This window comes from Artemia sp. Qi Xiang Cuo, chromosome 3, assembly GCF_049724085.1.
Source record: "Artemia sp. Qi Xiang Cuo chromosome 3, ASM4972408v1, whole genome shotgun sequence".
Taxonomy (NCBI): Eukaryota; Metazoa; Arthropoda; class Branchiopoda; order Anostraca; family Artemiidae; genus Artemia; species Artemia sp. Qi Xiang Cuo.
Window position 1 is genome coordinate 27,783,118 of NC_142796.1, and position 72,089 is coordinate 27,855,206.

Consider the following 72,089-nt stretch of genomic DNA (forward strand, 5'->3'; position numbering starts at 1 on the left):
TTTTAACCTTTGTCATAGAAACTTGAAAAAGGGCTCATTCGATTGAACATTCAAAGGTCTAGTGCCCTTATTAATATTCAAAGGTGATTTGAGAGCAATTATCCCACCTTTCTCGCCCATCTTTCCCCCAAACACATCCAATCAAAAGTTTGAGATAGCCATTTTGTTCAGCGTAGTTGATTTCCAGATAGAAAATATATTTTTGAGGAGGACACTCCCCCACAACTCTCAGGGATTTTAAGCTATGCCCTAGGGGCATAGAAGGTTTTTATAGAAGGCGTTGTCGTAGATACTTCAAAACAGGCTCATTCGATTGCAAATTCGATTGGAATAACTATATCCGTGAAGTGAACGTGTTTTCTGTGCAACAGAAAAACTGTGGGAAAACTGGAGGAGTTGATCACATAGTGGAAATAGACGAAGTCATGTTACGAAAAAAACAAAAACAATTCTGGACGAATTTTACCTCAACAGTGGGTGTTTGGTGGTGTATGTTGAGAATCGGGGGAAAGATTTTTATGTGAGGTCCCCAACCAAGGTGCAGAAACTTTGCTAAAACAAATTAAGCTGCACATAGAGCAGGAGACAACAATAATATCAGATTCTTGGAAAGGATGCAAGACCACTGACCCGGAAGAAGAAGGTTTTATACATTAAACAGTAAACCATAAGAAACATTTTATTGACCCAATAACAGGCGCAAACCCCTAAAAAGTAGAACGAATGTGGGGCTCAGCCAAATGGCAAAATAAACGGCACCAAGGTACTGTCCGCCAACATCTATCAGATTACTTAGCCGAGCATATGTGGCATGCAAAAGTGAAGGCTGAAGGCACAAATTATTTTTCAGCGATTATGAATGATTTTTTGGCGTTCTGGGAGCATAATTGTCAATTGTAGTTCTTATTATTTTGTTCATAAGCCATTATAACCGGGTATCTGTCTTTCCTGTTTGACTAGTTTCCTTAATAGAGACTATAACGGTGTGTATCCCATAAGCGCAACAGTACCTACAACAGTTAAACTGTTATTTGTAAGTCCCTGTTTGGAATCATGACAAAAAAAAAAAAAAATAAAAAAAAAAAGAAGGCAAGAAGTGACAAGAAGATGTCGGCTAAATATTAGAGGAATTTTATCTTTGATTAATAATTGACAAATCTTTGAATCTTTGATTAATAATTCAATAAAAATAGTTGCAGGGCAACCGGTCCCCTTATGATACCCTTTTCAGCTGTAAACTCCAAAAGGACATCTGATAAAAAAATTGGAATAATCATCTTGTCCAAAACAGTAAAAGTCACATAACTCTGCTTCCTGAGGTGATAAAGCATCCCACAACCCTTGGGGCAAGTATTGTAAATTATATAGATTGCCCAATGCTTACATATAACGTCAAGTTTTTGGAGAAGAGGGTATCATAGGCAGTGCGCTAGCGCTGCCTAAGTAAAGAACGATGTGGGCACAATGTGTTTTTTTTTTCTCCATACCCGGGCACATCGTATCGAAGGAGTTGTCGTAGAAACTTCGAAAAAGGCTCATTCGATTGGAAATTGGAGTGGCTAGTGCCCTTTTTAATAGTCGAAAGTGATTGGAGGGCAACTAGCCCCCCCCCCCAACGGCAATCATTCCCCCAAACAGATCCAATCAAAATTTTGAGAGAGCCATTTTGTTCAGCGTAGTTGATTTCCAGACAGAAAATATGTTTTTGAGGAGGACACTCCCACACAACCCTCAGGGCAAGGGTTTTAAGTTATGCTCTGGGGGCATATAAGGTTTTTAAAGAAGGCGTTGTCGTAGAAATTTCAAAAACAGCTCATTCGATTGGAAATTCAAAGTGCTAGTGCCCTTTTTAATAGTCAAAAGTGATTGGAGGGCAACTAGCCCCCCCCTCCCGACGCCAATTATTACCCCAAACACATCCAATAAAAATTTTGGAGATAGCCATTTTGTTCAGTATAGTTGATTTCCAGATTGAAAATATGTTTTGAGGAGGAAAATCCCCCACAACCCGCAGGGCAAGGGTTTTAAGTTATGCCCTGGGGGCATATAAGGTTTTTATAGAAGAAGTTGTCGTAGAAACTTCAAAAAAGGCTCGTTCGATTGGAAATTCAAAGGGATAGTACCCTTTTTAATAGTCGAAAGTGATTGGGGGGCAACTAGCCCCCCCCCCCGCCCATCATTCCCCAAAACACATCCAATCAAAATTTTGAGATAGCCATTTTGTTCAACGTAGCTGATTTCCAGATAGAAAATATGTTTTTGAGGAGGACACTTCCCCACAGTCCTCAGGGAAAGGGTTTTTAATTATGCCCTAGGGGCATATAAGGTTTTTAAAGAAGGCGTTGTCGTAGAAACTTCAAAAAGCTCATTCGATTGGAAATTCAAAGGGCTAGTGCCCTTTTTGATAGTCGAAAGTGATTGGAGGGTAACTAGCCCCCCCCACGCCAATCATCCCCCCAAACACATCCAATCAAAATTTTGAGATAGCCATTTTGTTCATCGTAGTTGATTTCCAGATAGATAATATGTTTTTGAGGAGGACACTCCCACACAACCCTCAGGGCAAGGGTTTTAAGTTATGCCCTGCGGGCATATAAGGTTCTTATTGAAGGTGTTGTTGTAGAAACTTCAAAAAAAGCTCATTCGATTAGAAATTCTATGGGCTAGTGCCCTTTTTGATAGTCGAAAATCATTGGAGGGCAACTAGCCCCCTCCACGCCAATCATTCCCCCAAACACATCCAATAAAAATGTCGAGACAGGTATTATGTTCAGGGTAGTTAATCTCCAGATAGAAAATATGTTTTTGAGGAGGACACTCCCCCACAACCCTCAGGGCAAGGGTTTTAAGCTATGCCCTGGGGGATATAAGGTTTTTATAGAAGAAGTTGTCGTAGAAAGTGCTCGTTCGATTTAATATTCAAAGAGTTAGTACCCTTTTTAATAGTCGAAAGTTATTGGAGGGAAAATAGCCCCCCCCCACGCCCATCATTCCCCCAAACACATCCAATCAAAATATTGAGATAACCATTTTGTTCAGCGTAGTTGATTTCCAGATAGAAAATATGTCTTTGAGGAGGACGCTCCCTCACAGCCGTCAGGGCAAGGGTTTTAAATTATGCCCTGGGGGCATATAAGGTTTTTAAAGAAGGCGTTGTCGTTAGAAACTTCAAAAAAGGCTTATTCGATTGGAACTTCAAAGGGCTAGTGCCCTTTTTAGTATTCGAAATTGATTGGAGGGCAACTAGCCCCCCCCCCACGCCAATCGTCCCCCCAAAAACATCCAATCAAAATTTTGAGATAGCCATTTTGTTCAGCGTAGTTGATTTCCAGATGGAAAATTTATTTTTCAGGAGGACACTTCCTGACAACCCTCAGGGCAAGGATAATAAGTTATTCCCTTGGGTCATATAATGTTTCTATTGAAATCTTTGTCATAGAAACTTGAAAAAGGGCTCATTCGATTTGAAATTCAAAGAGCGACACCCTTTTTAATAGTCAAAATTGATTTGAGGGCAACTAACCCCCCTCTCACGCCCACCTTTTCCCCAAACACATCCAATTAAAATTTTTAGATAGCCATTTTATTCAACGTAGTTGAAAGTTTTGGAAATTAGATCTTTAAGATGACAACCCCTCCCCCCACCCACAGCCCTCAGGGCAAGGGTTGTAAGTTATGTCCTGGGGGCATATAAAGTTTTTATTGAAAGTGTTGTCGTAGAAACTTCAAAACGGCTCATTCAATTGGAAATTGAAAGGGCTAGCGGCTTTTTTAATAGTTGAAAGTTATCCGATAGCGACTAACGCCCCTCTCACGCCCACCATTTTCCAAAATACATCCAATCAAAATTTTTAGCTATCCATTTTTTCAACGTAGTTGAACGTTCTGGAAATTACGTCTCTTAGGATGATAACACCCTCAGAGCCCTCAGTGCAAGGGTTGTAAGTTATGCCCTGGGTGCATATAAGGTTTATATAGAAAATATAAATCATAACTTACGATATATAAATCATAACTTATGATATATAAATCATAAGTAAAGAATGGGGACACTCAAGAACGAGACAAGAAACGGGGACTAAGTAAAGAGGAGGATACTCTCCACAACCCTCAGTGCAAGAGTTTTAATTTATGCCCTGGGGGTATAAAAGAATGATGTTGGCATAATATATTATTTATGAATTTTAACCTTTAAAATACGGCACTTCGTATCGAAGAAGTTGTCGTACTAACACCCCTTCCACGCCCACCATTTCCCGAAACACATCCAATCAACATTTTGAGATAGCCATTTTGTTCAGCGTAGTTGATTTCCAAATAGAAATTATGTTTTTGAGGACTGTCCCCCACAGCACTTAGGGCAAGGGTTGTAAGTTATGCCCTGGGGGCATATATGGTTTTTTATAGAAAGCGTTGTCGTAAAAACTTCAAAAAAGGCTCATTTGATTGGAAATTCAAAGGGATAGTGCCCTTTTTAATAGTAAAAAGTGATTAGAGGGCAACTAACCAGCCTCTCACGCCCACCCTTTCCCCAAACACATCTAATCAAAACTTTGAGATAGCTATTTTAGTCAACGTAGTTTTAAGTTCTGGAAATTAGGTCTTTGAGGATGGCAACCCCCCCCCACAGATCTCAGGGTAAGGGTTGTAAATTATTCCCAGGGGGCATATAAGGTTTTTATATAACGCGTTGTCATATAAACTTAAAAAAGGGCTCATTCGATAGGAAATTAAAATGTCTAATACCCTTTTAAATTGTCAAAACTAATTAAAAAGCAACTAACACCCTCCCACACTTCCCTTTTAACCGAACACGTCCAAATAAGATTTTAAGGTAGGACTTTTGTTCCAGGCATTTCAAACTTCAGGGAGTTATATCTTTGCGCCGAAAACTCCCCCAGAGTCTTCATGGCAAGGGCTATAAGCTATGCCCTGGGGGCATGTAAGGTTTTTATAGAAATCTTTGTTGTAGAAAATTGAAAAAGGGCTCATTCGATTGGAGATTCAAAGGGCTAGTGCCCTTTTTAGTAGTCGAAAGTGATTTGAGGGAAACTAACCCCTGTCTCACGCCCATCTTTTCTCCAAACACATCCGATCAATATTTTAGATAGCAATTTTATTCACCGTGGTTGAAAGTTTTGGAAATTAGGTCTTTAAGGGTGACAACCCCTCCCCCCCCCCCCAAAGCCCTCAGGGCCAGGGTTGATAGTTACGTCCTGGGGGCATATAAGGTTTTTATTGAAAGCATAGAAACTTAAAAGGGCTCGTTCAATTGGAAATTGAAAGGGCTAGTGCCTTTTTTATTAGTTGAAAGTGATTGGAGAGCGACTAACGCCCCTCTCACTCCCACCATTTTCCCAAACACATCCACTCAAAATTTTGAGAGGTCTAGTTTGTTCTACGTAGTTGAAATTTCCGTAAATTATGTCTTTTAGGATGATACCCCCCCAGAGCCCTCAGTGCAAGGGTTGTAAGTTATGCCCTGGGGGCATATAAAGTTTATATAGAAAGTTGTTATAGAAATTTCAAAAAGGGCTCATTTGATTGGAAATTGAAATTGCCCCTTTTAATAGTCGAAAGTGAGTGGAGAGTAATCAACCCCCCTCTTACGACCACCATTTCCACAATAACATTCAATCAAAGTTTAGAGATAGCCATTTTGTTCAACGCAGTTGAAAGTTCTGGAAATTCGGTCTTAGAGGATGACAACCACCCTACCAGACCTTAAGGTAAGGGTTGTAATTTATTCCCTGGGGGCATAGAAGATGTTTACAGAAAGCGTTGTCATTTCCAAAAGGGCTCATTCGATTGGAAATCGAAAGGCCTAGTGCCCTTTTTAATAGTCGAAAGTGATTGGGAGAATTGACATTTTTATGGTAAAGATCGATGTGGGTATAATGTAATATTTTTGGTTGTTGTTGTTGTTCTTTAGACCAGGGCACTTCGTATCGAAGGAGTTGTCATGGGAACTTCGAAAAGGGCTTATTCAATTGAAAATAGAAAGGGCTGATGCCCTTTTTAATAGTCAAAAGTGATTGGAGGGCAACTAATCCCCCTTCCTCTCCCATCCTCCCACGCCCACCCTCCCCTTTGCCCATTATGTTTAAAAACTAAATGTTGCCTTAAGATTAAATCAAAATGCACTGTGATAATGCTTATTCCCAATAAGGCATTTCAGCAGTATCCCAAGAACGACTGAGGGTATTATGTTCAAACTTTCGGGGCTACTTCTGCTCTTAAAATCTAACCAAATCAAAATAGCGTAAGTGTATCCAAGCTATCAAAGAAAGTAAACAGATTGTTTTGTGAATGGTATCAAGTTTTCCGTTTCAGGTCAACTAGAGGAGGTATGAAACTAAATTAAACAGAACTATTTGTGTCCAGATTTTTAAAGTTGTGTATGTTGTTAAAAATTACTGAAAATTTTTCTCCAGTATACACATAGCAGGCCAAACTATAAAGTCTTAAAAAACAAAAAGTTTTAAAGTATTATTTTCCTTTTCCCTGAAACGACTATGTCAATATAAAACGAACAAAAATTAATTTAAAAAACTTTTTCTACAAAATAAGTTTTTCGAAGAAAAGTAAAGAACTCCATTTAATAAAAAATGAGCAAAAATAAAATCAAATAATCTACCAAGCGTGAAACTACCACAAATCAGCATCGATAAATAAAAGAAGCCCAAAAAGAACAGAAATTACAATAAATAATCGAGTCAAACTCAAAACGAGCAGAAATTAACATGATTTGGGCTCAAAGCCCCCTAAGCCTTCCCAAGGCCAGAACATAATTTTTACTTTACTGAAAAAAATATAAATGAATGTGCATTGTCGGTTTAACATGAATATACTGATATTTAGTAATCAAAATTTTAATATTATTTGATTTGTTAAAGTTATAAAAGTAAAAACATTTATATTTTTTCATGCTTGGTAGACTATTTGATTTGATTTTTGCTCATTTTCGGTTTAATGGAGTTCTTTAACTTTTCTTTAAAAAACTTACTTTGTGGAATTTTTTTTTAATTAATCTCATCAAATAGTTCATAATAACGACCAGCAGTTAATTAGCAACTCGGGCAAATATACACCAAAACTAAAAACGGATTTTGAACCACAATTGACCCGTCAACACCATCGGCTTTTTACGTTGATTCTAAATTTATAAAATTAAAAAAAATTATATTGGGTAAATTTACCAAAAGCTCGCCCAAAAAGCAAGCAATCTTAGGGAAAATAACTTTATTAAATTCATTATATCAGAGAACCCTACCCTAGCGGTTTCATGCTCCGATTTACAAAATGTAAAATTTTGCATTTTTTTCCAGAAAAAAGATTATGTTCATCTTTATTTGTTTGTTTCTTTTTTCCAGGGGTGACGGTAGAAGCAAGCGATCTTATTGAAAATCGTTGTAATAGATTCATCATGTCAGTGAACCTTAACGTAGATGTTTCAAGCTCCAACTTACATAATGTAAAATTTTGCATATTTTTTTTCCGGAAGAAAAATCGTGGATGCATTTTTATTTGTTTTTGCTTTTTACCCAATGATGATAGTAGCAAACCGATAGGTCCTAGAAAATAGGGAGAGACCTTATTCAAGCTTAAATTAAAAGTTCCTTTCAAACAGTTCGTGGTAACGAACTGTAAGTAAGGAGCGACCCTGCTCAATGGTAACCGAAACTCTAAGAACCGGAATTTTGGTACCAATCTAGATACATCAAAAGAATCAAATTTTAATTTTGATTTCAAATATATAAATTTCATCAAGTTTGATCTTACCCATCAGAAGTTACGCGCCTGAGAAAATTTGGCTGATTTTCAAAAAAAGGGGGAAAGACCCTCTAAAAGTTATAGAACCTTAATGAAATTCACACCATCATATTCAGCGTATCAGAGAACCCTACTGCAGAGGTTTAAAGCTCCTATCTACAAAAAGGGGGAAATTTGCATTTTTTTTTTGCCAGAAGAAAGATCACAGTTTCGTGTTTATTTGTTTTTTTTCCATGGGTGATCATATTGACCCAGTGGTCCTAGAATATCGTAAGAGGGCTCATTGGAACGGAAATTAAAAGTTCTAGTGCCCTTTTTAAATGACAAAAAAAATGGAGGGCAACTAGACCCCCTCCCACACTCATTTTTTCCCCAAAGTCACCCAATCAAAATTTTGAGACAGCCATTTTGTTTAGAATAGTCGAAAATATAATGAATATGTCTTTGACGATGGCTTAATCCCCCCAGTTCCCAGGGGAAGGGCTGCAAGCTATGGACTTTGCCCATTGCTTGCATATTGTATTGGTTATTGGGAAGTATACAGACATTTTCAGGAAGAATTTTTTTTTGGGGGGGGGGGGGGGGCGGGGGTGACTTTGGAGAATCTTTCCGTGGAGGATGTTTCTTTGGGGTAAGGGACATTTCTATGAAGGGGCGCCGGATTTCCAAGCATTATTTTAAAAACGATAAGAAATTAAATTTAAAAAAACAAGTTTTTTCAACTGAAAGTAAGAATCAACATTATAAATTAAAACGAACATAAATTATTATGTATATCAGGGTGGGCTCTGCAAATTAAATACCTAGCTATTTAAGCTACAGTTTTTTTTTTTTAGTTTTTTAAAAAGTGATATATATTTTAGCTAAAATGCCAGTGCTATTAAGAGATTTGTTAATTAAATTTTTTTTTAAATATTAAAGTAAAAAGCGTGGTATTGACTAAGGGAGAACCCCAGTCATATACGTAATAACATATACGTAATAAAAAAACAATAAAAAAAAACAAGCGATGCGGCTCAATAGTAATCGAAACTTTTAAAAACGGAACTTTGATGTCAATAAATGTATCAAAAGAATGTGCTTATAATGCTGATTCTAAATGATACAAATTTTATTTAGTTTAGTATTACTCATCAAAGGCTACGAGCCTGAGAAAACTTACCTGATTTTTTAAAGAGGGGAAACATCCCCTAAAAGTGAAAAAATTTTAATGAAAATCACACCGTCAGATTCAGACCATCAGAAAACCATGCTTCATTGATTTCAAGCTCATATCTACAAAAATCTGCAACTTTGTATTTTTTGCCAGAAGAAAAATTTACGAATATAGAAGTTCGTTACGTAAGTTAATTTGTAGATAACGTCAGACCCAAATTTAGATACAGCCATTTAGCAAAAGAAAAGTAAAATTGTTATGCAAATTTTGTTTACTTATTCAATGACGGTGAGCCAAAATAAAAGCTGCATTAACTAAAAAACGATCAGAAATTAAATAAAAAAATCAAGTTTTTTAAACTGAAAGTAAGGAGCGACATTAAAACTTAAAACGAACAGAAATTATTCCGTATATGAAAGGGCTGTCCCTCCTCAACGCCTCGCTCTTTACGCTAAAGTCTGACTCTGTCTCACAACTTTATTTTTTAAAACACTAAAAAAATTTAGCGTAAAGAGCGAGGCGTTGAGGAGGGGACAGCCCCTTTCATATACGGACTAATTTCTGTTCGTTTTAAGTTTTAATGTCGCTCCTTACTTTCAGTTTAAAAAACTTGTTTTTTTTATTTAATTTAAGTAACCACAAAGATCTTGCAATGGGAAATTGTTGTCTTCTGCCATTTTATTGCACCAAACAACGACTTTACCCCCCAAAAAAAAAAAACAATTTGCAATTAATGTAAAATTCTGAGAAACTAATAAATTTAAAATTATCAAAAAAATATAATTCATACCTTCCAGTCGTAGAGGAAGTTATGTCGCATGGTGGCAGTTGATTAACTAAGTTGATTCCCTTTATTTTTATGGAATTACGTTTACTGATGCGCCATTGCGTGTCAGCTCTGATGAAGGGAGGGGGGGGTGAGTCATTTTGTAAGTGGGGAGGGGGGTACAGATTCCTAAAAAGAGTACATTTTAACACTCAAATTTCTAACCCTCAATGAACCTTCAGGTCCATGTAGAATGAGGTAGGACAGGGGAGGAGCAGTAATTAACTAAAATATTCCTCTATCTAGCATAAAACGTTACATTCCCATGCATGCTGGAACAGAGATGGAAAAGGCGAGGCCGTCAATTAGCCCTTTCAGGATATTTTTTTTTCGAGAGAGGGGGGGGGGAGGGAAAATTCTACTAGGAACTTTGTTTAGAGTAATTTTTAAATAGTAAGATTTATCTTTTTCCATTTATAGGATATATTCATACAAAATATTCATATGTGTTTAATCAACCAGAGGATCCCATTGTAGAGGTTGTGATGGCTTCACCCACACAGAAAATCAAAAGTCACACAGAATTTCCATCTATATGAATAATAATACCCCTCTTTGTTCACCTGAAATTCTGCAGTAAAATCATTTATAACAATTGTAAGGACTTATTGAACATAAATACTATTCACACAAATTTTGACAGTATGTTCAAATTTTGTTCAGAATTTATATTGCAATCCAACACTTTTTTCTTTAATAGAGAAGCGGAAAAAGTTGGGTGGCACTAATCAACTTATAATTATTGATGTATACATTTTAACAGAAATAAACCAGACTTTTAAGGGGCCGGTACCGCACATCATATCTTGGTTGGGCCAGGGCATGATTTGAAAAACAATCAGAAATTAAGTTTGAAAGAACTAGTTTTTTCAATTGAAAGTAAGGAGCAGCTTTGAAACCTAAAATGAACAGATACTATTCTTTATATCAGGGGGACTGTCTACTCCTTAACTCATTGGTCTTTACCCTGAAGTTTGACTTTTGTCCAATTTCTTTAAGAAAAGTTTCCAAAACACAAGGGCAATTGAATTGGATAAAGGAGCTTTTTCAAAGGAATAAAAAACTTTAGCTAAATGATTAGGGAGTTGAGGGGTGGGGGCAGTCCCCCTTATATACAGAATGATTTTAGTTTGTTTTAAGTTTTGAATGTACTCCTTATTATTTGTTGAAAAGAACAGTGTAGTTTTATGAACACGAAACTTTTGCTAACGCAGAAAAAACCGGCCAATATTTCAATACTTTCTGTCTGGTTTTTGACGGGTAGTGCAGTAAAAATACGGAGAAAAGTGGGTCGACCCGGACAAAATTGCAACAAAAGGTTTTTTTATACCAAAATGTTCAGAAAAAAATCGCTGAACAACATCTCCAAAATCTGCTATAATCGCCAGCCGGGAAAACCTTCTGGGGCTGCTTAAAGAGGGTGAAAGGGGGCGAAAAAAAAAGGTTTTTTCATTTTTGACATTTAGGAAGCTTTTTTTACACTAAAATGTTCAGAAAAAGTCACTGGAAAACATATACAGAATCCTCTAAAATCGCCGCTGGGAAAACCTTCTGGGGCTACTTAAAGGGGGTGGAAGGGGGCGAAAAAATAGTGTTTTTTCAGTTTTCACATTTAGGAAGCATTTTTTACACTAAAATGTTCAGAAACAATCGCTGAACAACATATCCAAAATCTGCTAAAATCACCCGCTGGGAGAACCTTCTGGGGCTGCTTAAAGGGGGTGAAAGGGGTGAAAAATAATTTTTTCGATTTTTGTAATTTCGGTACGTTCGGAGACTCGATTCTGGTATAAATCAACTCGCTGAAACCGAAAATGATATCACTTTTATTGTAACACTTCTCTAACTTATACTAAACTACAAAAAATAAGATTTTAATAACTCCATTGCCAAAATAAAGGAAGTAGCTTTTCTTCCGAAGTTTTAGAGAAACATCAGATTAATGGACGCCTGAAATACTTCGAACAGCCTGCGAAAAGCAATACAGGAAAATCTCAAACTTAAAGGAGCAGAGAAGTACCTCACTTTTTTCTTTCGCTAGTCGTCGGGAACCTGGTTATCTGATGAGAATTCAGGTGGACTAGCTCGTGGACCCGGTGGACTAACTCGTGGACGGGGGATCACACAAACTCAGCGTCTGATATGGGCTTTTTCGATACCGATCTGTGCTGAAGTAAATGCCTCAATGCAAGGTCTCACTATCCTGAGTTACTCAACAAGTGATCAACACATCGAAACGTTCCAGTGGTGGATGAAGAGAGATACTGATGACAAGGAGGCGGTTCTAGACTTTTTGCGTACCCTGATTCCGTTCAGAGAACACGGAGGGATCCTCGACATCGTTACCGGCGTAACTGCATCAGCTAATGTAGATACGGACACCGAGAAAGAAATTGGAGCCCGAATTCTGGACGAAATGACTGGGAAGGCAGCTGATTCATTTTAGTTCAGGAAGAAAGACAAGGCTGTTACAATGGCATCCAAATCAGCTATTAACATCGATGGTGAACCGGTTCACGTAGATCAAGGGCTTCAGTTCCAGCGCTTAGCTACGGTGGTGAACCGGGAAGAATTCGATCTTCAAGTCCTTTTGTCGTATGAACTTTGTACATATCCCCTATCCCTTTTTGGATCCTATGAAGTTCTGCGTCGTGCCGACAAAACATCTCTGTCAAACGCAATTCGAAAGGCGTCAGGGGACCACTTGGATGAGCGCTTAGACTCGCGCCACTATGTCGTTGACGGCGGCTGGCTGCTCCAGAAATTGACTTGGCAACCCAACTAGTTTTGAATTCATTTGCGAAATTTACGTCAAGTATGTCACCATTGGATTTGGAAAAGCTTCGGTAGTTTTTGATGGATATGGCAATGGTCCGTCAACGAAAGGTATGGCTCACCTCAAACATTCCAGGGGTAAACAGTGCCCAGTGTTAGAATTCACTGGTAAAACGAAATTAAAAAGAAAGAAGTAAGAATTCTTTCAAAACTGCACAAACAAGCAGCGGATAATTCTAGCAATAGGAGAAAAATTGTCCTCAGCAGGTTGTTTGGTACAACATGCCTCTGCTGACGCAGATGTCCTGATTGCAACCACAACCATTCATAGTGCAAGAACTCAGTTGACGTGTCTCATCGGCAACGACACTTACCTCCTTATCCTTCTCCTCTATCGTGTCACTGCCACCCACAAAGGCCTGTATTTCAGATCCGAGACAAAAGCTTCAAACGAACAAAGAAAAACTCCGTCAAAGAAAAACTAAGGGACATGTGTGGTGCAATTCTATTTCTGCACGCGTCCCTAGGCTGTGACACCCCTTCGAGATTACAAGGAATTGGTAAATCTGTCGGACTGTTATCGTACCGGTCCGTTCCGTCTTTCCGTGAGGCCGCTAAGGTCTTTATGGACTCGAAGGCTACGAAAGACGAGCTCATTGTAGCTGGTGAGCAAGCTCTTTTGAGAATTTATAAAGGCAAGCCTGAAGAAACTTTCGTGTCCTTGAGACATCATCTGTTCATGGCCAAGCTTGTTTCCTCTTCCACATTTGTCTGCTCTGATCGGATGCCTCCCACACCCTCAGCTGCGAAGCTCCATTCTTTTCGCGTGTATTTGCAGGTAATGGAATGGAAAAGCGAGGATGCTGCTATGAAACTGGAGAACTGGGGATGGCGACTCTCCGCTGATAGTTACATCCCAGTAATGACGGAGAAGAAACCAGCTTCCCAAAGTCTTCTTCAAATTATCCGCTGCAAATGCAAATCAGAGTTACGTTACGGGCAGATGCACTTGCCGTAAGAATGGCATGCCCTGCACACTTACTTGCGGAGAGTGCATGGGAACAAGCTGTAATAACTCTGAACCAACATCTCTAGAAGAAGAAGAATTTTAGTGTTTTGCATTACCGGTGGTTGTGCTTTTTGTAATGCTCATTACTGAAATGATGATTCTCAATATTATGTGATCTAAAAATGATGACTATCAAAATTGTGATTTATATATAGACGTGTTAATGTTTTTGTTTTCCAACTGTAAAAGAAGCCGATAATAAGAAGGATTTTTCAAGTTTCTATGCGTCTATGCCTATAGTTTTCCTTTTTCTGCAGTCTTGTCTTCACACGGTTGATTCTCATCGAATAACCAGGTTTCCAACGATTAGCGAAGCAACAAATAGTGGAGTACTTCTCTGCTCCTTTAAATTGCCATTCGAGATGTTCCTGTGTTGCTGTTGGAAGTATTTCAGGCTTCCATTGATCTGATCTTTCTAACACTTCGGAAGAAAAGCTATTTCCTTTATTTTTGCGAAGGAGTTATTAAAATCTTATTTATAGTTTAATATAAGTTACAGACGTATTACATTAAAAGTAACATCATTTTCGCTTTCAGCGATTTGATCAAACAGTTCGTGGTAACGAACTGTAAGTAAGGAGCGACCCGGCTCAATGGTAACCGAAACTCTAAAAAATATAATTTTGATACCAATAGATAAGGCCGTATCCAGGGGGGGGGGGGTTACCCGGTTTGACCTCTCCCCCGAAATTTTGACCGACTCGAAAAAAGGTCGAAAATTAGTAAAACCTAGGTAAAAATCAGTAAAATTAGTCGAAAACTGAGTCAAAAATTAGTAACCCCCCCCCCCAAAAGTCAAAAATTAGTAAAACCCTCCCTGAACAAAAATCCTAGGTACGGCCCTGCCAATAGATACATCAAAAGAATCAGATTTTAATTCTGATTTCAAATATATAAGTTTCATCAAGTTTAATCTTACCCATCAAAAGTTACGTGCCTGAGAAAATTTGCCTTATTTTCGAAAAAAGGGGGAAACACCCCCTAAAAGTGATAGAACCTTAATGAAAATCACACCATCAGATTCAGCGTATCAGAGAACCCTACTGTAGAGGTTTCAAGCTCCTATCTACAAAAATGTGGAATTTTCCATTTTTTGCCAGAAGATAGATCACGGATGCGTGTTTATTTATTGTTGTTTTCCCAGGGGTAATCTTATTTACCCATTGGTACTGGAAAATCGTAAGAGAACTAAGTTGATCGTAGATAAAAAGTTCTATTACCATGTTCAAATGACCCAAAACAATTAAGGGCAACGAGGCCCTCTCCCCTGCTTATTTCCCAAAGTCTTCCGATCAAAATTTTGAGATAGCCATTTTGTTCAGCATGGTCGAAAATGTAATAAATATGTCTTTTAGGATGACTTAATCCACCACAGTTCCCAGGGGAAGGGATTGAAGCTATTAACTTCGCCCATTGCTTACATATTGTATTTGTTATTGGGAAGTATACAGACATTTTCAGGAAGGATTTTTTCTGGTGAGGGGGGGGCTGGAGGAGGGGGTTACTCGGGAGAATCTTTCCGTGGAGGATGTTTGTTTGGGGTAAGGGACATTTCTATGAAGGGAGCGCCGAATATCCAAGCATTATTTAAAAAAACGATCAGAAATTAAATAAAAAAAAACAAATTTTTTCAACTGAAAGTAAGAAGCAACATTAGAACTTAAAACGAACAGAAATTATTACGTATATAGGGGGTTCTCCTCCAAGTCAATACCACGCTCTTTACTCTAAAGTTCTTTTTTTTTTTTTTAGTGCTTTCAAAAGAGCTATCTATTCTAATTAAACGGCCGTTGTGATTCAGAGATTTGTGAATTATAATTTTTCAACTTTTAACGTAAAGAGCTTGGTATTGACTAAGGGGAGAACCTCCTTATATACGTAATAACATATACGTAATAAAAAAAAACAATAAAAAAAAAACAAGTGATACGGCTTAACAGTAATCGAAACTTGTAAAAACGGAATTTTTGATGTCAATAAATATATCAAAAGAATGGGCTTATAATGCTGATTCTAAATATATAAATTTTATTAGGTTTAGTATTACTCATCAAAGGCTACGAGCCTGAGAAAATTTACCTGATTTTTTAAAGAAAGGGGAAACGTCCCCTACAAGTGAAAGAATTTTAATTAAAATCACACCGTCAGATTCAGCGTATCAGAAAACCCTATTACATAGGTTTCAAGCTCATATTTGCAAAAACCTGCAACTTTGTATTTAAGTTCGTTACGTAAGTTAATTTGTAAATTACGTCAGAACCAAATTTAGAGACAACCATTTAACAAAAGAAAAGAAAAATTTTTATGCAAATTTTGTTTTCTTATTCAATGACGGTGAGCCAAAATAAAAGCTGCATTAACTAAAAAACGATCAGAAATTAAATAAAAAAAACAAGTTTTTGAAACTGAAAGTAAGGAGTGACATTAAAACTTAAAACTAACAGAAATTATTCCGTATATGGAAGGGGCTTTCCCCTCCTCAACGCCTCGCTCTTTACGCTAAAGTTTATTATTGTTTAAAAAAATAAAGTTGTGTGACAGAGTCAAACTTTAGCGTAAAGAGCGAGGCGTTGAGGAGGAAACAGCCCCTTACATATATGGAATAATTTCAGTTCGTTTTAAGTTTTAATGTCGCTCCTTACTTTCAGTTTAAAAAACTTGTTTTTTATGTAATTTATACCAGAATCGAGTCCCCAAAAGTACAGAAATAACAAAAACAAAAAAAAATCACCCCTTTCATCCCCTTTCAGCAGCCCCAGAAGGTTTTCACGGCGGGCGATTTTTGCGGATTTCGGATGTGTTGTTCAGCGATTTTTTTTAACATTTTAGTGTAAAAAAAAGCTTCCTAATTGTCGAAAAAGAAAAAAACAATTTTTTGTCCCTTACACCCCCTTTAAGCAGCCATAGAAGATTTTTCCGATGGGCGTTCTTAGCAGATTTCAGATATGTTGTTCAGTGATTTCTTTTGAATATTTTAGTATAAAAAAAGCTTCCTAAATTTCAAAAATAGAAAAACCTATTTTTTTGCCCCCCCCCCCTTCCGCTCCAGAAGGTTTTCCCGGCAGGTGATTTTAGCGGATTTTGGATATTTTGTTCATCGATTTTTTCTGAGCATTTTGGTGTAAAAAAACCTTTTGTTGCAATTTTGTTCCGGTCAAACCGTACTTTTACTGGACTAGGGTAGCAAAGCATAAACACAAACATTTTTGGAAGGGTAATCAAAAATGATGTCAGTTAAAGTAAAAGTAAAAATAAAAACTGAAAAAGTAAAGTAATTACAAAAAATACACAAAACAGTAGCCTATTTATGAAAAATAAATAGGAAATCCTAGCATTCAGTTCTGTTGAGTAATGCCGAAGTGTTGGACGGACATTATTGAACAATATTTATATTTGTGAACTTGGTTAACAAACACAGATATATTTAACGCTTTCAAACTTGTTATTTTGTACAGCATTTCTAGTGCTGCGCGCTATTGAGATAGGCTATAAAGGTTGAACGTTTCTGAGTAACATTTATGCTTTTAATTTGATTTTAAATACAAAAGCTGAGATATTTGACGGCTTTATACTTCATGACTATACTTCTCATTGTATTTGCTCCAGATGCCGGGTCAAGGGTACTCAGGCATGCTCAATTTGGCAGCCCAGTTTTATAGGAATTGCACTCTTTTTAAGTTGTTTTCTTTTTTTTATAATTATGCAAACTTTCTTATGTACTAATAACATGGGATGCTTAACTTCAAACTCGAAACAAATACATCTTTCAAACAGTTTTTGGTAACCAGCTGTAAGTAAGTAAGGAGTGACTCGGCTCAATAGTAAACGAAACTCTAAATAGCTGAATTTTTATAAACAGATACGTCCAAAAAGATGAACTTATTATGCTGATTTCAAATATTTAAGATTCATTAAGTTTAGTGTTACCCATCAAAACTACGAGCCTGAGAAAATTTACCTGATTTTTGAAATAGAGGGAAAATATCCCCTAAAAGAATCTTGATGAAAGTCACACCATCAGATTCAGCGTACCTAAAAACTCTACTGCAGAATTTTCAAGCTCCACAAAGAAAGCTACAGTTTGTTTCAAGCTAAACAAAAAGATGGAATTTTGCTATTTTTGCCAGAAGACAAATCACGGATGCGTGTTAATTTGTCGTTGTTGTTTTTTGTTTTTGTTTTCCGGAGGGGATCGTATTAAAAAAAATGGTCCTAGAAGATCGGAGTACATTCGACCGGAAATTAAAATTTCTAGTGCCCATTTTAAGTGATAAAAAAGTTGGAGAACAAGTCCGGAGTGATCGAGAAATCAATTACAGATTAAAGTCTTTTCAAACTGTTCGTGGTAACGAACTGTAAGTAAGGAGCGACCCGGCTCAATGGTAACTGAAACTCTAGAAAACGGAATTTTGACACCAATAGATACATCAAAAGAATCGGATTTTACTGCTGATTTCAAATATATAAGTTTCATCAAGTTTAGGCCTACCCATAGAAAAGTTACGCGCCTGAAAAATTTGGCTGATTTTCAAAAAAAGAGAGAAAGACCCCGTAAAAGTTATGAAACCTTAATGAAAATCACACCATCATATTCAGCGTATCAGAGAACCCTACTGCAGAGGTTTCAAGCTCCTATCTACAAAAATGTGGAATTTTGTATTTTTTGCCAGAAGAAAGATCACGGATGCGTGTTTGTTTATTTTTTTATTTTCCAGGGTGATCGTATCGACCCAGTGGTCCCAGAATATTGTGGGAGTGCTCATTGGAACGGGAATTAAAAGTTCTGGTGCCCTTTTTAAGTGACCAAAAAAATGGAAGGCAACTAGGCCCCCTCCCACGCTCATTTTTTTCCCAAAGTCACCCGATCAAAATTTTGATCCATTTTGTTCAGCATGGTCGAAAATATGATAAATAGGTCTTTTAGGATGAATTAATCCCCCGAAGTCCCGGGGGGAGGGCTGAAAGCTATGAACTTTACCCATTGTTAACATATAGTATTGGTTATTAGGAAGTATACAGATGTTTTCAGGGGGGATTTTTCTGGTAGTGGAGGGAGGAGGGGGGTTGGGGGTTTTGCGGGAGGATATTTCCATGGAGGAAGTTTTCATGGGGGAAGGGACATTGCTATGAAGGGGATGCCGGATTTCCCAGCAATATTTAAAAAAAGATCAGAAATTGTATAAAAAAAAAGTTTTTCAACTGAAAGTAAGGAGCAACATCAAAACTTAAAACGACCGAAAACATTACGTATATGATTGGGTTCACCCCCTAGTCAATACCCCACTCTTTAAGCCAAAGATTTTTTAGTACTTTCATAAGAGCTATTTATTTTCATTAACGGCATTTGTGATTAAGGGGTAATTTTTAAAGAATTGGAACAAAATTCGAACTTTAGCTTAAAGAGCAAGGTATTGACTAGAGGGCGATCTCTCTAATATACGTATTAGAAATATATGAAAATAGAAGTTCGTTACGTAAGTTAATTCGTAAGTTACGTATATTTATTACTAATAAAAACGTTCGTAAATAAAATTAAACAAGTTAAAATTAATATTCAAATTTTTTTTTAATTATTCATGTACGGTGAGCCAAAATCAAAACCTGCACTAATTCAAAAACGTTCAAAAATTAAATAAAAAATATAAGTGTTTTTTAACTGAAAGTAAGGAACGACGTTAAAACTTAAAACGAAGAGAAATTATTCCGTATATGAAAGGGGCTGTCCCCTCCTCAACGCCTTGCTCTTTACGCTAAAGTTTGACTTTCTCACAACTCTATTTTTTTTAACAATAAAAAAATTTAGTGTAAAGAGCGAGGCGTTGAGGAGGGGACAGCTCCTTTCATATACGGATTAATTTCTGTTCGTTTTAAGTTTTAACGTCGTTCCTTACTTTCATTAAAAAAAAATTGTTTTTTCTTTTTTATTTAATTCAACTGAAAGTAAGCTAAGAAAATTTTTCAGGCTGAATCTTCCGCAAATAATTTAACTGGGAGGGTGGATTTTCAGCGAGGGAACTGTTTGGAGGGAACTTGAGGGGATGGGGTGTACTTTGTGTTGGATAGCATTTTCACGAAGGAGTTTCCCGTGAAGGGAGTATATTTCATGGCGGGTGAGCCAGATTTGCCGGCATTATTTGAAAAACGAGAAGAAATTAAATAAAAAAACTAGCTTTTTTTTAACTCAAAATAGGAAGCAACATTAAAACTCAAAACGAACAGATATTATTCCGATGAAGGGTTGTCCCTTCCTCAGTACCTTGCTCTTTATGCTAAAGTTTGACTTTTTGACGCAATTTCTTAAGAACGGCTACTAAGCACAGGGGCCGTTTAAATAGAAAAGGAAGCTTTTACAAAAGTGCTAAAAGCTTTAGAGTAAAGAGCAAGGTATTGGGGAGGGAGCAACCCTTCATATACGGAACAATTTATGTTCGTTTTGAGTTTTGGTGTTGCTCCTTACTTTCAGTTAAAAAAAACTTGTTTTTATTTTATTTAGAACAAAAGTCTGATTTATTGATAATTGCTATCTAAATTGAGGTTCTTATGCTTTCGTTATTGATTGTTATTTAGTTACCATTCATTATTATAAAGAATTCGATTTTTTTTACTCCAACGAAAATAGGCTAGGCCCTATATAGAAAAAATGATTGCGGGGACTAGAAAGGAGTCATTCAGTAACAAATTTGAACTCATATTACCCCTATTAAGAGTCGACGGCTATTGGCAGACAGCCAACCATGGGCCAACACACATTTTTTCCAAGGTTTTCCCTATAAGGTCTTTTTTTTATTTCCTCATAATTACTATATAGTCTCCGATTTATAGGGGTCTATGCCCTCTGCCCCCCCGCCCTGCAGGGGCGTGTGTCCTAACATTTTCATCTAGGGCGTTCGAATCATCAGTACAATCTAAGTCTTGGAGGGTTCTGCTTTCCCATTTGATTCCATGCTCCCAAAGTCCTTGTCGTGCTCCTTAGGACAATTTCCATCAAAATGATCCTTATAAACGGGGATAGAACGCAACCCTGATTAAATTCTTATCTAATACGAAACCAGCTACTAACCTCATTATTTTGACTCTTTAACTCTCTCCTCGTTAACTCTTTCCTTATCACTAATTTTGGGGAAACCGGGACACTCATATATCATTTTCAGAATTTCTGTTTAGTGTCTTGTTATCTATTTGCACGGGTCGCTCCTTACCTATAGTTCGCTACCGCTTATATTTGATGCAGGGACTGAAAGAATATTAAGAGCTACGCAAACTTGATCGTATTAAAGCCGATTAAGTGAGGATTTATAGATTTCATTTTTATTACTAGGGATGAGTAAATAGCAATTTAATCATGAATAATTCAATCATATTGACCCAAAAACAAAGAAATTCTTGTAATTTCACACAGAAATTGATCTTCATTGCCATGATACCACTTAATCATATTACCTGTCATAGAACAGGTAGATTCCATCAAGACCGACGAGTATGGACCAACGATATTATGAAACAGTGGTTGTGGGCTGGGCATGTGCTACCCACTGGTGGGCTGAGAATGGAGCAGATACTCCGCAATTGAGACCGCAAAGTCACTCAGTGAGTTAATTGATCTTGTAGAGTAAGTTGTGAAGATGGCAACCATTCTGAACCATATCCCGAGCAATTATCATAGTCAATCTCTGCAAAAGAAAAACGTTAGCGATATTATCGAGAAAGATATTCTGAATTTATTTAACCTTGGCTCCGAGTTTGTACGAACTGGCAGCCCGTCGGTTGTTTGTTCTGTATTACCGAGCCATTGGAGGTCAAATAAAACATTACCAAATGTGTTTCGTGTTATTGTTTTAAGTCCTGTTGAAGATGGAACACAGGTTTATTTAAGTGCAGGAAATGATGAAAATTGGAGTGCTGAATTAAGGAATGCAACTTCAACTATCCAAGGAGGAGTAGCAAAGTTTCAAGACCTTAGATTCATTGGGAGGAGCGGTAGAGGTGTGTAAGTTTTGTCTAGTTTTAACATTTTTGTGTGTGAAAATCTACAATCATATTTCTAACTTTTGCAAAGACAAAACTGTGAAACGACCAGTGGTTCTCAAGAGAGGGCTAAAATACTACTGGGGGGGGGGGTTAATAAGGTAGTTTAGTATAAAGTTACTATTTCTGTTTTGATTCTGGATTTCGACATTTCAATAACCGCCTCAGATTCGTAAACAACAGGTCCAAAGATCCGTAGGTTCGAACTTTTGTTGAAATCAAACCCTATTTCTGAAGTGCTTTCACAGTGTTTTGAGATTAGACGTCTTTATTAGTCGGAGATGGATGATCAAACAAGCTTGGAAAGCTATAAGTTCCAACTTTTGTGAAAAATCAAACAATAGGCCTATGTGAACTATGTGAGGCCTATGAATACTTGGCGTATTTTGATTTAAGGCAATCGTGCTACAATCCTAATTATTTATTAAAATTAAGATTTAAGCAGTTAGGACCTTTCCCTAGACAATCCCTGATGTGCAATATGTCTATGAGTGAAAAGTTGGGGTTGGGTGAAGAGGCAAAACCGGCCCTAAGGACCATTTTTAAGCCTATATTCTGTGCAAATTGAAAATCTTTTCCTAACTCTCATTTAATAAAGGAATGATATGCACACCGTTTTCGAAACATGTGCTTAAATTGTTTTTAGTTGGAACTCTAGAATTACAAAATTGGTCTCACGTTTATAATGGGACCTTCAAAATAGGGATAGAAATGTGTAATTAACAAGCTCACGAACTCTTAAATACTTCTTTAATGAAAATAAAAATGAAAGAATAAATTTTTTGAGGATGCAAGAGCGGGAGGGGGAACGTGTCCAATGGCCTTAGTTATCTTGGAGTTTTTGCCTGACCTAACGTGGGGTGCCTTTTCAGCTTTAACTTGTGTTAGATTGAGTCCGTTTAGCAAAAGAGTAAACTCTCTCAATCTAAAAACTCAGACCAATTTTGTGGTCTGACCCCCCCCCAAGAGTCTAAAACTGTCAAAGACACAATTTTACGTGACAGTTATACTTTTTCTGGGTAAATTTTGGAAAATTAGACTCAATTTATGTACTTATTTGTTAAGTTGATTTCATAGGTTAATTTATTTGTTTTACTAAGCATAAATAGGTTAATTCTAGTACTTTGATTTCAGGGAAAAGTTTCACCATAACAATAACTGTTGGTACAAGTCCTCCTCTTGTTACAACGTATTCAAAAGCCATAAAAATCACTGTTGATGGACCTCGGGAACCCAGGAGCTATAAGCACAGTTAGTATTTCAGTTTTTATTGTAAATGTTAAAATTACTTTTTTATTTATATTTGGAAGATGCAGAATTTAACTTATTCTAGAAAAAAAACTTTTATCATATTTTTCAGCCTTTTTCGTACCTTAGACGAGTCACTTCTATGAGACTTAAATGTATGATGGATTGAAGAAGTTATTTGTGACACAAGAAGAACTTCGCTTCCTTCCTTATACCGTTTATGGTAACCTTTCAAAAAAAACAAAAGAAAGGAGAGGGGTTGTACAAGCTTGTATTCACACTTTAGTAACAGGATATCAGAAATGAAAATCAAACAGTTCGTGGTAACGAACTGGAAGTAAGGAGCAACCCGGCTCAATAGTAACCGAAACTCTAAAAAAAAGGAATCAAAACGTATTAGAGAACCCTACTGTAGAGGTTTCCAGCTCCTATCTGCAAAAATGTGGAATTTTGTTTTGTTTTTGCCAGAAGAAAGATCACGGATGCGTGTTTTTTTCTGTTTTTTTTTTCTAGGGGTGATCATATCGACCCAGTGGTCCTAGAATATCGTGGGAGGGCTCATTCGAACGGAAATTAAGTTCTTGAGCCCTTTTTAAGTGACAAAAAATGGAGGGCAGCTAGGCCCCCTCCCACACTCGTTTTTTCCGAAAGTCACTCAATCAAAATTTTGAAATAGCCATTTTGTTCAGTATGGTCGAAAAATATAATAACTATATCTTTGGGGATGACTTAATCCCCCACAGTCCCCGTGGGAAGGGCTGTAAGTTATGAACTTTGCCCAATGTTTACATATAGTATTGGCTATTGGGAAGTATACAGACGTTTTCAGGGGGAGGGGTTTTTCTGGTAGTGGGAGCAGTGGATCGGGGATTATGTGGGAGGATCTTTCCATGGAGGAAGTCTTCATGGGAGAAGGGACATTGCTACGAAGGGGGAGCCGGATTTCCCAGTATTATTTAAGAAGATGATCAGAAATTAAATAAAAAAAAAGGTTTTTTAACTGAAATTAAGGAGCGGCATTAAAACTTCAAACGAACCGAAATTATTCCTTATATGAAAGGGGATGTCCCCTCCTCAACGCCTCGCTCTTTACGCTAAAGTTTGACTCTTTCTCACAGCTCTATTTTTTAAAACAGTAGAAAACTTTAGCGTAAAGAGCGAGGCGTTGATTAGCCTTAGTTGGGCATAAATTAACCTGCCTTCAACCTTAAACAAATCAAAGCCTATTTATCAGAAAAATGAGGGTTAATCCAATTTATGCGCCCTACACTAAATACTATTTTAATTGAATTTGAATTTATTTACTTAAATTTATATGAATATAGAGGGTAGGCGCACAGTGTATTATTCAATGTGAAGGAGCGGGGGGGGGGGCTAAATTTGTCTTTTTTCAAATATGTTCAATGAAAATAAAAAAGGCTTTCCTCTTCAAACGACGGCGAAATAACGTACATATTATGTGCAACTCTGAATGAAATAAATTCTTGGTGCACGGTTTCAGATCGATTTATGATCTATTAAATAAAAAAACAAGTTTTTTTAACTGAAAGTAAGGAGCGACATTAAAACTTAAAATGAACAGAAATTATTCCGTATATGAAAGGGACTGTCCCCTCCTCAACGCCTTGCTCTTTACGCTAAAGTTTTTTATTGTTTAAAAAATAGAGTTGTGAGAAAGTCAAACTTTAGCGTAAAGAGCAAGGCGTTGAGGAGGGGACAGTCCCTTTTATAGACGGAATAATTTCTGTTCGTTTTAAGTTTTAATGTCGCTCCTTGCTTTCAATTAAAAAAAACTTGTTTTTTTAATTTAATTGTTGAACGTTTTTGAATAAATGCAGGTTTTGATCTTGGCTCACAGTACATGAATAATTAAAACAAAATTTTCATATTAATTTATTTTTATTTGGTTAAATGGCTTTCTCGAAACTTGTTTCATTTTATTTACGAACGTTTTTATTAGTAATAAATATACGTAACTTACGAATTAACTTACGCAACGAACTTCTATATTCATGTATTTTTAATACGTTTATTAGGGGGTTCGTCCCCTTGTCAATACCTTGCTCTTTAAGCGAACGTTCGAATTTTGTTCCAATTCTTTAAAAATGACCGATTATTCACAAAAGCCGTTAATTATAATAAATAGCTCTTATGAAATTACTAATAAATCTCTGGATTAAAGAGTGAGGTATTGACTAGGGGGTGAACCCAATCACATATGTAATATTTTCTGTTCGTTTAAAGTTTTGATGTTGCTGCTGTTGCAGTTGAAAAACTTGTTTTTTTTTACATTTAATTTCTGATCTTTTTTTAAATAATGCTGGGAAGTCCGGCGTCCCCTTCATAGCAATGTCCCTTCCCCCATGAAAACTTCTTCCATGGAAAGATCTAGCTACATAACCCCCGACCGCGGGCACGTACGCAGGAATTTGTTCCGGGGGGCCAATTTGTTTCGGGGGGGGGGCAAATCCTTCAAACCCATTATTCTGTGAGAAAAATCAGAAAATTATGGGAAAATGAAAAAAATCATGAGATTTCGGAGGGACCCGGGCCCGGAGGCCCCCCTCCCTGCGTACGTCCCTGCCCGAACCCCCCTCACTACCAGGAAAAATCTCCCCTGAAAACGTCTGTACTGTATACTTCCCAATAACCAATACGATATGCCAACATTGGGTAAAGTTCATAACTTTCAGCCCTCCTCCCGGGAACTTCTGGGGATTAAGTCATCCTAAAAGACACACTTATAATATTTTCGAACATGTTGAACAAAATGGCTATCTCAAAATTTTGATCAGGTGACTTTGGGAAAACAAAGAGCGTGGGAGGGGGCCTAGTTGCCCTCCATTTTTTTTGGTCACTTAAAAAGGGCACTAGAACTTTTAATTCACATTCCAATGAGCCCTCTCACGATATTCTAGGACCACTGGGTCGATACGATCACCCCTGGGGAAAAAATAAATAAAAATAAACACGCACCCGTGATCTTTCTTCTGGCAAAAAATGCAAAATTCCACGTTTTTGTAGATAGGAGCTTGAAATCTCTACAGTAAAGTTCTCTGATACGCTAAATCTGATGGTTTGATTTTCATTAAGGTTCTATGACTTTTAGGGTATTTCACACCTTTTTCGAAAATAAGACAAATTTTCTCAGGCGCGTAACTTTTGATGGGTACGATTAAATTTGATGAAACTTATATATTTGAAATCAGCATTAAAATCCAATTCTTTTGATGTATTTATTTGTATCAAAATATAGTTTTCTAGAGTTTCGGTTACCATTGAGCCGGGTCCCAATAACCCATACTATATGTTAACATAGGGTAAAGTTCATAACTTTCAGGCCTTCCGCTGGGGGTTTTGAGGGATTAAGTCATCCTAAAAGACACAGTTATAATATTTTCGACCATGCTGAACAAAATGGCTATCTCTAAATTTTGATCGGGTGACTTTGGGGAAAAAATGAGCGTGGGAGTTGCCCTCCATTTTTTTTGGTCACTTAAAAAGAGCACTAGAACTATTAATTTCCGTTCCAATGAGCCCTCCCACGATATTCTAGGACCACTGGGTCGATACGATCACCCCTGGGAAAAAGAAAAAAACAACCAAAAAACAAATAAACACGCGCTAAACATCCGTGATCTTTCTTCTGGCAAAAAAATGGAAAATTCCACATTTTTGTAGATAGGAGCTTGAAACCTCTACAGTAAGGTTCTCTGATACGCTGAATATGATGGTGTGATTTTCATTAAGGTTCTATGACTTTTAGGGGGTGTTTCCCCCTTTTTTTGAAAATCAGCCAAATTTTCTCAGGCAAGTAACTTTTGATGGGTAAACTTGATGAAACTTATATATTTGAAATCAGTATTAAAGTATGATTTTTTTGATGTATCTATTGGTATCAAAATTCCGTTTTTTAGAGTTTCGGTTACCACTGAGCCGGGTCGCTCCTTACTTACAGTTCGTTACCACGAACTGTTTGATTATGATCGTCTGAAGTATGTTGCGAGAGTAGAATTTTTACCACCGAATGTGTATGCGCTAGAGCAGCAACGGCAAAAAAAGCACCCGGTAAAAAAAACGATCGGTAAAACAAACGCTAGGTAAAAAAACACAAGTTTGTCTCAGACTGAAATACTTAAGCTGTACTCGGACAATTCTTTGCGCAATAAGCTGCAAATCTTACTGAAACATGCTTAGAGAACTTCCTGAAGCTCTTAATTCAAGACGTGTACAAGTTTTCAACTTTTGTCCTAAATAGTACTTCAAATAAGTTATAGCACTGATATAGGCTTCTAAAGGCGAAAAAGCAAGTGGTTTCCATATGGCACACGTTGTGTTATTTGATACTTTGAGTTTAACAAAAAGGTTTCGCTATTTGATACGAAGAAATTGAATCTTTTCCGATTTTGTTCTATATTAATTTAGTTGACTTTTTCCGTTTTTTAACTATAGTTTAATGAAATAAAAACTGTGCTACATTCTAGGGCCTGGTGTATGACGGAGAGTGCGTCATACTCAGCGCAATAGTGTACACTTAGTTGAGTAACCTCTCCCTATTAAATTATTTTTTCCCGCTTTGAATATAATGAATTTTCCAGGAAAATGGAAGGGGTTAATTAGGTCCGAAGTTAAAAGCTCTCATGTTGTTTATAAGGGTCGAAAGTGTTCAGAGGCTAGAAAACACCCTCTTTTGCCCCTTTTTACACTGGGAATCCTGGTAGGCCTCAAATCAGGATTTTGAGATAACCATTTTACTCTAGAACTGTCTAAGACAAATATATATGACCCACCGAGCACCAGGCGCATGACTCGGAAAGACGAACAGTTTTTTTGAAATATTACAATTTATAAAAGAAAGTTTCTTGTAACTGCTGCCTTTTATTTCCAAAAAAGTATGATGAATTGATGCCTAAGAAAACACCTAAAATTTCACTTGTTTATTTTTTTTAATTAGTCTGTTTTGTTTCCAACAAAGTGCAGATGTCATTCTACTAGATTTTAGGGGGCTTGAAGGGGTGATAGTCTCGCTCTTATTTCCGCTAATCTCACTTCGCGTTTATTTTATCTTTATCATTAATTTAATTTCTGTTTGTTTTTAGGATCTTATTTATTAAAATAGTAATTTCGGTTCATTTGAATTTAACTTTTTAATATGAGTTTATTTTTCCTTGTTTTAGGGTTTGGTGTAACTTTTCCCTTCTTTTTTTGCAAATCTGCTTCTGAATTTTTTTTTAAATTAATCAATTTCTAAACAACAACATCTTAAGAAATACAAAAATGTTGCTTTTCAAATATATTGTCTATTTTATACTAATTTTCTTCAATTCATATTTATTTTTCTATTTTATTTACCCCCCTTCCCCGTCCAAAAAAAAACGAAAAACAAAATAACGAAGTGTCAAGCCATCCCAAACAAATTCCTGTGTTGACATATGCAAGGGCTCATCCAAGATTTTGTTACAGGCATATTTTTTGGAAGGGGGTCTTGACAAAAACCATCTAATGTATCCAAGAAATTTTTTTATACATTTTCGTTACGTTTTTACGAGTTCAAAAACAATTTCGGGGGGGGGGGTAAACCAATCCACATTACTCAGCTACATACTTTCATTTTTTTTTCAAGTTTGTTTTTATTAAAATCTTTGAAGAAAAACTTGCTTCGCCAAGAGTTTCAAAATATATTTTCACTCTCTTGTAAAATTCTGAAAATGTCACTTGCGCTCTTCTGTTTTGAATACCACAAAATCATAATTTAATAAGTGTTATGCAGTTTGCAAGTTGCTAAAATTACATATATCTTCTTCAAAACTAATAAAAGAACTCTCCCCCCACTCCAATCTAAAACATATGATTATCTCTAATTTGGCTCGTAGGTTATTTTAAAAAAAACGGCAACTTGTTTTTAGTGTCCATGAACTCTGCAATTAAAAAAAAAGAAGAAAAAAATCAATTGAATGATTTCATCACAAATTTGTTTAGCGGAAAGGACAAGTTTCCTCTTGTCTTTCTCCTTTACCAATCACCTAGTAGCATAATAGTTGTCCTCTGTTGAAACCAGTATCTGCATAAAAATTTAGCTTTGAGTTGAGGGTGGAAATAAATTAATTTTGACACGGCGGGTGCGATGGCGAAGTTAAAAATTTTCTTTCTGCTCTTGTTCAGAGATACGTCGTAGTATCTACAGAGGTAAAAACAGATTTCACCGGTTTTCCACAGTCAAAATCTAGTAGAGAAATACTACAATTACAAAACCAAGTATCTGTGTACCGCTGAAAACAGAGTGGCAAAAGATGGGGAGAAGACGGTATTCGGGAAACCTTTGACGAAATTTTGTGTCTTCATCGAATTCTTAAGTTCCAAAAATAATAAAAAACGAAAAAAATCATCATTATACGATTTTCTCGAAAGCAAAAAATATTTCTAATTCTAATTCAGTTTCTAATTCTCTATTAAAAACTGTCTGCCACCTCATTTCCGCTAGAAAACCCTTAAATTAGATATTAAAAGATTACAGGGTGATTAATTAGATATTAAGTTTAGGGGGTGAATTTTTGCTGAATATAGTGTCGTTTTGCAGTACTTGGGCTAGATTTGTGATTTTGTGTAAAAAAATTAGACTGTTGATTTTTCATTGTCACTTAAAATTAGGCAGTACGATCAAACTTTCCTTCAGTGTGATTTGTCACCCATGTGCCAGGGTTTTCCTTGGGACGAGGGAATCAACCAGGAAGGGAAATAAATTTTTGAATAACACCATGAAACGAAATATGAATTTTAGGGATACCATTTATGTTACCATACCCACACCGGGGCCATCAGTTTTTGCAACATCCACCGATGACCCCTTCTATAGACCAGGCTCTTATGGCACATCAAAGATCAGAAGCTCTGGCGTTACGAATGGCTTATACACAACAACAAGGTAAGACAATGCTTTCTACGATGTTATATATTTTGAAGTGTACTGTGGCAGTATTATAGGATATAAGCTTTTGGTAGATATGTGCTCTTGTCTTTCTGTGATCGCCCAACAGAAGTTGCCAACAAATTACAAGGAAAAAGTAAATATGAGAAAAATCCGAATTTTTAGTACGTTCAAAAGAGCTATCTGTTCTAATTAAACGGCCTTTGTGATTCGAACAAAATTCAAACTTTAGTGTAAAGAGCGAGGTATTTACTAGGGTGCAACTTCCCTCATATACGTAATAATTTCTGTTCGTTTAAAGTTTTAATGTTGCTCCTTACATTCAGTTGAAAAAAACTTTTTTTTTTATTTAATTATCTTCAAGAATCATAATTATAATATACCCAACAAAACCATAATTTATTACTATGGTGTTCAGATCAGAATCAGTGTCAACGAGCCAACTACTGTTCTCTTTTTTGCTTTTTTTTTTTTACATCGAAATGGATGTGTAATCTCAGGAAAAGCATTATTTGAACGGAAATCGCAAGATCTAGTGCTTTTTTTCAAGAGTTGATAGCCACCGGATGGTACCAGATGGTGGCATGGCCCCCTCCCGAGCCATATGTCGCCCCCGGGTCCATCTTGGCAAAATGTGACATCATTTCAAAATTTCAAAAAAGTCATCTACGTATAATTAGCATGCAGGATTTGAAATCTTTTCTCCGTGAGAACAGGAGTTCGAGCGTCGCTGGTTAACTGGTTGGAACGGGGTTGTAGCCTGACTCTGTAAGCTCACCCAAAGTCGACCCTTCTCTAAATTGGTACCTTGAGAAATCTGGGGGATGGTAAATAGGAAGGGTGTGCAAAAGCACAGGATGGCTGGCACCTAAACTCCCATTGCATTTCCTTGCTGATGGGCCATGAAATGGAGGTCAGCACCGCCGGAAGGGACTGCTAAATCCAATGCTAAATTCTAAATTCTTTACCTTACCTTACTATTTATAATTAAAGAGGTCAAAATACAAACCAATATTTTTCAAGAGTGTTTTTTAGGTTATTCAGGGCAGATTTTAGGAAGATAGCCCAGCTAGTACGAATGACTCATTTGACGTGATTTTGACGTGTTTAGCCCTCGCATGCTTGTTATCATAACATCACACTTCGGGTTTTAGTCTAAATAAGTTAAGTAACTAATGAAATATCTTTATATTTGGACAAAATGGATTTTAAAACATTTTTTTGTGAAAGCAAACATTGAAACTAAAATTTAAGCCCAACAGGAATTATTCTGTATTTAAGAGGGGAGGAGCCCACGTTTACCCGCTGGAAATACCTTCCTCCCCAATAAAATTCCCTCTCCCCGGAAAATACCCCCTGCGTAAAATAAACGCCCCCCCCCCGGCTGGTTGGTCTCCAAACTTTTGACTTATAAAAAAGGACCAGAACTCTCAATTTTTGAACGAATGAGCATTCTCCGAAGTTTCTACGACCATGAGGTGGAGATGGGGATGAGGAAGGGGCATCCCTCCTTCCATAAGGAATACATTCTGCTTGATCTGGGGTTTAATGTTACTCTTTACTTTCATAATAACAGCGTAGATCAGAAATATTCGCAGAAATCACGAGGGATTAAACATCAATTTAATATCAATTATTTAAAAAAAATTTGCACCCCCACCCCGAAAAAAAAGTCCTGGATACGGCCAGGGGGATTACATATCAATTTCTACCTCCACTCTCCCCTCGTCTCTCCCTAAGAACCAATTCTTATATGCAAATGTTTGGAATTGTAAAACAACAGAGAATTTACCTAAGACAGTGAATTTTTTTTTATACGTTAAAGATATTTTCGCTAGCTACGGAGGAAGGAAGATGCTTCAAAGGGTACATTTTAATGCCAAAACATCCCAACTTTCATTGAACCTTAAGATAAATACAAAATTAGTTCTAAAAAAGAGACAAGGGGAGGGTGGAGGCAGGGGCAGATCCAGGATTTTTTAGGGGGAGAACGCAAAATAGGTGGATCCGATAAACTTGCGTTAGGAGTAAGTTTAATTAATACAAACTTGCGTTAATTAAGTAAATTACACTAATTTAGACTGCGTTGGGGGGGGGGGGGTGCCCCCTCACCCCCTGGATCCGCCACTGGATGGTGGTAGAAATTGATTTATAATCTCCAAGGCCATATTCAGGACTTCTTGGGGGGTTATTTATTTTTTGGGGGAGGGGGGGGGGCAAAAAACTTTAAAAAGCACATCAAAATGTGAAATTGATATTTAATCCCTCTTGATTTCTGGTCTGTGCTGTTATTGTGAAAGTAAATAATAACATGAAGCCCCAAAACGAGCAGATTTTTTTCCGTATAGGAGGGGGCTGTCCCTTCCTCATCCCCACCTTCGCCTCTTGTTGTGTAAACTCCGGAGGATGCTCATTCGATCAGAAGAGAGTTCAAGTCCTTTTTTATAAGTCAAAAGCGATTGGAAAGCAGTTTTTCACGGGGGGTATTCTCCGGGGAACTCCTAGACCCACGAGGAGCTACCGACCCCTTTCAACCCACTAGTTACAAGAAAGTTTGGATTACCCCCAAATACTTCAATCGCCAAATTACTATTTTTTCACTATAAAACGCCTTCTGCTAGGCGCTAGTTGAACTTAAGCGTGTAATACAGTCGCACCCAGTTTAGGGGGCTACCCACCCCTTTTATGTGCGGAATTTAAACGAATATATTCATGTTCGTTGTAAACTCTAATCTAGCTATTTATTTTCATTTAAAAATAAATTGTTTCTTATTTTTTAAGTTGCGTAAAATAAAATATTTCATAACCAATATTTTAAATGCTAAGCTAAGTCTTCAAAGGATAGGAAGTAAAATATAATGCACAGTCTATGTGAAAAGATATAGAATATATAGCAATAACAATAATTTATTTATTACCCACTATGAACGAAAAGAAGTGGAGTACATCAAAAACAAAAAACAAAAGAGCACAAATGCACACTTAACAATTATTTACTTAAAATGAAGTAAACTATGGTGTGCTGAGAGACCTTCAGATTCCGACAGCTTTCCCGCAAGCACAGTCACTTTTTCCCGTAAATCAGGGAGGCCGAATCGTGATATTAGATGCCGGTTCCGGAACCACGGAGGGAGGCACAGTAGGTACCGAGAAAATTTAAAACAATAAGTCTGCAGAGATTTGAGATCCTTAGGCTTCAGAATTGTAAGAAACTCAGATGAAAAAAAAGAATAGAATGATCACAAAATGAAAAATATAATTTCCCAAGCGGTTTTCTATTGTACCTCCCTCTGTTTGCAACAATTTTTGAATATCCAATCTGAATTTTTTTTTCTTAGCATTAGAAACTGTCAAGAGCCCGAAGTGTTTTGAGATTATTAGTAATGTAAAGACCGAGCCACCGAAAAGAAGAGACACAGGGAATAGAGGGAAAAAAACCAGTTAAGAGGGATACTCGCACTCGAATTAAACGAAATATATTCACACTTATCAACGTTCAGCATAAGCCCAACCCGTCTGAGCTGGTCTGAGATCCAGCTGACAGAATGTGAGAGCCCAGCCCTAGAACGACTGACAAGGAGCACATCGTCCGCATAAGCGAGATACGAGACATCAATTCTGTCGGAAATGAAAGTCGAAGGAAAGGATGAAAGGATAGGAGCAATACATAACTTGAAAATAGTTGGAGGAAGCACATCACCTTGACGGACCCCAAGCCGAAGAAACACTTTTGAATCAGAAACTACTTCATTACATTTTAATCGAATAAAAAAGCTAGAATACCAGTACCGTAACAAAGCAACAATAGAAAGGTTAATATTATTAGAAAAAAGTGAATAGAGTGCGTGTGATATGTAACCTAGGTATTGATGATGTGGCCCATATTCTCGCCGAGTGCCAGCAACTTTCTCTTTTAAGGGGAAAGTATTTTGAGGGTGGTAACTTGGAGTTCCTGGGGATCCTGCAGACGACTGCAAAAAGGACAATCAGGCAGTTATGTAAATATGTAAATGAAGTGTTGACATCAATGAGTGAAACCTGATTATTTTTTTTGCTGGGGGGGGGGGGGGGAGAAGTTAGATATTTATGTTATTTTTCTTGTGGAGTGTATTTAAGAATGCTGTTCTGTATGGCCTATTTTTTTCTTGGCTTATAATAAATTTATTATTATTATTATAATTATAGGGAAAAGATGTAAAATCTACCATGGCCGTCCCCAGGATTTTTTTTCGGGAGGGGTTTTACTCAGATTTTTTCGGGGGGGGGGAGGGTTCACAAAAAACTTCAAATAACGCATAAAAAATTGGTTTATATCCGTTTTTGTTACGTTTTTACGAGTCAGGCAAAGATTGGGGGGAAGGGTACAAACCTCTGTAACCTACACCCCCCTAGGTCATGACCTTGAATTCTACGTAAGATATAGGGCATGGGAAAAAATCGGAGTGACCTAAAAAATAAAGGTTCTTTCGCATTATATTGGCCTCTTTAAAGAACTCCAACAAGAGATTCTACAGTCAAACGCCAGAGACGCTTTGAAAAAACCCGTTTTTAAAAAATGATTCAAGACACCGCCGAGAGAAATACTTTATCTATCGTGGTTTTAAGATATTTAAAGTGTTGGTTTTTGGGGAAAACGGTACCTAGGTTAGGTTAGGTTGCGTATTTAATATATGCAATGCTTTGCCCCCCCCCTAATGTGCAAATATATAGCCCAAATTTGCTTCTAAACTATTATATAGTCATCCTATTTTATTTTATTTCATTAGCATTAACCAAACTTGACTTTTTAGAAAGGCCCACATAATGCGAAAGTACCAAAATAAAGTAAGTTCTTCAGACCTTTTTTCCTTATTGGCTATGCATTACGACTGTGTTAACATTAATTAATAACGTTGTTGATTTTGATAAATTATTTCTTCCTCCATAATACATTTTTAGTATTCCCAACAGCGAACCAAGTTTTTGTGCTTTAGAACAATTTTAAATTATCTTACAAAAAAAACTGGATGCCCCTTCGCCCTCTAATTGGTTAGCTAAAGTAAAAGAAAATATTGCCGTAATTTTCTATTTAATCACTATACAAGTTCACTAACGAACAAGATGATTTTGCGACGATGTTGCTAGCTTATTGAGGTTTTTGACGAACCTACTCCAGCTTTAAACTGAAGAAAAAAAAAACACATCCTAAGTCATTCATCATGTTTTCAATCTGATACAATAATAAAAGACACAAGACAGACGCCATAAACTTTAACAGCCCTCTTAAAAAAATGTCCATACAAATAAACCTTTTATGACAAAGAGACATCTATAAAATTGAGTGATACCCTCAAATAGGCCGTAAGCCGCTTCAACATTTCGTATTCATTTTATTGGGTACAATTGCACTAATTTGTGGCACGCGGACCTTAAAATTGACCTGTGATTGAATCCTCACTAAAAAGTCAGGGGGCAATTCTGGGGCTCATAAAAATTGGGATTCACTAATTTTAGCGTACTGCCTTAATGCATGGGTTTATTTGAATTTTGATGTCTACGCTATTGCTTTGTGATAGCCATTCAATTAGCATTTTTTGATATTTATATATTCAATATCTGGGGATTATTCAAGCTCTGAGCTTGAAAAAATTTCACAATAAAGTGATCGGTTGTAAGATTTTATAATCATTTATTAGACTTGAATAAAAAATAACGAAGAAGACAAAGAAGAGAAATAAAAACCTCAGTGAATGAACGTTAACCGCTACATTTTTAACGCCAAGAGCCTGCACAGACAAGAGAGAAAACAATGTTGAACCTTAATCAAACAGTTCACGGTAACGAACTGTAAGTAAGGAGCGACCCGGCTCAATAGTAACCGAAAGTATAAAAAATGGAATTTTGATACCAATGGACATATCAAAAGGGTTGGCTTATTATGCTGATTTCAAATATATACGCTTCATTAAGTTTAGCATTACTCATAAAAAGCTACGAACCTGAGAAAATGTGTCTGATTTTCGAAAAAAGGGGAAATTTTGATACCAATAGATATATTAAAAGAATTGTTTCTTTTATGCTGATTTCAAACATTTAAGTTTTATTAAGTTTATTCTTACCCATCAAAGACTGCAGGCCTGAGAAAATTTGCCCGATTTTTGAAAAAAGGCGAAACACCCCTAAAAGTTACAGAATCTTAATGAAAATCCCACCATCAGATTCAACGTATCAGAAAACCCTGCTGAAGAGGTTTCAAGCTCCTATCTGACAAATGTGGAATTTTGTATTTTTTGCAAGAAGAAAGATCACGGATGTGTGTTTATTTTTTTTCCCAGGTGTGATCGTATCGGCCCAGTGGTCCTAGAATATCGAAAGAGGACTCATTCAAAAGGAAATTAAAAATTCTAGTACCCTTTTTAAGTGACCAAAAAGATTGGAGGGCAACTAGGCCCTCTCTTTCCCGCCCTTTTTCCCAAAATAGTCGGATCAAAATTTTGAGAGCTATTTTGTTCAGCATAGTTGAAACGCCCAATAATTATGTCTTTGTATATGACATGGGTTCTCTCCCCCCCCGAAAAATTCCCCCCGCAGAAAATACCCCCTCCCCGGAAATACGGAAAATACTTGGAAAATCGGTCATTGAAAAAAACACTTGGGGAAAAACACTTAAATGAAACATTGCATTTACTTTATACTGGGATTTTTTTCTTTTTAGTTAACAAAATTTCCAGATACTTCGCTTTACTTTACCGTCCCCCCTTCTCTATGTGTAAATATACAGCCCAAATTATATATTTCCCATCTATTCTGTCAGTTGTCTTTGTCTTTTCTCATGCTAAGATGAGAGTAACTAACAAAGAAACCAGTTTGTTCTCAAGTTTTACACAGCATAAACTTGAGTGAGTGGTGCAAAATGCACAAGTAGGCTACCAAAATTCCTTCCCCCTGCCGAAATAAAAAAAAAATAAAACTCAAATAAAATTCTCAATTTTGTAAAGCCTTATTTTTCACGGGGGGGGTATTTACCGGAGGGAGGGGATATTTTCCGCGGGAGAAGTATTTTCCATGGGGGTTATTTCCGTGGGGGTATTTTCCGCGGTGGGGGGGGGTATTTTCTGGGGGATAATCGCCGGGGGGTAAACACCGGCCACCATGACATAACCCCACAACCCCAGGGGAAAGGTATTTTAAGTTATAAAATTTGCCCATTGTTTACGCATAGTATTTGGTATTGGGAAGTATGCATACATTTTCGGGTCAAGGGGACGAATTTTTTTCTGGGGGGTTTTCCACGGGGAAATTTTCCATTGGGAGGCAAGTTTCCAGAGGGTGAACTTGTCAGAGAAAATTATTCACTGGGGAAATTTGCCAGAATTCATATACAAAACTCTTCTCCTGTCTTGCTTTCTCCTTTCCGTCTCAATTTTACGCGTGGAGTTGTTAAGGGTAATTGTCCGGGGTAAATTTTCATCGGGATTGAAAGGTCTAGAGGATATTCTGCGGGGCGGGGGGGTTTCTTCGTGGAGGTGGTGACAGATTTCCTGGCATTATTTAAAAACGATCAGAAATCAATATAAAAAGAAACAAGTTTTTTCAACTGAAAGTAAGGAGCATTAAAACTTAAAACGAACAGAAATTATTACGTATAGGAAGGGGGATTCCCCCTCCTCAAAACCTCGCTCTTTACTCTAAAGTTTGAATTGTGTCCCAATTCTTTAAGAATGACTCCTTAAACACAAGGGTCTTTTAATTAGAACAATAAGAAGCTTTTTTGAAAGGACTAAAAAACTTTCGCGTAAAGAGTGGGGTGTTTTTTCACCATGGATGCCTGTTTGCTATCTTTAGTAACAGTTGCTACAAAAGCAAATTCAAAGCTATTTTCCTCTTGTTCCAGCTATTACGGAACTTATACTGGTTTTTAGAAACGTTTAGTAACTGTTTGTCGAACCTGGAATGTTTCTTCACTTACCACTTTAATCAACTTGTCTAGTCATACAAGGATAGGGCCTTTGCTATCAACTGAATAGAATGCCTGTTCGTAATCTATAAACTAAGGGATCTGAAGAGATCTGATAATTCCGACGCTTAAAGGGGATCTTGTAAACTAAAGGAATTTTCATACACTTGTAAACTAAAGGGTAATTTCGACGCTTCCCAATTTCTAAGCGTAATATTTTGGTCAGTACATTCTTTTCCTTGCTAAAACCACGTTCTTCTAAGCAATTTGCTTCTTATTGGCATCAAGCTAATGCCTACATTCACTCTTATCATAACTGTCGGGAGTACACCCCTCCCGGGTAGAACTCTTGACATCACTCCAGAACTAGCGTGGAAATTACACGAAAGTAAGCTTTACAAGCTGCAAAGCTGGTTTAAGAGCTCATTAATGGAAAAGCTATTGGTAGACAAAACCTCTGTCAGATTCTTCAACAAACCGGCGGTGTGCCCTCTCTTTGGTGGTGCTGGGGGGCAGCTTTGAAATTTTAAATAATATCAAACAGTTGGTGGTAACGAACTGTAAGTAAGGAGCGACCCGGCTCAATGGTAACCGAAACTCCAGAAAACGGGCTTTCGATACCAATAGATACACCAAAAGAATCAGATTTCAATGCTGATTTCAAATATATAACTTTCATCAAGTTTAATGCTACACATCAAAAGTTACGCCCCTGAGAAAATTTGGCTGATTTTCGAAAAAAGGGGAAAAGACCCCCTAAAAGTTATAGAACCGTAATGAAAATCACACCATATTCCTACTCTAGAGGTTTCAAGCTCATATCTACAAAAATGTGGAATTTTGCATTTTTTGCCAGAAGAAAGATCACGGATGCGTGTTTATTTGTTGTTTTTTTTTGTTTTTTTCCCAGGGGTGATCGTATCGACCCAGTGGTCCTAGAATATCGTGGGAGGACTCAGTTGAACGGAAATTAGAAGTTCTTGTGGCCTTTTTAAGTGACCCAAAAAAATGGAGGGCAACTAGGCCCCCTCCCACGCTCATTTTTTCCCAAAGGCACCTGATCAAAAGTTTGAGATTGCCATATTGTTCAGCATGGTTCAAAATATGATAACTATGTCCTTTAGGATGACTTAATCCCCCAAAGTCCCCGGGGGGAGGTCTGAAAGTTATGAAATTTCCCAATGTTAACATATAGTATTGGTTATTAGGAAGTATACAGCCGTTTTCTGGGGGGGATTTTATCTGGTAGTAGGGGAGTGGGTGGGTGGGGGGTTATGTGGGAGGATCCTTGCATGAAGGAAGTTTTCATGGGGGAAGGTACATTGCTATGAAGGGGGCGCCGGATTTCCCTGCATTATTTAAAAAAAAATCAGAAATTAAATACAAAAAAAACAAGTTTTCCAACTGAAAATAAGGAGTAACATCAAAACTTAAAACGAACAGAAAATATTACGTGTATGATTGGGTTCACCCCCTAGTCAATACCTTGCTGTTTAAGCCAAATATTTTTTCGTACTTTCATAAGAGCTATTTATTCAAAGTAACGGCCTTTGTGATTAAGGGGTCATTTTTAAAGAATTGGAACAAAATTCGAACTTAAGCTTATAAAACGAATTATTGACTGGGGGGCGAGCCCCCTAATATGTATATTAAAAATATATGAATATAGAAGTTCGTTACGTAAGTTAATTCGTAAGTTATGTATATTTATTACTAATAAAAACGTTCGTAAATAAAATTAAACAAGTTTCGTGCGGCTGTCGAAAGCCAAGCACAATTCCTGCTAACCGTGAAATAAAAAAAAATATATTAAAGTAAGCCATGAAATAAAGAAAGCCATTTAACGAAATAAAAGTAAAATTAATATGCAAATTTTGTTTTAATTATTAATGTACGGTGAGCCAAAATTAAAACCTGCATTAATTCAAAAAAGTTCAAAATCAAATAAAAAGAAAAGTCTTCTCAACTGAAAGTAAGGAGCGACGTTAAAACTTAAAACGAACAGAAATTATTCCGTATATGAAAGGGGCTGTCCCCTCCTCAACGCCTCGCTCTTTACGCTAAAGTTTGACTTTCTCACAACTCTATTTTTTTTAAATAATGAAAAACTTTAGCGTAAAGAGTGAGGCGTTGACAACAGTCTTTTTTCAGCTTAAACTATACGCGGAAAAACGAACGGACAGTTGATTTTATGCATATACAATAGATATTGGCTGAAGAAATGGCCTCACTGGCTTTCTATCGGCTAACACCGCTTGCTCGGGCCTTAGGTCCTCACACGCTTATTTTAATTATGGAGCATTTCCAGTTTTACTTTTTCTAATTTACGTTTTTTTAAAATTTTATAGTATTTGTCAATTTTAAGGATTAAAAATTACCAAAATGTAATAATAATTTTTTTATCATTTTCAACGAAATTCCACTATTGGAGTCCATTATTTTAACACATGACAATGTATAGTCCTAGATTTTGAAAAATACACTTTGCCCCCGCCCCAAAATTTTTGTCAATTGACGCAACTGTTAATATTTCTGTTTAAATGGAGATTATAGGGTGGATACATGAGGTTGGAGCCCTTGCTAATGAGGAGGAGCTGAAGAGATAAATGGGCGTAGTGAGAAGTTTGAGTAAATGTGCTGAATACCTGTATGCTAGAATTTTTATTCAAAAATTATTATGAATTGTAATTGAAGGACCCGAAATATTTTGAATAGCAAGGTTCTTATGGGTCTCACGGCTTTTTTCATACTTTCCCATAGTTTTGTCTGTGGTTTTTGCAGAAACTGGCAGCTCGAAGCCTCCCCCTCCCCCTATAGGTTGTATGCTGTCTGCCTATATACGCAAATTCTAATTCTAGGGAGGCCAAGGTTATCAAGAAATAATACATCTATAATGAAACGGTCGGTGTTATAGCCCAATTAATCAATGGCTGTTTAAATTCTGACGAGAACCCCCAAGATAAAGCTTTATCTCTTCGTCCTTTGTTGAAACAGCTTGAAGCTAGGACACGGATGACGAGAAAGCTGACACCTGTGCAATATACCTGTCACTTTATCGAAAAGCGCGTAATGCACAATTTTATTGTCTTTAATGGCATACAGACGTAGACGGAAACGCACTTGGGGTCGAAAGTCAGAGTAGAACTGTAAAAAGATCTGGTCACTCCTGCTCAAATGACTTTTTTGGGTTAATTTATGGCAGGAGGTCGCTAAGAGCAACTTGACATGGTTAGGAGCAAATAAGAGGGAAAAAACTTTAACAGAGCTGGCACTTGAAGATCAGAGAAAAATAATACTAATAATTCAGTGAAGCTTATTTTTAGATAGGTCAGTATAGGCCTAGATCAGATGAAACATTTTTTTCTTCCTATAAGAAGAGGACAGGTCATCTCAAAGGGCAAAGTACATGTATACATTTACGCGTCATACCAAGAAATTGTGGCTCAAATGTCCACCAGTATACAGTTTGGATCGTGGTTAGGATGGAGTAGAGTAAGTACGACCAAGTCCTTTGATTTTGAATTGAAAATCAAGTATTTCACAGTAGGCATCAAGACATTGTTAATTGTAGAAAAAAGCCAAGACAGATAGTCCGAGTAATTGAGAGACAAAAATGTTTAAATGGCACGGGTAAATGGTGGGAGTAAGTATGACTCTTATTGGACAAGTACTTGTGTACTTGTCTTTTTACAGTGGAGTGGAGTAACATTTTGTTGTTTGGGAACATGATCAGTATTGGGTTTTAGCAGTGAACACTTTGAGAAAAGTAACAGATGTGGATTCATTTCATTTTAACGAAATGAAAGTTTTAACCATCATTTTAATGACAGTTCTGGAGATAACTTTCAGTACAATGATTACAAAGGAAATTAAACTATATTTGAAGGCCCTTGAATTTGTTACGTAACTTCAAAAACTAATGGTCAAAATCTCGTCACTGAGTAGGCAGGGTTACCACCCGATGAAAAAATCACTAGATTTTAGTGATTTCTTGGTTGATTTAGGATCTTTTTCAATAGCCTAGTGATTTATGTGCTGATTTAGAGATTCGGTAATCCTGTATTATTCAGAACACGCTCGACAAGTTTGCTGAGTGTACGATCTATGAAAATCGATTTCATAGCCACAAAGACAAATAACGGGTGACAGAATGCATTGGACTCGTATAGTTTGGGCTATATATTTGCAAACTAGGGGGGTGGGGAGGAGAGGGTAAGACTAGACTATGTTAAGTTAGGTTAAGCTAGTTCAGGTTACTTTACCCCCACAACCCCCCAAGTAGTCAAATATATAACCCAAATTATATTATTATTTAAACTAAATTATTATATTTTCATCATATTTTGATTTACTCCATAGGGATTAACCTAACTTCTCGAGTGTGTAGTGAATAATACAGGAGTATCAGTGTTTTTCTTTAGGGCAATATAAAAATCACTAGAAAATAGTGACAAATCACTAGGGGTGGCAACCCTGTGAGAAGGTGACCCTTTTTGTTGCCTTGATTCTTGCTCAAAAAATAATATAAGTCTATCAATCGTTTCCGTCACATGTATTAAACCCTTCCATTAGGTTCTAATTGACCCAAAAATCAGTCAGTGTTTGTATTTCCTGTATCTTTTTGTCGCAATATCTACCGCCAATGCGTCTCTGCCCAAGACGGTGAAAAACATTAGTTGTTATTTCCCAAGATTATATCCTAAACTTTCTGTGGATCGGCTGTTTGGGTCTCACCGAATTTAAGGCGCTATTATAGATGAATTGGAAGAGAAAGACATGCAAAATTGGCATTGATACTTTTTTAACTTGCCTTTGATTGCTGACACTCTAAGGTGAACAGACACTGCGGCGACGAACTAAACGCTCGCTGAGATAATCTCTGTACTATATTGAGCTATCGTGCTAAAAAAAAGTACCAAATCTGTAAAACTTCAATGCTATATTCAGCTTTAATTTCAACATAGAATTAGGGCATGAAGCTTCCAATAAGAGATGAAAAGAAACTGTATTGGCTATAATATTATGGAAAATATTCGGACTTGCCTGACGTTAAGACTTGTATCTAGACGTTTAATAGATACCACCGTCTTTGTATCCATGGGCGGCACCTCCTGTTTTATTTAATTTATTTTTTTGGACCCGTCTACAAAAACAGACTGAGCATAGATGAAAAAAAGACGAAAAAACGAGCATTTACAGTAATAAAACTTACAGCAGCATGTAAGTGTAGCCTAATACGAGACAAAAAAAACACAGAAAAATCGTATTTATTAAACAAAAACATTAAACCATTAGTTTGTTATTTTATTTTTATGTTTATCACATAAAACTGCAATTTCTGGGTCTACTATTCTACATTTATGATTGAATCTTGAGTTGCGTTCCCATAGTAGAATGTGGAGTAAGTATTTGGCGGAACGAAGAAATGGGGACTACATATTTCCTATTAGTGGGTATCTTGCAGAAAGGCATAACATGCAGGATATGAGCACGACATTGCTGTAGTTATTCGTGAGGTGAAATGGCTGAAGCAAAGTCGAGGTGAAACGGCTTAATTCGTTGAGAAGTGTTTGCGATTTTCCCATACTAGGAAACAAAACGAGTGAACCATTGCAATGTAAAACTTAATCATTTGAATTTCAGTATGAGCTGGAAATTATGAAAGTTTCAACTCATCTATTCCTCTCAATTATACTTGATAAGATTATGGCCAGTGACCACTGTGCTCAATCATGTAAGTGGAACTGATTTTGAATAAAAGTCTAGCATATGCATTGTATCCCTAGCTGTTGTGGAACGGCACCACCATATTTACCCTCCCCTCTCCTATGTTCTTCCAGCAGGTGTTCGAGTCCTAGTGTCGCTGAATATTTTGTTTGGGACGAGGGTCAACGGTGTGACTCTGGGAGATCAGTTGGAGTCGACCCAACTTCAAGTAGAGACGTGGAAATCTCTGGGGGTGGGAGTGACACAGGAAGCGTCAGAGGATTTACCCTCAGCCATGCATAGCACTCCCGCCCAAAGGTGTATAACCAGGAGATCGGTACCTGCACTATAAGGACCATTGGTCTGCATGCAAAAAAGTTGCTCCTAAGGGGCAACCTGGTTAAGAACGAACAATTGTCAATAGTAATCGGCAATTTGAAAATGTAACTGTCGAGTAAGTAAGAATCACCATTTGAAGTTCATTCAGAAATAGTAACGTTTTCGGACTGAAAAACCTCTTCCTAGCTAATTTATCTACTATGGCTGCCTCTCCGTAGTACCATAATATTTGTGGTATGAATATATAATGAGTCAGAGGTAATAGGATTGAGTCTTTCTGTGCAGGATTTCGACTCTTGTTCATAGAAGAGCATCGCCAAGTGCTGAAAACCATGCTGTGACCAAGATGGGCCCAGGATTGCACAAAGCCTTTATTCATATTGGAGGTCCTAGGGACTTCTTGCCGTCCGGCTCTAAGCCGGCTTAAGCGCTATGGTGTAGACTTGAAGAGATATGTGATCCACGTCCTGCACTGGTATCCGGGATCATTGCTTTTCCTGGGGTCAAAATAACTTCAATGCTTTAAAGAACATCAAAATTGGAACTTGGAATGTTACGACATTAAAAAATGACTATCGTATTGACATTTTGACTGATGAATTCAGACAATTCAAACTAGACTTATAAGAATTTCAGAAACCCATATCTCAGGGGTAGAAAGCATGAAACAAGGTAATATAGAATTTGTTCATTCAGACAGAAAGGATGGAGTACATAGACAGGGAGTAGGGCTCATGATGAATAAAGAAGCTGCTAAGTCTTGTTTAGGCTAGGAAGGTATTAATAATAGAATACTAACTGCTCATTTTATGACTAAGTGTTCAGGATACCAGTTATGGTAGTATATGCACCTGTAGAACCAACAGAGATACTACTGACTCAGATGAATTTTACTAACAATGACAGAAGCAAATAAACAGGGTCACAGGTACAAATGTGATGTTTTTACCGGGAGATTTTACCGCCCAGGTTGGTAGAAATCAAGGCCGTACCCAGTATTTTTTTTTCGGAGGGAGTTTTACTCATTTTTTTTTTTTTTGGGGGGGGGTTACACACAAAAAAACTCAAAATCGCATACAAAATTTGTTTATGCCCATTTTTGTTACGTTTTTACGAGTCAGACAAACATATCGGGGGGGGGGGTCCAAACCCCCTAATCCCCCCTGAATAGAGCCTCGGTAGAAATAGGGATAGATGGTATCCTAGCCTAGGTGAATTTGGCATAGGAAAAGAAAACAGTAATGGCTATACACTTTTGCAATTTTGTAGGTATAACAATCTAGTTATAACCAATACGGTGATTGGTCATAAAATGACCCATAAGTTAAAATGGTATTCACGTGATTGTAAGACAGCAAACTTTGTTGATTATGTTATAGTAAACCGAAGACTGCCAGGATCAATACAAAATACAAGGGTATATAGGAGTATTGTAATTGATGTTAAAAGTAAAGATCACCATGTAGTAGTATCTAGGGTTAATTTAAAGCTGAAATTTCGGTAGGGTAATTACCTCCCGGGAGGTTATGATGTTGGTAGACTCAAAGATGAGAATTTGAGAGAAGCTTTCCAGGAACAATTGAATACTAAACTTGAGAGTTTAAAATTTGACAATGTGGAAGATGGTTAGAATAATTTTAGAAAAACAATTTGTGAAGTTGCTGATGGTGTCTTAAGAAAGAAAGTTAGGACTGCAGGTGGGAATATTAGTGAAAAAGCTTTATGTTTACCAGAGAGGAGAAGGGGATTGTACAAGAATTATCTGAGTGATAGATTATATGAAAATAAAGGAAATGTAAGGAAAGTGGAAAAACCATTAAAATATAAACTAAGGAGGTGTGAAGTGGAGGTGTGCCATGGAAAGAGTTAAAGAGAGTCTGGCAAAATATTTTGAGAATGTGCTAAACCGAGATAGAATTGCAGGCAAAGATATAGAGGAAAATAAAAAGTTGGTGATACATTGGATGCGAAGGAAGATTTGTATTGTGAGGAAGAATTCGCAACAGTACTAAAAGGATTAAAAAATAACAAGGCTCCAGGTGCTGATAGTGTGGTAAATGAATTTCTTAAATTTGGTGGCTCTGAGGTTAGAAATAAGTTATTGAAAATTATAAATATGATTTTTGAAAAAGAGGAAGTACCTAACGATTTTAGGAAAACCGTAATTAAACCACTGTATGAGAAAGGTGTGGTAATTACTGAGGCATTAGTCTGATTTCTGTAGGTAGCAAATTGCTTAGTAATATGATACTTTTTAGACTGAGAGATGCTGCAGACAAAGTTAAAAAGAAGAACAGTGCGGTTTTAGAAAAAGGTAGAGGATGTGTCGACCAAATTTTCACTCTTAGGTTAATAATTAAGATGTGAATGAGTTATCAAACACCTTTGGTTCTCAGTCTTATAGATTACGAGCAAGCGTTTGTTTCTGTTGATAGAAGAACTTTAGCAAAGGTCTTATCCTTATATGATATACCAGACAAATATATTAAAGTGATTAGTGCTATGTACGAGAATAACACTGCTGCGGTTAAGATAGACAATGAGGATAGCAGCTGGTTTTGTATCAAATCACTAGTTAAGCAGGGTTGTGTTCTATCCCTCTTTATATGGATCATTTTGATGGATTTCGTCTTAAGGAGCACAGGAAAGGCAATGGGAGACCACGAAATCAAATGGGGAGTAAACACTCTCCTGGACTTTGATTATGCTGATAATTTAAGCAACCTAGATGAAAGTGTGAGTAAAATGAATGATTTTTAGAGGTTTTGCGAGTTCATGATGCTAGGATAGGTTTGAAAAATTGTGTTAAGAAGACTAAGTCATTAAGGCTAGGAATAATTGAAGATGAAAAGGTGGCGTTGAGTAACGTAAAGATTGATCAGGTTGGCAGCTTCACTTACCTTGGTAGTAGGCTATTATTAGTAAAGACGGTGGTGGCAGTGAAGATGTTAAAAGTAGAACAGCCAAGGCTCAGGGTGTTTTTTTCACAGTGAAAAAAAGTTTTGATGAATAGGGAGATAAGTCTGCAAAACAAGATTAGAATCTTAGAAGCTGCAGTGATGACAGTGGTCAAATATGGCTCTGAAGCATGGGCTCTCTGAAAAGTGGATGAAGATTTGCTAGATGTTTTTCCAGAGAAATTGCCTACGGATTGTTCTGGGTACCTGGCTGACTGACCGTATTTCAATTATTAGGCTGTACGAAAAATGTGTTTCAATCCCACTCTCTGGGGCTATAATGAAAGAAAGGTTGAGATGGCTAGGGCACGTGGTGCAGATGAAGGATGACAGATTGCCCTTTTCGGCCAACCGTCTAGGGCTAAACGGAAAGCTGGTCGTCTTTGTCAGATGTGTAAGGACGCATAAAGAAAGATTTAAATTAAATGAGAACTTCCTGGGAGGGTTTAAAAAGGGAGGCATTGAATAGATCGGGATGGAGGACGAGCGTGTGTAGCTGTGTTGGCCTCAGGCGGCTTGGTGCTGCGGTGAGTTGTTATTAGTTGTAGTAGTAGTATTTCGATTAATCTTAGTGATTAAAGTTTGTTATGAAAGCAAATTTGTGGGAATTTCAAAAAATAGCATGAAATCCTAAAAATATAGTATTAGATCCAAATGAAACTGCACTACTAAAAGCACCATAGCTGATAACCCCATATCAGAGAACTATAGTCCCCCATCTTCAGAAACAAGAAAATCAATTTTTCACAATGGGTCCACCGATGCTTCTCCTTTTTTTTGCTGTTTTTCAGTTATGGCTTGTGGGACACTGAAATATCATAGAGAGGTATTTGGGGGTTCATTTGAAATGTAATTGCAATATCTGGCGCATTTTTTAATTAAAAAAAGATAACAGTATTCAAATAAAGATCAGATATTTAATAAAAATAATATAACAGTGTTCGAAACAACTGTATCTTCATAAGCCAGATGATATAACAATAATATATGCCAGATATAATAATAATATGTCAGATGATGAAGGGGTAACGGGTAGCTAGGCGGGGAGTGGGGGAGATGCTAAATATAACATCCAAGATTTCGGGGAAATTCCAAGGAGTTGCTCTACTGAAGCTGATTCATGGCGTTTAGACCAGGGTTGCCAACTGCCTACATCTAAAAAAAATGAGAATCAATCCCCAAATGAATGACTTGCTATAAAAAGAGTTCAAGTCAAAAAATCATTTTTCAAATGTATTTAAGTGAATTCAGCAGGGCTCCCTGATTAAACAAACCTCTAGATAATGAGTTAGATAATAAGAATCGTTCTTTTTATAGCTATAAGATTTTGTCATGTTTGTCTTTCATACAGACATATTTAAATTTACATACCTGTTGGATTTCCACTTGTTAATTTGTCTTTGACCTCTTCTCCTTAAACGGTTGGAAATGCTTGAAAGACGACTGGACGATTGGGGGAAGGCATAGGCAGAGGTAACAGAGATCACACCGTCTAGCAGTTTTATCTCTTGCACTAAAATAATTTGACATGAAGTTTTTTATTTCGTTAATACTTTTTCTATCACTATTTCGTAACATAGTGCAAAAAAGAAAGAATTTAGCTAAAAATTGACGTTATGATTGATTTTCCCGTCCTTTGATGGAAAGAGTGCAATGAGGTAAAAAAGAATGCAAAAACACGAAAGTCTGCAAGTTGGCAACCCTGTTTTAAACGTCATGTGTTGATTAATAGTTCTGTTTATTAAACGTTTAACATTTAATGGGAGGTTTTGCCCTCCCATCCCAAGGGTTAAATCTTTAGCACATTTTGACTATTTTCTTATGAATAAGCAGTATTTAGAGTCATAAGCTAATGAGCTATCGTTAGTGTTTTGGGTCTTTTCCCCCAAGTTTTTTTCTTCTACTAGTACTACTAGTAACTCACTGCAGCACCAAGCTGCCCGAGGCCAAGTTTTACTCTTTAACCCGTCTCAATAAGTTCCGATTTTCTTGAAATCTTTCCTTAACTCCAGTAACGCGGTCATGTTCGGTGGCGTAAGGCTCACATTAACAAAGAAATAAATTCCACATACTCCACAGTAAAACTCAGGCGGCAAAATAAGAACGTGATATTTCTTTGTGTACCGCCAGTCTGCTAGGCTAGAAAAATTGCCTGAATGCTATGCCGTATGAGAAAGAGTTCAATATCAAACAAAGTAGAAAATAGAAGAGGTAGCATTGAATCTAAAATTTTAGGAAAATCTAGCTAAAAATATAAGAGCGACAAAACAGAATCGCTAATTCAATTGGCGCTCTGTAACACATGATAAATTCTACAAAAAAAAAAAATCACCAAAAATGCTTTTCTAACTTTTTCGCTGTTGTTAGAAAAGTTTTTTTTTTTATCTATGCAAGAAGAAACAGTCAAATGTTAATAGTCACGAAGTTTTTGATATTTGTATTCATGCAAAATTTTGACATCGAATTGGCAGTCAATATAAGAGAAACATTATGTAATGTATTTTAGAAAAGATGGAACCTTCTATCCATCTTGAGAACTGAATGCTGCAAAGGAAAGCAATTAATACCCATTGATTGAACGTGCTAAGATTATAATGTCAATAAAAAGCCAGCCAATTAAAATATGAAAAAAAACTCGGAGATACGACAGAAAATAATTAAAGATCACAAAAATGAAAACTATTCAAAGGCAATTCAGAAGAAATTCTGAAAATTACTTCAAACAATCATACTTACTTATTTTGTTCTGGAGACACCTTGCTTCAAATTATTTGTTGCTACTCCTTACTTACAGTCCGTTACGATGAACTGTTTGCTTTGTGCTTTGTGACCCAAATTTAAAGAAAACAAATTAAAAATTGTATATTGTGATGTACGGAAACGTGTGTTCTATTGATTTACATAAGAAAAATAGCCTTATAAACTGCATAAAAAATTATATGAAAAAGAATTACTTATTAAGAAAAGATTAATGTTTAATGGCTAAAAGTATTTGGTTAAAAATTAAACTGTCAAGGAAAAAAATCGTCAATTATCAAGTGTAAGAAGAAATTCCTTGCAACCCTGGGAATTGAAGTAGTAAATTGTTGCCAAGAAATTGTTCACATACTTTAAGGAAAGAAATATAGTCACTTCTTAGTTTATAGTAGATTTAAGTATTTTCTAACATTAATTGACAATTTGAAACATGAAAAGGTAATATTTTGATATAACACAACAATCAGATTGCAAATAAAAAGGTACAATTTGGATCCCCATTCAGGAATTTTTTATTACCTTTAATGAGTATCATCAAGGGGCATTGGCGTGGCGGAGGGAGGGATTTCTGCCCCTTCTATTTTTTTACCCTTCCGAACAGGTTTTGAAATTTCCTTTTTGCGGTATTTTCATTGAAAAGGGATTTCTTTCTTAGTATTTTTATTAAAAAACGAAGAAAAAATAGTAAAAATACAAAATTGAGAATTGGAAAATAAAAATAAAAATACATTTTTTCCCTTCCTCCTAAATTTCAGGAATTGACGCAACTGATATCGTCTATTAAATTACACTGTGCTATGCACAAGGGTTTGAACCCTGCCGAAATTTTTGTCCGATTCGTAAAAAAAGAAAAAAAAATGCATATAGGCTAAACAAACTTTTAAAAGTGTTTTTTAAGTTTTTATTGTACCCCCCCCCAAATAAACATCCTGGATGTGCCCTTGACTGTGTATGTGTATCACAACTTCAAAATATGGTGAAACTCAGAAAAATAATCAACTTGGATATTAAATGCTAAATATGTTGTATTTCAATGCTAAATAATAGTCTCTCTTTTGGAATTCCCAAGTAAAACCGGCAAATTTATGTTGCTATCTCCGTATGGGCTTTCCTATCAGGATTTTTTTTTTCTTGCTCACAATATACAAATTAAGGAAGAATAGTTAAAGGAACAAGATTACCTCGACTTAAGGCCACCTAAGATACTGGTCCTGAGCTCGGGATTTGTTAAAAATCTACTTTAACTTACCTTTACTTCAAGTAGAGTCCTTCATAAAGAAGCGCAAACAGAATTAATGCTGTTTTTGCTCGAGGGAAATTCAAAGAATTAACATTCTTTTAGGACTTCACACTAATCATCTCAGAGGACTTACAACCAATAGTTTAAACTGGTCAGCAGGGTTTCCCGGATCTTCCCAGCAGCTATCGTATCTGAATGCCCAACTCACTAACCCGCGACAAACAGTGTCGGAGTTAAGCTGTGATCCGGCCGGAACCAGGAACCTTCGTAGTGGTAAGATAATCCTCTTTATATAGTGGTAAGATAGTAAATATGGGTTGCTACCATTTCATCTAACCGTCACAAGCACTAAACGTCATTTCGTCGACAAGGAAAATCAGTAAGAACGTCGACAGTCATAACGTCGACAGTCATAAATTCGACACTTCAGGACATCGACAAAACATTTTTTGAGTATATAATAGTAATAAGTATATAATAGTTTAGAAACAAATTTCGGCTATATATTAGCACATCAGGGGGGGGGGGGTAAAGCATAGCATAGGGCCTATATTAAATACATAACCTAACCTGACCTAGGTACGTTTTCGCCCTAAACCCCAAAAAACTAAAGTTTAAAATTTGTAGGTGCTTAACAGATTTTGTCGATGTTCTGACGGATAGCGATTGCGACTGTCAATGAACTGACGTGTCCGTATTATGACTGTCGATGTCCTGATGGCTAGTGGTTCTGACGGATTTTTGTCGATGTTATGACGGATTTTGTCGATGTCCTGACGTGTCCATGTTATGGCTGTTGATGTTCTGACGGGTAGCGATTGTGACTGTCAATGAACTGACGTGTCGATATTAACGCTGTCGTGTCGATGTAAACGCTGAGGACATTGCTATATGTTCTTTAGACCATTTTTAACAAAACTTCTACCTCAAAATGTCTGTTGGATGCATCTAGGGAAAAGAATACGTATGTGGAGGGGGTGGCTCCACCCCTCTCAAAAAAGGGTGGAGAGGGGCTTACTCCAAGGGTGGCATGGCCCTTGTATTTCAAGAATCTTTCTTAAAAAAATTAGAAAAAAGGTTGAACAATAGCATAGAGAGGGGGGTTTTGAGGAGGGAGTTGCCCCCGTCATATACGTAGTAATTTCTGTACGTTTTAAGTTTTAATGTCAATCCTTACTTTCGGTAGAAAAAACTAGTTTCTGTATTTATTTCTGATCGTTTTTCAGATAATTCCACTAAATCCACCCCCCTCTGTGGAAAATTTCCCCACGAAAAATTCCTCTATATAAAGTTCCTCCCATGTAAAATTTTTCCACCAGGATATTACCCCCGGACAGTTCCATCCCTGCTACAAATCCTTCCCAGAAAATGTTTTGCCTACTATTCTGCCTGAAAAATACTCCTTGCCCTACTTATATTTTAAGAAAGACTTGTATTCATTTAGTTTCTGATCCTTTTTAAGGTCATTGGGGAATATCCCTGTTTGGAAAATACACCCCCCCCCCAGGAAAGTTTATTCCCCAGAAATGATCCATGGATAATTTCTCCTGGTTATAATTTGACCATGGAAATTCCTCCCGTGGAAAATACCCCCCCCCCAAAAAAAAAAAGATCCAAAGAGAATTCCAATTCCGCTCAAAACTTCCCCCTGAGAGTTCCCTCAGAGTGTCTCAACATGTACAATGGATTCAACAAAGAGAAAAAAGACAAACAACAAACATTCTGTGTACAAATTCTGGCAAATTCTCTCCATGTAAATTTTCTCCTGAAAAGTTCATCCCCAACAGCTTTTATACTAATGAGAAATTTTTCCCATAGAAAATCCATCCCCAGAAGATCTCGTGCCTCCCTTTGAAAGTGTCAGTATACTTTCATATAATAAATACTATATGCAAACAATGGGAAAATTTCATAACTTGTAGCCCTTTTTCTCATGTTTCTGAGGGGTCGTGTCATCTCCAAAGGCATATCTATTGTACCTTTCAACTATACTGAACAAAATGGTTATCTCAAAATTTTGATCGGGTGGCTTTCAAGAAAAAAGGGCGTAGGACGAGGGCAAGATGTCCTCCAGTTTTTTGATCACTTAAAAAGGACTCTAGATCTTTTCATTTTCGTTCGAATGACCCGCTTGTAACATTCTAGCACTATTGTTTTGATTTGATCACCCTGGAAAAAGCAACAGCAACAAATGGAGATGAATCCGTGTTACTTCTTCTGGCAAACACTATAAAGTTTAATTTTTATAGATAGGAACTTGGAACCTCTACAGTGGGGGTCTCTGATACGCTGAATCTGATGGCGTGATTTCCATTAAAATTTTTTGACTTTTATGGGGTGTTTTTTTACCTTTTTCGAAAATTTGGCAAATTTTCTCAGACCCACTAATGGGTAACACCATACTTTAAAAGTATTGTATATATTTTAATCAGCACAATAAGCTAACTTTTTGGTACATCTATTGATATCAAAATTGATTCCAGATCATCAAGAATCTAATTTTATTTTCCTTTGCTAACTTTTCATTTTTAGTTTGTAATACTTGATAAATAGATAGATGTTTGTGCCTGACTATTGAAAGCCAGAAGCGATTGTTAACTAAAAAGGGGCCTGATTCCCTATTATCTTGACTGTAGCACAAAAGCAAGGAGAAATAAAATCGTTTATAGATGAAAGAATACAAACTTGTAAATAATTTCAAGAGTATTTGCAAATAGTTGTCTGCAGGAAGTGCAACAACTCCGAAGAATAATAACGTTTATAAAAAAAAAAAACGTTTGTAAGAAAATTAGTAGAAAATATAAGTTTAGTGCTAGATAAGTAGTTTTAATACTGATTTTGTGACAAATAACAATTTAGTTTTAAAAAAAATACGTTTCCACCGGGGAAATATTCTATTTTATGCCATAAATTAGCTCAGCATGTCTCTTTTGTGTTACAACATTCTAAAATATGTCCCTTTTTTGCCCTATTTTGTCATTGTGTCCCGTCACACAGGAATATGTCCTTTGGACATAAAATATGACCAGTTGGCAACTCTGATCAGTGACCATCCTTCTCTCAAAAATCAAAATTGTGTTTTCATTTATTTTATATTTTACATCGAGATTGCACCTTTCTTGAAAAAAAAATTGTTTTGGAATTAGATTCTGATGCGCAAATTTAAAATTATGCATTTTACATATTTAGAATCAGAACAAATAGATATTTTTATTGCTGAAAATAAAATAAAAATTCTATTTTTTTCAAAGTCCCAGTTTCTGTTGGCAAAGATCTTGTTACTGAGAGCTCATTACCACAAACAATTATGCCAACTAGCTATATTTTTGAGGGGTAGGGGGTTTTAAATATAAAAAATGGATTTTAGGGTCATCATTTTATGTTTTCAAAGGTAGATCTTAGGACAAGCCTTGTTTTTAGGGAAATTGTTGTTTAAAGCATCGCCTAAAACAACATACCATGCTGTGATCTCTTTCGCTACTTAAAAAGGGCTCTGCCAGTACCCTCGAGCCATAGACAATAAACCAGATCGTTAACAATCTGTTTGATGAGGCTGAAATTTGAACATTTTACGGATAGGAGGGTTAAGCCTATTGCTTCCTTATATTATTATAATGCCATACTACTGTTTTAAATATCAGCTCTTATTTGTCAGGATTAGGGGACGAAAATATAGAAAATCATAATGCTTTTATAATTTGTTGATAAAACTCGAATTTTTAGAATTGGAGTTAATTAATTGTTAAAATTATAATTTAGCGCCAAATTAAGTATAATAAAAATATCTACCGTTCCTGGAATAGTTATTCCTTAAATTAAGTTATACTTTATGGGCAATAAGTTTAGTAGTTTAAGCATATTGGCCGATTAAAACTTCTAATTTTATTAATAACGGGTATCATTACTCTGAAGATAAAGATTATGTAAAAAATGCAGTGGATTTTGTCTACTAGCTTTATTGGACCTTTTTCGTGGCTGAACTTCTTTTGTGAAATTGGTTGAACCCTTCCCAAAGTTGAATTCTAATCATGTTATTGAGATTCAGATACGCAGCTATTTAAGCACAAATATCAGAATCCAATAATAACCTTTTCTAGTTCTAAAAACATTTAAAACAAAATAAACGTGTTATTTGAGAGTTAAGATTTCTAAACTGAGGCAAAAAAGAGAGAAAAAAGGGAAAAATCTGTTACTATAAATTTTCAGCTAATTTTTCAACACTTTAAATCGTGCCTGGAAAGCAAAGAAAATGCAAGGAAAGGACAATAGTATGACCTTGTAAAAGAAAATTATTTGCATATCTTCTAAATTTCTATTCATATAATGCTTAAATTTATCTAAAAACAATCTCTTAACCTGTTTAAATTCTGAGTTACCAGTGTTACACTTCTGCACACTCAACGAGAGTATTATTATAACTGTATCATCTTTTCAGTGTTGCCAACATTGCCATCTGTCTCATCGCCCATACATAACCTCAACCACCTACAAATGCCTCAATACCAACAAAACTGTGTGACCATGAAACGAGACAACGCAGTTGCAAGTGATTCTTTTCTTAATCCATTCGTGTCGAACAATCTACAACTTTCCGTAACGATGCATCCTGAAGAATTATCGATGCAGTTAAAAGAAAAGCTTTTGAGTCTGCAGTGTAAGCCCACACCAGAGAATGGAGGTGGGAAGATCCAGGATATACAGAGGCACGGATCAGCCGTTTGGAGGCCTTACTGAAGTTGAAAAAGTGGTTATTACTTGTTCAGTCGGCTCTTTTGGAAATTATGCGGCTTAAAAAGTATTGTCAAGTGTTAAAGTTGAACCGGAAGTTGAACTAGAGTAGAGATAAGTAAAAAAAGGAAAAACATGAACTAGTTTCTATTTTATATTTTTCTTTCCGTGACTTGTCCTAGGTTTTAACAGATCGTAGATCGTAGATCTAGGTTTTAACAGCATTTCTACTACGACAGAAATATGTTTAATAATCTGTTACATTGATTGATTTCGTATCATTTTCTGTGTAAAACTAATCAAGATTTGCCCCCCCCCTAATTTTTCCTCTGAAAAAGAACAAAATCGTCAATTGAATTTATTTCAAAAGAAAGTTATTTGTATCAGGACCGTCCAAAGCATGGTTCAGAATAGCAAAGACCACTACAAAATAAAATAAAACCTTGGAATTAAGATTTTTTTTTCAAATATTTAAATGTAAAATGTATCATGAGCAATAAATTCAAAAACAAGAAATCAAAGAAAATTTCCCGAAGAAAAAACTAAAAGTAAGCATCTATGTTGGCTAGTGCTGCGCCAGAGGATTTAAATTTTAATTAAGTTCTGCCACACAGTCTATTCAATATGCCAACAGGTCTGGCACCATAGTTTTTGCAGTGAGGAGTTGGGGGGGGGGGTCTAAGTATGCCAAAAAGTAAATTTTGAGGTTACAATTTTTACTGTTTTGACTAATCTTTAGGATGAAACATCGTCCTCCATTTTCATTTTTGAATATGGGCCATAGATAACACAAAATATGAAGAACATTCGGCAAAAGAAAAAGCTATTATTATTCACTAGAAAAAGTGAAGGGACGAAAATAATTAAAAACTCTCAATACATTGCTTTATCAACCAATCGCTAATTAATTTTTGATCTGAACTGCAATCTGAATCGGGGTTGAGATATACTCCAAAGTTTTTTTTTTAAACATAGTGCTTTTGATTTAATGTCCTTTATTTTTAACAGCCTTGTTTTTGTTATTCCAAGAGAGAAGTATATAAAAACATTGCCACGCGACGTTAAACAGTTAACCAGATGGTATTTAAAAAAAATTGAAGATAGGAATTTTTCCAGAAATGTTAACTTAGTGGTCATATTCCAGTTCTAAAAAACAAACTAGGTTCTTTCAAACTAGTCCTCCGATAGCCACCATTATCAAAAATTGCTTTATTTTCTGGATAAAGCAATTCAAGTTCACATTATGTTATGGAAGCAAAACTAGATCCTGATTTTAAAAACAAGCAGACAATAATAAATTTGGCTTTTGCCATAGAAACTAAAAGTAGAAGTTATTGTAACAAATCGTTGCTGTTAGGATTAAAGGGCGTATATGTTATTTTCTCAATTTGGAGCTAATTTTGCAAAACTCTTTGCTAAAGCTCAGTCTCACGTATGCCTAGCTAGACAACAGCACTTTTGACCCATCAGGACTGCCAATAAGAAAAATAATTTTGTGATTAGTCGAAAATGATTTTATCTAGACATTGATGTGTAGCTAAGCACGCGTGTGAACTAAGATTGAACTGCTCTCAAAGGGAGGAGGAATAGGCCAATGTATGTTCAGTCACCCATTCATCTTTCAAGTCTACATTGCCCTACACGCCATTTCTTTGATAATTGCTTAACAAACAAATTTCGGCAGTTATGTCATAAACGTAAAAATGACAGATATAACTTCAGGCTTATAGCTTGATTAGAGTCAATATATATCCCGGCTTATATTTACATCTTATCGTTATGTCATCCACTGTTTTTTCGTGTCCAGTTCCCCACAAACAGAGGCATTTTTGTTTCCAGATAAAGGAAAATAAAGGGGGAAAAGATAAAGATTAAGAAATTCTAATGTCCAGATAAGGGGAAAGATAAAGTAAAATTTATTTCAGATAAAGAAAAAAATTCAATATCCAGATAAAGAAAACTGGATATCCTCAAAAAAGAAAAGAAAATGTTGATGTGTACCTTTTCAAGCGTTTAGTTCGACAAGATCTTAAATAGTTCCTATTACCTGTGCCATAATTTTGTGTTTATTGTCATGTACAGAGTTGTTTCAAATATAACTTTATTCGTTTTACATTGCGTTTGTGTTCAGGAATTTTTTTTACGATTATAATTCTTTAGAATCCCAGATATGCAGTTGTTATAATACCGAGATAAAAATCTGTAATAAGCAATTGTGAGAATACTTATTCGATCTTGGCAAAAACAAAGTAGAAATCTTTAATAAATAGCTAGTTCTGTATGGCCTGTTTTTTGTCATTAATATCCATTAGGTCTTTCGGTATATAAGATTTCGTGGGTACTGTTTATAATTAATTGAGAGGGTTAGCCACTGACTTGGATACTCAGATGTATTCTCAGTACGTACAAATGATTTTGATTTTATTTATTGAAAAAATAAAAACAATACTAAATACTTATTATTTTAATATACTAATAGCATATACTTATTATACTAATATACAGGGATATATAATATACTTATTCCTGTACTACCACCATACCAGATGCTATAAACGGCCAATACGGGAATTTGAGAAATCAATCATTTGACAAAACCATCACAGCGAACAAAAAGCGTCGCTATTTGCGAACAAAAAGCATACCTTTTTCAAATAACATTAAGCAGAAAAACTAAACAAACAACAAAAACATGTAAACAATTTTTTTCATCTGCTCAGTAGGATATCATCAAATATTTTTTATAGAACGATATTAGCGAAAACGATTCTTTTACATATTTGGGCAATGTACGAATATTCTACATATTAAAAGAAATAAATCACTTCACAAGATTAACGCATCAAACGGGACACATACCTTATTCGCAAAATGTTAAACGGAAAAACTAAACAAACAACTTTAATCTACTTAATAAAATATATTTTATAATATGTTATCGGAACGGATTTAGTGAAATTGATTCTCTTATACAGTTGGGCAACATATTCCATACCTCTACATCAACATTATTTGAAAAAAACCTACGTTTTCTAAAGAGTTAAAGAGGCTGAGATACAAGTTCGAACCTTAAAACGTACCGGGAGTCGAAGGTACAGTTGGGGGGCTGCCACCCCCCAAACCCCTACTTCCGCATATAAAAGAGGATGTGGCCTCTTCAACGCCGCACTCTTTACGCTAAAGTTTTTATTGTTTAAAAAAAAGAGTTGTAAGAAAGTCAAACTTTAGCGTAAAGAGCGAGGCGTTGAGGAGGGCACAGCCCCTTTCATATACGGAAGCGGGGGGGTGGGGGCGGCAGCCCCCAACAGCACCTCCTAATCCCTGTACGTTTTAAGGTTCGAACTTGTGACTCAGCCTCTTTAACTCTTTAGAAAACGTAGTTTTTTTTCAAATAATTTCTGCACGTTTTTGTACAGTTTATTACTTATTATTGCTTGACTAACTGTTAGCTGATCGTGTCAGGAGTTAAAGAAGAGGGGATGCCACCTCCCAAACCCCCCGCTTTTGAAGATTATTGTGTTAAGGCTTTTAATTCCTGAATACTCAAATCAAATGCACAGTAAGATTTTCTTTTTTTAACTTTTCTTCGAGCATGCGGGTATGCGGCATGTTATCAAAGCAGTGGAGACTTACCTGTAACCTGAAGGCCGACTGTGATATTCTTCTGGAGACGCCTATTGAGCCGAAGGATTTAATAGATTGGATTGAAAAAAGAAACTGAGTTTCTTTTTTAAACTTTAAATTCAGTATATAAAAAATTCTCTCTGACAGGGAATCGAACCCGGATCTTCCGCCTGACAGTCAGGAACAGCGACCATTGTACCACAGAGACACTTGTTATATTATTTTAGTCTCTCGTATCTATTTTTGACGCAAGCAAATCCCCACAAAACTTGATATTTGGTTTTTGGAAAATAGGATCGGATTGAGCTGAGGATAAGCTCAATAAGCTAATTTTGAGGATAAGCTCCCAGGCCCCAGGAAAGCTTATCCTCGAAATTTCAGCCCGATCGAACAACGTTAAAGGGGGGCTGTGGTGGGAAAAATTAACATGGGCTCATATAGGAAAACGAGGTTTTTCGTAAATGTAAATTCGGGGGATAATTTTTTTGGTCTGAAAATATCAAAAGGCCATAACAAGTCAAAGTCCACTTTAAATTAGTCCTCAGTCACCCGGGTTCGTTGCCAACTGTGACCTTTAGGCGTTGCTGATAAAAAAAAGCGAACTTAACATTAAGTGGCTATATTTGTTTTTTGGAAAACAGGGAAGGAGTGATCGGATTGAGCTGAAATTTCAAGGATAAGCTCCCGGGCCCTAGGAAAGCTTAACTTCTAAATTTCAGCCCAATCGGACAACGTTAAATGGGGGCTATGGTCGGAGGGTCGAAACTTCCGGCCCACTTTTACCCATGAAGATAAAGTCGGAGGGGGATGAAATTTTGCACGTTACTTAGTTGGAGCTTGGGCTACAAAATGCGATCACCGCTGTCTTTCTGCGACCGCTAGGACCGGAAATCGCCTAACATTGTGGTGGGTCGCCTCTTTATAGAGGCACAAGTGTGCCTCCTTGATATCGTAATGACAGTACACCTCTATGGCTGTGGAACATTTCTGATATGAATGAATTATATTCAGATGAGATTGTTCGGTATAAAGGATACTCTGAAGCTATTTGAAACATATTAAGTTGTCTTAGTCCAAGTGTTGCTAAAACATTAATACACGTGTAAACCAAAATTGTAACTTGAAGCATAGGTATTTTAAAAACTTTTAAAACTTTTTCCTGGCGATATGAATCACTTGCAGAGTATTTATTTGAAATAGAGTTTCTACTGCCCGATTTTGTATTACTTGGATTTTGCGTGGATTACAAATAAACGAATTGGACCAACGAGCGCATCCATACTCTAAATATCAAGAAATAAGAGTATAATATAAAGTTTTAAGTGCTTCATGAGGAATAAAATACTTTAGTCTATTTAGAATACCTGTCCATCGGGAAATTTTGGTGGAAAGTGCCCTCAAATAATCTTTCCATATAATCATTTCATCAATAATCATTCCCAAATACTTGAAATTGGTTACTCTTTCAATCACTACATTTCCAAATACAAGGTTACGACACCTGACGATTCCTTATTAGTTCTAGTTAATTTTTCTCTCTAACGGTCTGAATTTTTGGAAATGTTTGCATAATTAGAAAAAAAATTGTTGTCTGGCTTGATTTTTATTGCATTACAAGCTTTTCGGGTAATTTTTAAGTTCGATAATGCTAAGAGCCAGTTTAATTATCGCTCCAAAGGATTTTTCTTCTTCGATGATGAGTCGTCTGAAAAGCATAAGATCTGAATGACAGCTTTCAGAGAAAATACCAAATGAATAGGACACATTTTAATGTATGTGTTGAGTAATTTCTTCTTTAATCAAACAAAACTCAACCCAGAAAAATCAAACCCTGCAAAATTCAACATCGTGTCAAGGAGCCCCTTCCAATAGTACTACACATTATGGGAGATGGAGAGAATAAATATCGAAAGGAAGGAGGGGATATTGGTGGATGATACTTTGAACGGGAATTTTCAAAGGCTTTAGATGATGATGATGATGGCAACAATCTTAGAGATGCTGGAGACATTGTAGAAGACCATAAAGATGATAATGATGATCATGACAGGAACGGTGAAGATACCCTGTCATCGTCAATATCATCACAATAGACTCAATTTTGGATTCCACCATTATTTCTGCTGTCGTGGACAATATCGTTGTTATCATTGACGTTAGCGTCATTGTTTTTTTTACCTCTTCTTAATTGTCTTGACTACCATTGTCATCGTTGTTGTCTTCTATTTCATCAACACCGTTATCGGCGTGTTATCAAACACCTACAGGAATTTGTGTGAATTCACTTCAATGCGTATATTGCTGAATTTCACCAAATGGGTAGCTAAGGTTTTCATCGCCCCGTGACAGTGTCAGTTTTGCCCCCCCCTCCCACATCATTTCCATAATACAAGTTAAAAAAAAACAGTTTTGGTGCCTCCTCAAAGGTTGTGCCTGGTGACAACCTTCACCGCTTGCCCTTCCCCTAGCTGCGTCGCTAAATTTTCCATGTCCTGATTTTTCTTTTATTCTTTGAGTTTTCAGAGTTAAATTTTCTTGGGTTGAGTTTTGATGTGTTGGATTTTAACGGTTAGGGTTTTGTATGGCTCTGGTTGAACTATTTAGGGATCATTTCTACCTAGGTTAAGCTTTGCTGGTTTGTAGGTTGAATTTCACCGCACTCATTCAATGAATAAAAATAATTTAAAGAAATTTTTATGTTACCAAAGGTAGTAAAAGAACAAAAATAGAAAGTACATTCGCCACTATGCGCACACCTGATTCAGTTTTAGGATACAGGCGAGTTTATTTCTTATTGTCTTGACACGCGTGGATGAGGAAATTCTTTCTGCCTGAAAATGAGGGACGAAAAACTGCATCGGGCGTATGCAACAAGCCATTTTTAGTAGACAGTGACAATACGAGATGCACATACAGCCGTCGTAACTTTAATTAATTAGCAGGTAAAAAGTTAAAGCTATTGGGTTTTCTAAAGGAGATAACACACAGAAAACATACCTGCTCGACTATTTTCAACTTTTCCAATTCAAAGGTCAGCTTATCACCATACATGCCTGAATCGGAATTTTGCTGTATTTCCTAATGAATAATTTTTTTCAGAATACCGTTAAGTTATAGAGAAAAATAACTATTACTGTCTTTTTACCTCTGCTAAAAAGTCTCCTTCGGTTGCATTGGTTGAATTTTATGACGTATTTTGTAAACTAGTCAAATTATTTTTTAAGTGTCTGTTTATGCTATTTTGATAAGTTATATTTTGAGACAGTAATAAGAAAACAAAACCTGATTAGTTTTTTTATATAAAATTTCAGCCAACTTTGGTGTCACTATATTTCATACAAGTGAACTCTGTTTTTCCTCGATTACACTATCAGATTCATTAGTGATACGAAAAGTATAACACGCTTTCCTTGAATAAGTACTAAGCATCGACATTGTTTCTATTTTTCCAAAAATAGAAAGGAAAAACAAATGAAAAAAAAAAAGAAACAGAACAGAAAAAGGCTGTCAAAAACAGGTGACCTGTATCTCTTTTCTGTTCTGGCTTTTGGAAAATCAGAAGCAGAAACAGCCTAGACAAAAAAAGAAACAAAAGTAAAAACAGAAACAGTGCCGACGCTCAATAAGTACTGCAAGATTTGCTTGTTCCTTAGCTTATAACTTTTTTGTTCATTTTTTAAACATCGATAATTTTGAATTTACTAACTGTTATGTCAAACCTAAATTGCTAAATAGGGCTTATTGCTCGTACCCCAGTGAAAATTTAATCCTTTCCGGAAAAACGAACTGGTCATATGAAAAAAATACGATCAAGAAAAATCCTATTTGAGGGAAAGGGCTCTGTCGGCTTTAAAAAAACAATGGAAGTTCCACCATACAACGACATGAAAAAATTTACTGTTTCTTTGTCTGTTTACCACTTGTTTTGTAGTCTTACGGTACAAGCTTCTTTGGAAACAAAAGTTACATCTTTTGGCTGATTGTCAAGCTCTTCCAAGTTTGCTCGTATTTCCTTTATCTTAGAATTAAATATCAGTAGAAATTCCTGCTAAGTAGAAACTGGATTTACAATCCTTGTATTTTTTTTCCCAGGCGGGGACACTGTTCCTCTTTTTGCACTTAGCAGCGTTGGGACTAATAGCCCCTTTTGAATAAATCATGGATTTAAAAGAATAAGCTACTGCAACGCTTCTGTCCATTTTCGTGGCAAGATTCCTGGGAATTCATCCACACATCTTGGACGACTGTATTTGCATAAGCTGAGTAAGGTTTTAAGAGGTCATAAAAAATTCAGAGTCGGAAACAGGAGTCTCATGATAAAACGACGAGATATTATACGTTCTGTGCAGCTTAAGATTTAATGGTCTTGAATCTATGAATTTATTGTTTAGACAAGCTGAAAGCAAAGATTGGCAAATGAACAACTTATCGCGCTGGATGCGCAATTTCCTATCTATCTGTATTAATCAAAATTTGCAGCAGGATAATCAAACATCCGGCTTGAAAAATCATTTAATGAGATTTTTGGTTGCTTTTCTTCAAAGTTTGCTTAGTGAACGCCAACCATTCAAGACCAAAATGAATTCCCTGTAAGATAACATTCTTGAGATAGATACATCATTAATGATTATTGGTCTTGTTGTATCGTATGATAGTACTTGCTTTATCTCGTGAATTCTCATTTCTGATTAACAGTTTTTCACAACAGAATATTTGCCATTGTATATACGTCCGCGTAGACTTAGTAAAGAGCAATATACCTCATGTGCATTGTTTTTGTTTCTCTCAGCCTCATGGTATAGCTAAGACTGTCATAGAAACTGGAAGAGGGTTCGTTCAACCGCAAGATGAAAGTTCTGGCTCTAGTTTTCTATGGGCAATGGGGATTGGGGTCAGTCAATGACTCTTTTCCCCTGCAGGCCCACATGGTATTGGATAAAATTTTCAAGTAAGCCATTTCAATTACAAAGGTATAATAGCCCAACAAATGTAGGCTACAAAAGAAAACGACGAACACCTGCCCACCACTGATTACCTGCCGAAAACTAAGCCCAGTGGGAGATCCAGAGGGGGTGAGGGTGAGGGGGGGGGGGTGCGCGCCGCCCCCCTAGCGTAGTCAAGTAGTGTAATTTATTTAATTAACTCAAGTTTGCGTTAATTAAACTTGCTCCTAACGCAAGTTTATGGGATCAATCTATCTTGCGCCCCCCCCCCCTAAATTTTTTTTTCGGATCAACCTATTTTGCCCGCCCCCCCTAAAAAAAATCCTAGATCCGCCCCTGACTAAGCTAGAGCAGTGTCTTGCGCATAAGACAATACAAATATGCATTTCCAGCGTGACACAAAGACAGTCACCACAGGAGAACGTTAAAACAAAAATATCCAGAGATCACAAATGTATTATGATTTTACAAAAGGTACCAAACCCTTCGTCATTAAGGTATTATCTAGAAAATAATCGTTAAAAATCAAATGCTAATCGTTAAGATTGCAAAATGACTTGAAAAGTAAAACGTAGCGTTTAAAGACGAAAAGTAACATCAAAACATTTTTTTGGCTAAGCTCTATCTTTTAGCAATAAAAAAAAGAGAGGAAAAAAAAATTATTCCATTGTTGCGTATCTCTGATTGGCCTCTAGGCTTTTGTTGAGATGCATCAGCTTCTAAAGGATTGCTTGTTGCTCAGTTAAAACTACAGGAAATTCATTCAGCAATGCAATTAAACCGAAAGTTCCCTCAACGTATACTTCATTCATAGATACAGTGGATTTATTATAAGACTAGCAATCTTATAGGTGTTGCCTAGAGAAAGTTAACGTGAGGGCACCGGTTTCTCTTTAGAGCAACAGAAGGGCCAAAGTTTACTGTCTCTTAGGACAACCAAAGAATATAATGAGGGACAGGCAGAATAAGTTTCAGATGAAGTGACCTGTTCCTAGGGAAGAAGACAAAGAAAAAGCTTTTGGCGTTGCTTAGCTAAATTTATTTCCCATAAGTGTTTAAACCCCTTTAAAATACTCGATTGAGATTACCTCAGGAAGGACTTGATTACATTTTTTTGGGGATAGTCCTGACGGAGAAAATAAATGTGATTTTGAAAATAAACTTTAACTTTTTTTTCTGTTGATAAAGGCTCCCGAATGTGGAGTCGAAATATTCGGATTTTTATTATTTAAAGTCTGTTGTTGTTTTTTTTTTTTTTTGTTCCACTATTTTATTTAAATTATACCCGTTTTGCTATCTTTAATTTTTTAGAAGTCTTTTTTTTAAGAAAAGTAAAGAGGCATATTAAACTTCAGACGAACAGAAATAAATTTTTAGAGCGATTCAAAATTAGGATGACCAAAAGTTACTACTAAAGAATAAATTTAACTCGAAATAATAGAAATAAAAATACATAACCTTTTCAGACATAAATATAACAGATGCTATTGTAGATGAATAAATAAATCCAAAAACAAGTAAACATTAGATTGAAGCCCATATAAAACTTAAAACGAACAAAAATTACTACAAAGAGGAGTTTACTTTCTGTCTCCCTTCCCTAACCGTCAGTTTTCTAGAACCGATTACGTCACTTCTGTGTTATTCAGAACTCTATGTATTTTGAACAGTGTGCTGTAATTTTCAAAAACATCGACAAAAGAAAAATCACAATAATAGTCAAGATAATTGGAAAAAACTAATGAAAACAAACTAAATGTTTAATATATAATGATATTAATGCCTGGAAATATTAGCAATTCAAGATTTTACTTAACTGTATTTTTTTACTTTCATTGTTATAAATATATTAATTGTCTATAATATATTTTGTTCTCAGTAAAGTACAAATGACAAAGTGGGCTATATAACTTTAACGGAGGAAGTAGCCAAACTCCCGGAAGGAGGTAGTAGCCAAACTCCCGCTTGTTGTAATTTTTGTTCACTTCAAGCTAGAATTGTTTATCTGTTTTCTTTAAATTTGATATGATCGTTTATTTTAATTGATTAAAGAAAAGCTTCCCCCAAAAAGAAGTTTTTCAATAAAAAGTAAAGCGATGTGCTTCCCTATATTTTGTTTTTATGTTTTAATGTCAGAAACATAAAAACTAAGTTTATAAAATATTTTGTTTTCTGTAAATGACAAATGAAGCAATAGGCCTTAGAACTGTTACTATTAGGAAAGGGGGCTGTAGCCCAACTCCTATTGCATGTAATTTGTGGTTGCAATCACTTTAATTTTTACTTGTTTGTAGGTTTATTTATTCATCTATATAAGTATCTGTTCTCTTTATGTCTGGCAATGATCATTTATTTTAATTCTATTCATCATGGGTTAAATTTTTTCTTTAGTTAAATTACAAAAAAAAACAAGTTTCTTCAGCTGAAGGTAAGGAGCAAAATTAAAACTCAAAATGAACTGAAATTATTTCGTATATGAAGGAGTTGCCCCTCTCCTCAAAACCTCACTCTTCACGCTAAAGTTTTTAGCACTTTAAAAAAAAACTTCATATTATAATTAAAAGGTCCTTTAGCGTATTAAACGGTCCTTTAGACAGGCAGTCAAACTTTAGCGTAAACGGTTAAACAAATTTAATTTGTCATCGGATTTTTACATCAATAAATTCTCTCTAGAACTCTGATTAGTATTTAATGTTGGTGTTTTCACTTTTTTTTAACTAGTTTTTATTAAAGCACAGAAGACGCTTGATAAAATGGAGGTTTGAAGGGGGTGGCAACCCGACTCTCCTTAATGGTAACCCCTGCTTATTTTAAGACAACATAAATAGCGTTGTCAAAACCGTCTTTTCATTTCATAAAAAACCTCTATTTTTTTAAGTGCTGTGAATCTCTTGAAATGCATATTACATATCTGGACGAACATGAAAGTAAATTCATCATGGTTGCAGCGGCAACTGCAACCTAGTAAAGAGCGAACCACTGCCGATAGCAACCAAAAGTTAAAAATCGTGTTTAGAAAAAATCTACTAATTGAAAAAAATTGCCATCTGACACTGATTCAGGAATGGTGACTATTATTTTGCTTCGTCTTAAAAGTAAATTGCGAAAAGAAATTTATGGTGATTTCGAAAACAAATTTGAAACCCCTCAAAAATGGCGTCAGATCAAAATGAAAAGTGCACCATTGGAATCAGCATGGTCGAAAACCTTATACAGGGAAATTACAGTCCCCTTACTTGAACAACAAAGAAAGTCGGTTTTTTTGCATTGGTAGCACTGATGTCTCCCGTTTTTTTTTTTTTTTTTTTTTTTTCCCAGTAGGGCTAGGGGGTGACCAAAGCATCAGAGAGAAATATGTAATAGCTCATTAGAAATGAAATTAAATTTTTAAGGGCCCTTTTTAAGTGACCAAAAGATTGGAGGGCAACTAGCCCCCCTCCCTACAGACTCACTCTCCCCCAAAGTCATCCATTCCAAATTGCGAGATAGCCATTTGGTTCAACATATTTTAAAGGTCAGTATCGGCATTTTGGTTGCCTTGTCTCAAGTGGAAAAGCTGAGGCTACTGGGCCACCAGAACTTTTTAGAGTGACGTTTAATGGCTCATTTGAAAGCAATTACTCATATCTAGGTGATTTTTATGAATTCTACCATCTGTAAGTGTGGTATAGCACTAAAAATAGGGGCGTAATTTTGTCAAAACTCTGGAGAGGGGAGGGAGGGGGTAAAGGGGACCAAACTTTCCCAGATCAAGGGAAAATGCCAGTGATAAATAAAAAATGAGCCTTATAGTACCATATATGCAAAGAATTACTAAAGAAAACTGACCCGTTTCTCTCAAATATGCACGTTTATCTTAGTTTTGATAAGCTTTTAGAAGAAGCTAAATTTTAGCTAGGGAGGTGGAGGCAAACTGGGGGCTGGGGGGCAAAATGGGGTCCGGTCAGTTGCCCCCTGCCCTATAATAAAATCCGCCCTGACAAAAAACAACTCTTTTGGTGTTACTTCTTAAGTAGATAATGCAAATATTGCAAACATATAAATAAAATCTACAAAAGAATTGATCGAAATGATTTTACATTGGTCTTTTGTGTAATTATCTTAATTTTTAGTTACAATGTGCCGTGTTTTGTTCTTTACTAGGTTTTCAGCTATATCCGATGAAATTAGCATATACTCCATTCATAATGAACTGTATCGGTCCTTTATGTAACGCTTTTTCTATATTGTCTCAAACTGTATATTCTTTCGTAATATACATGTGTTGGTGGGTCAGTCAGTAGAGCGTAGGTCTTGCAATCCTAAGGCGTCGAGTGCAAACCTCATCTGTGGCAACGTTTTCTGTTAATTATAAATGTATGATGCTGGTTTCTTGGACTGTAAGGTTTTATTACAAACTTTTAGTCTTTTAGTAATATTCAGTCATAATAAGCTTCACTATTCATTCTTTACTTTAACTAGCTGCGGAAAAAAGAAAAACCAAAATATAATAATGAAGTGGTACTTTCTCATTATTCGGTACGCCCTCGAGAAATAAGGTTGCACTTTTTACTGTGGCTACCGTAAAACGGTCAAGAGTCTCCGGTGGTAGAATGGTGAGCATAGCTTGTACATGAAAATGCAGATTTTTTTTGTAAAAAGTGATACTAGTTGCCCTCCAATTTTTTGTTTACTTATAAATGGCACAATAAATTTTAATTTACGATTAAATGAGGCCTGTCTTAACATTTCAGGACCACTAGGTCGATATGATCATCCCTGGGAAAAAGAAAAAAACAAATAAACACGTATCCGTGATCTTTCTTGTGGCAAAAAAATACAAAATTCCACATTTTTGCAGATAGGAGTTTGAAACCTTTACAGTAACATTCTCTGATACACTAAATCTGATGGTGTGATTCCCATTAGGAATCTATTACTTTTAGGGGGTGTTTCAACCTTTTTTCGAAAATAAGGCAAATGTTTTCAGGCTCATAACTTTTGATGGGTAGGACTCCACTTGATGAAACTTATATATCTAAAATCATAATAAATATCTGATTCTTTTGATGCATTTATTAATATCAAAATTCCGTTTTTTAGAGTTTCAGTTACTATTGAGCCGGGTCGCCTCTTACTTACAGTTCGTTACCGCGAACTGTTTCAAAAGCTTGGAAGCATAAAACAATATCATCAGTGTAATAATTATGGTCCAAAACCCTTAACTGGAGGTTTGCAAGAACAATTCTCGTGTGTTCCTCCTCCAAGCCCCCTTAATAAGCCACGCAATTAAGGTACAAAAAACCATTTATCAAATCAGATTATTAGAGCCGTTGTTCTGTTAGTACAGTGGTGGACTTCAAATTAGAGTGTCTTGGGCTCGATTCCTAAATGTTCTTTTTTTTTCAATCACAGTTTTGTCCCCTTCTCTATCACCATTTTCAGATAATTTTACTGTTTTTATGAATGTGACGCACTCATATTTTAAAGAATGTCCTGGGAAAGTACTTTGTCAAGCATTTTGATTCAAAAGGGAATAGAGGTCATCCAGTTCATGGTTTGCAACGACATTCTTAGTAGATAACTAAATCCATACCCCAACGTATGGCGTAATTTTGTCAAAATCCTGTGTCTGTGTTTGGGAGGGGGGGGAGGTAAAATCTGGAGCCAATTTTCCAAAACCAAGTGAAAATGACAGAGAAGACTTAAAAACGAACAAATAGTAATAAAAAAGGTAAAGATGTACTGTTTCAGAAAGAAAGCTGACCTGTTTCAGTGGATGCTTGAATTATGCAGGCTTATCTTAGTTTTGACAACATTTTTGGAGAAATTAAATTTCATCTGGGGGGGACTGGGTTCTGAGGGAAAACTGTGGCCTGGGAGAGGCATTTGCTCCCTCTTTCCCATAGGAAATTGCGCTCCTGACTACAACCCCTTGCCACTTAGGGGTTGGAGAAGCGTAGGCATGTGGTTCTGGAACCACTCAAAGTTGTATAGGCCTATCAAAAGAAGGATTACTTATTGTTATACTTACTTATTCAAATTATTTACCTGACAATTCCGCTGGAATATTCTCTCCATACTCAAGATTCTACATCCGACGAGGAAGAATAACAAATGAAAACAGTCCTGTAGGAGATTTCAGGTAATTCTTCCCAAAATTTTTGAAATGAAAACAAACTTAGTTTATAACACCATTCATCGTACCTACACAAGAACCAATCTTTTTTGAAATTTTGATTCATTTATAAGTAATGAATGGCTTTTCTATTTAGGGATAGGTCAAATAGCTCCCTAAACCTTAAGACCCATTCTGTTCAGCTGGCAAAGTTTTCCACAAGCAGGTCGATATGTAACCTGTCTGCTTAGTTAACCTTTTGTGTAGAAGCTACTCGCCTGGAGCTACTTTCTTAGGTGTTACTAAATTGAATTTTTTTAAACAAAGAATTAAAGGTCTATTTCTTCTTTAAATAAAAAAAAATACAAAAAAACGACACTATGTTTCGCTTGATTGGACGTGATTAGAAACTGTACAAAAAATAAGTTTTGAACTGAAACTAAGGAGCAACATTAAAACTTAAAATGAACAGAAGTTATTCCGTAAAATAAAAAAGATCATGACAGAGTTGTTTCTAGACTAAATTTTAATCAAAAACGAGCAGAGATTAATTTTAAAAAACAAAATTTTCCCGGGGGAAGTAAAGAGCGAAGTTGAAAACTTAAACCGAGCAAAAAATATTACTTCATAGTCTACCTAACATACATCAATAAAACTAGTGCAAATAAATCAACTGGTGATATTTCTCTATGTTTCTTGTATTACAGAAAACTAACGTTTTACTGGAAATACGAAACAATATAAGAGTTTTGGTACGGTAAAAATATACATTTAAGGGCACTTTAAACAGTATAAAAGTAAAGTATTTTTAGATTGTTGCTTTATTTATTTATTTTCTCGTTTAATTTGGCATCACTTCTGCACAATGAGCTCAGTTCAATGATTGACTGTAATTTTGGATCTGAAAAGACATTTCATGATTATTTTGTTGACAAGTTCGAAGTGAAGGAATTTTATTAGTATTAAGACTACAAACTCGCTTTAAAATTTGTATCACAACTTGAAATTCTCCGTTTTATAGAGAGAATTTTTTTGAAAAAAACTACGTTTTCTAAAGAGTTAAAGAGGCTGAGTCACAAGTTCAAACCTTAAAACGTACAGGGATTAGGAGGTACAGTTGGGGGGCATCCGCCCCCAAAACTTCCCACTTTTGCAGCCTTTAAATAAAAAAAACAAGTTTTTTAAAATGAAAGTAAGGAGCGTCATTAAAACTTTAAACGAACAGAACTTAGTCCGTAGATGAAAAGAGCCGTCCCCGCCTCACCACCTCACTCTTTACGCTAAAGTTTGACTTTCTCACAACGCTTTTTTTTAAACACTAAAAACTTTACCGTAAAGAGCGAGGCGTTGAGGAGGGCACATCCCTTTTCATATACGGAATAATTTCTGTTCGTTTTAAGTTTTAATGTCGCTCCTTACTTTCAGTTTAAAGAACTTTTTTTTTATTTAAAGGCTGCAAAAGCGGGAGGTTTGGGGGGCGGCAGTCCCCCAACTGTACCTCCTAATCCCTGTACGTTTTAAGATTCGAACTTGTGACTCAGCCTCTTTAACCCTTTAGAAAACGTAGTTTTTTCAAATAATTTCTGCACGTTTTTGTACAGTTTATTACTTATTATTGCTTGACTAACTGTTAGCTAATCATGTCAGGAGTTAAAGTTGGGGGGCTGCCGCCCCCTAAACCCCCCGCCCTTGAAGATTCTTGTTTTAAGGCTTTTAATTCCTGAATACTCAAATCAAATTCACAGTAAAATTTTATTTTTTCAACTTGGCTTTAAGTAAGTGGGTATATGGCATGTTATCAAAGCAGTGGAGGCTTACCTGTAAGCTGAAGGCCGACTGTGATATTCTTCTGGAGACGCCTGTTGAGCCAAAGGATTTAAATGATTGGATTTAAAAAAGAAACTGAGTTTCTTTTTTAAACTTTAAATTCAATATACAAAAAATTCTCTCTGACGGTGAATCGAA

The 72,089-nt window shown here is 36.2% G+C and overlaps 1 protein-coding gene across 1 annotated transcript; it reads left to right on the forward strand.

Moving 5' to 3' along the window:
- The first annotated feature begins 21,221 nt into the window (after window positions 1-21,221).
- Window positions 21,222-57,593, forward strand: LOC148953954 (runt-related transcription factor 1-like). The gene is made up of 5 exons (XM_089086865.1): window positions 21,222-21,582; window positions 22,759-22,875; window positions 29,651-29,794; window positions 50,835-51,005; window positions 55,168-57,593. Exons 1-5 carry the CDS (start codon window positions 21,222-21,224, stop codon window positions 55,464-55,466), a joined length of 1,092 nt encoding a protein of 363 aa, XP_088942991.1. The 3' UTR covers window positions 55,467-57,593.
- The last annotated feature ends 14,496 nt before the right edge of the window (window positions 57,594-72,089 follow it).

What these genes read in the sequence shown, in the direction of transcription:
- LOC148953954 (XM_089086865.1), top strand. Translation starts at nt 21,222, where the DNA reads ATGGCAACCATTCTGAACCATATCCCGAGCAATTATCATAGTCAATCT. An exon ending in CATTGGGAGGAGCGGTAGAG is followed by an intron (nt 21,583 to 22,758) that starts GTGTGTAAGTTT and finishes CTTTGATTTCAG; the next exon opens with GGAAAAGTTTCACCATAACA. An exon ending in GGCTTATACACAACAACAAG is followed by an intron (nt 29,795 to 50,834) that starts GTAAGACAATGC and finishes ACATTCTTTTAG; the next exon opens with GACTTCACACTAATCATCTC.